The 72,089-nt window shown below is 42.2% G+C and overlaps 1 protein-coding gene across 4 annotated transcripts; it reads right to left on the reverse strand.

Annotated features, from left to right (window-relative positions):
• Positions 1-8,008: 8,008 nt before the first annotated feature.
• kiz (kizuna centrosomal protein) lies at positions 8,009-45,422 on the reverse strand. 4 transcript variants are annotated; one of them, XM_060934305.1, is made up of 13 exons: positions 45,264-45,422; positions 38,451-38,513; positions 33,801-33,963; positions 31,041-31,118; positions 27,383-27,899; positions 26,756-26,957; positions 22,341-22,460; positions 21,741-21,908; positions 20,993-21,143; positions 19,218-19,383; positions 10,621-10,683; positions 8,751-8,858; positions 8,010-8,142 (listed from the first exon to the last, which is right to left on the reverse strand). In XM_060934305.1, exons 1-13 carry the CDS (start codon positions 45,326-45,328, stop codon positions 8,084-8,086), a joined length of 1,923 nt encoding a protein of 640 aa, XP_060790288.1. In that variant the 5' UTR covers positions 45,329-45,422; the 3' UTR covers positions 8,010-8,083. The 4 variants fall into 4 exon arrangements, with proteins under 4 accessions (XP_060790290.1, XP_060790289.1, XP_060790288.1 ...); XM_060934304.1 differs by having other exon boundaries at positions 31,041-31,121; XM_060934307.1 differs by lacking the exon at positions 38,451-38,513 and having other exon boundaries at positions 8,009-8,142; positions 31,041-31,121.
• Between the last annotated feature and the right edge of the window lie 26,667 nt (positions 45,423-72,089).

Consider the following 72,089-nt stretch of genomic DNA (forward strand, 5'->3'; position numbering starts at 1 on the left):
CCTCTCTCCCCCCTCTCTCCCCCCTTCACCCTCTCTCCCCCCTCTCTCCCACCTTCACCCTCTCTCTCCCCCTCTCTTCCCCCTTCACCCTCTCTCTCCCCCCTCACCCTCTCTCTCCCCCTCTCTTCCCCCTTCACCCTCTCTCTCCCCCCCTCTTCCCCCCTTCACCCTCTCTCTCCCCCTCTCTTCCCCCCTCACCCTCTCTCTCCCCCTCTCTTCCCCCCCTTCACCCTCTCTCTCCCCCTCTCTTCCCCCCTTCACCCTCTCTCTCCCCCTCTCTTCCCCTCCTCTTCACCCTCTCTCTCCCCCTCTCCACTCCCACCCTTCTCCCCCCTCACCCATCTCCTTCTCCCTCCCTCTCCCTCCTTCCCTCCTCTCTCTCCCTCCCCATCTCTCTCTTCCCCCTCCTCCCCCCCTTCCTTCTCCCTCTCCACCCACTCTCCCCCTTCTCCCACCTCTCCTCACCCTCTCTCCCCCTCTCTTCCCCCCACACCCTCTCCCCCCCTCACCCACTCTCCCCCCCTCTCTTCCCACCTTCACCCTCTCTCCCCCTCTCTTCCCCCCTTCACCCTCTCTCTCCCCCCCTCTCTCCCCCCTTCACCCTCTCTCTCCCCTCTCTCCCCCTTCACCCTCTCTCCCCCTCTCTTCCCCCCTCACCCTCTCTCTCCCCCTCTCTTCCCCCCCCTTCACCCTCTCTCTCCCCCTCTCTCCCCCTTCACCCTCTCTCCCCCCCCCACACCTCTCTCTCCCCCCTCTCTTCCCCCTTCACCCTCTCTCTCCCCCTCTCTTCCCCCTTCACCCTCTCTCTCCCCCTCTCTTCCCCCTTCACCCTCTCTCTCCCCCTCTCTTCCCCCCTTCACCCTCTCTCTCCCCCTCTCTTCCCCCCTTCACCCTCTCTCTCCCCCTCTCTTCCCCCTTCACCCTCTCTCTCCCCCTCTCTTCCCCCTTCTTCACCCCTCTCACACCCCCTCCTCACCACCCATCTCCCCCTCCCCATCTCCTTCTCCCTCCCTCTCCTCCTTCCTCCTGTCTCTCCCTCCCCATCTCTCTCTTCCCCCACCTCCCCCCCTTCCTTCTCCCTCTCCACCCTCTCTCCCCCTTCTCCCACCACTCCTTCACCCTTCACCCTCTCTCCCCCTCTCTTCCCCCCTTCACCCTCTCTCTCCCCCCTCTCTTCCCCCTTCACCCACTCACTCCCCCCCACACTCCCCCCTCACCCTCACACACCCCCACACTTCCCCCTTCACCCACACTCCCCCACTCAACCCCCCTTCACCCTCACTCTCCCCCCCTCTCTTCCCCCCCTTCACCCCTCTCTCCCCCTCTCTTCCCCCTTCACCCTCTCTCTCCCCCCTTCACCCTCTCTCTCCCCCTCTCTTCCCCCTTCAACCCTCTCCTCTCCCCCCTCTCTTCCCCCTTCAACCCTCTCTCTCCCCCTCTCTTCCCCCTTCACCCACTCACTCCCCCACTCTTCCCCCCTTCACCCTCTCTCTCCCCCTCTCTTCCCCCCCTCTTCACCCTCTCTCCCCCCTTCCTCTCCACCCTTCTCCCCCTCCCCATCTCCTTCTCCCTCCCTCTCCTCCTTCCTCCTGTCTCTCCCTCCCCATCTCTCTCTTCCCCCTCCTCCCCCCCTTCCTTCTCCCTCTCCAACCCTCTCTCCCCCTCTCCCCCTCCCACCTCTCCTTCACCCTCTCTCCTCCCCTCCACCCTTCTCCCTCCCTCTCTCCACCTACTTCCCCTCACTCCCCCCTCCTCCTTCTCCCCGTCTCCTCCTTCTCTCCCTCTCCTCCTTCTCTCCCCTTCACCCTCTCTTCCCCCTCTCCTCCCCTTCATTCTCCCTCTCCCCCTTCCCCCTCTCTCTCCCCCCTTCCCCCTCACTCTCACTCCCACCTCCCTCCCTCTCTACCCCCTCTCCTCCTTCTCCCCCTCTCCTCCTTCTCTCCCCTTCCCCCTCTCTCTCCCCCCCTCCTCCTTCTCTCCTCTTCACCCTCTCTCTTCCCCCTCCTCCTTCCTCTCCCCTTCACCCTCTCTCTTCCCCCTCCCTCTCCACCCTTCTCCCTCCCACCCCTCCTCCATCTCTCTCCCTCTCCACACTTCTCCCTCCCTCTCTCCCCCTCTCCTCCTTCTCTCCCCCTTCCCCCTCTCTCTCCCCCCCTCCTCCTTCTCTCCTCTTCACCCTCTCTCTCCCCCCTCCTCCTTCTCTCCCCTTCACCCTCTCTCTTCCCCCTCCCTCTCCACCCTTCTCCCTCCCACCCCTCCTCCATCTCTCTCCCTCTCCACACTTCTCCCTCCCTCTCTCCCCCTCTCCTCCTTCTCCCTCCCTCTCTCCCCCCTCTCCTCCTTCTCCCCACTTAACCCCTCTCTCTCCCCCCACTTCACCCTCTCTCTCCCCTTCCTCTCTACCCTTCTCCCCCCTCCCCATCTCCTTCTCCCTCTCCTCCTTCCTCCTGTCTCTCCCTCCCCATCTCTCTCTTCCCCCTCTCCTCCCCTTCCTTCTCTCCCCCTCCTCCTCCTCCCCTCTCCTCCTTCTCTCCCCCTTCCATCTCTTTCCCTCTCCACCCTTCTCTATTCCCTCTCTACCCCCTCTCCTCCTTCTCCCCCTCTCCTCCTTCTCTCCCCCTTCCATCTCTTTCCCTCTCCACCCTTCTCCCTCCCTCTCTACCCCCTCCTCCTTCCCCCTCCTCCTTCTCTCCCCCTTCCATCTCTTTCCCTCTCCACCCTTCTCCCTCCCTCTCTACCCCCTCTCCTCCTTCTCCCCCTCTTCCCCTTCACCCTCTGTCTCCCCCCTTCCATCTCTTTCCCTCTCCACCCCTCTACCCCCTCTCCTCCTCTTCCCCTTCACCCTCTGTCTCCCCCCTTCCATCTCTTTCCCTCTCCACCCCTCTACCCCCCTCTCCTCCTCTTCCCCTTCACCCTCTGTCTCCCCCCTTCCATCTCTTTCCCTCTCCACCCCTCTACCCCCTCTCCTCCTTCTCCCCCTCTCTCTTCCCCTTCACCCTCTCTCCCCCTCTCCTCCTTCCCTCCCCTTCACCCTCTCCCCCCCTCTCCTCCCCTTCCTTCTCCCTCCCTCTCCACCCTTCTCCCTCCCTCTGTCCCCCCTCTCCTCCTCCTCCCTCTCTCCCACCCCTCCTCCATCTCCCACTCCCTCTTCCATCTCTCTCCCTCTCCACCCTTCTCCCTCCGTCTCTCCCCCCCTCCCCTCTCTCTTCCACCTTCACCCTCTCTCTCTCCCCCTTCTCTCCCCCTTCTCCCACCTATCCTCCTTCTCTCCCCCTTCACCCCTCTCCCCCTCTCTCTTCCCCCTCTCCCTCCCTCTCCTCCTCCACCTCACCCCACCCCTCCCCATCACCCACTCCCTCTCCATCTCTCCCACACTCCACCCTTCTCCCTCCTCTCTCCCCCCCTCCCCTCTCTCTTCCACCTTCCACCCTCTCTCTCTCCCCCTTCTCTCCCCCTTCTCCCACCTATCCTCCTTCTCTCCCCCTTCACCCCTCTCCCCCTCTCTTCCCCCATCACCCTCCCACTCACCCCCCACTCCTCCTCCTCCCTCACACCCACCCCTCCCCATCCCCACTCCCACTTCATCCTCACCCACTCCACCCTTCTCCCTCCATCTCTCCCCCCCTCCCCTCTCTCTTCCACCTTCACCCTCTCTCTCTCCCCCTTCTCTCCCCCTTCTCCCACCTAACCACCTTCTCTCCCCCTTCACCCTCTCTCCCCCTCTCTCTTTCCCCCTTCTCCCTCCCTCTCTCCCCCCTCTCCCCCTTCCCCCTCACTCTCTCCCCCCCTCCTCCTTCTCCCCCTTCCCCCTCTCTCCCCCTCTCTCTTTCCCCCTTCTCCCTCCCTCTCTCCCCCTCTCCTTCTTCTCCCCCTTCCCCCTCTCTCACTCCCCCTCTCCTTCTTCTCCCCCTTCCCCCCCTCTCTCTCTCCCCCTCTCCTCCTTCTCTCCCCCTTCCTCCTCTCTCCCCCCTCCCACCCCTCCTCATCTCCCCCTCCCCTCCCTCTTCCATCTCTCTCCCTCTCCACCCTTCTCCCTCTGTCTCTCCCCCTCTCTCTTCCACCTTCACCCTCTCTCTCTCCCCCTTCTCCCACCTATCCTCCTTCTCTCCCCCTCTCACCCTTCCCTCTCTCTCCCTCTCCACCCTTCTCCCTCCCTCTCACCCCCTCCCCTCCTCTCTCTCCTTCTTCTCCCCCTTCCCCCTCTCTCTCTCCCCCCTCCTCCTTCTCTCCCCCTTCCTCCTTCTCTCCCCCCTCCCACCCCTCCTCATCTCCCCCTCCCCTCCCTCTTCCATCTCTCCCCTCTCCACCCTTCTCCCTCTGTCTCTCCCCCCTCTCTCTTCCACCTTCACCCTCTCTCTCTCCCACCTATCCTCCTTCTCTCCCCCCTTCACCCTCTCTCTCCCTCTCCACCCTTCTCCCTCCCTCTCTCCCCCCTCCCCTCCTCTCTCCCCCCTCCCCTCTCTCTCCCCCTCTCCTCCTTCTCTCTCCCCCTTCCTCCTTCTCTCCCCATCTCCTCCTTCTCTCTCCCCCTTCCTCCTTCTCTCCCCATCTCCTCCTTCTCTCCCCTTCACCCTCTCTCTTCCCCCCTTCCTTCTCCCTCTCCACCCTTCTCCCTCCCTCTCTCCTCCCCTTCCTTCTCCCTCTCCACCCTTCTCCCTCCCTCTCCCCTTCTCTCCCCCTCCCCCCTCTCCCCCTTCCTCCTTCTCTCCCCATCTCCTCCTTCTCTCCCCTTCACCCTCTCTCTTCCCCCCTTCCTTCTCCCTCCCTCTCTTCCCCCCTTCCTTCTCCCTCTCCACCCTTCTCCCTCCCTCTCTCCTTCTCTCCCCCTCCCCCCTCTCCCCTCCTCCTTCTCTCCCCATCTCCTCCTTCTCTCCCCTTCACCCTCTCTCTTCCCCCCTTCCTTCTCCCTCTCCACCCTTCTCCCTCCCTCTCTCCTCCCCTTCCTTCTCCCTCTCCACCCTTCTCCCTCCCTCTCTCCTCCCCTTCCTTCTCCCTCTCCACCCTTCTCCCTCCCTCTCTCCTTCTCTCCCCCTCCCACCTCTCTCCTTCTCTCCCCCTCTACTCCTCTCCCCCCTCTCCTCCTTCTCTCCCCCTCTCCTCCTTCTCTCCCCCTCTCCTCCTTCTCTCCCCTTCACCCTCTTCCCCCCTCCTCCCCTTCCTTCTCCCTATCCACCCTTATCCCTCCTCCCTTCCTTCTCCCTCTCCACCCTTCTCCCTCCTCCCCTTCCTTCTCCCTCTCCCCCTCTCCTCTTTCTCTCCTCCCCTTCCCTCTCTTCCCCTCTCCTCCTTCTCTCCCCCTTCCCCTCATCCATCTCTCTCCCTCTCCACCCTTCACCCCCTCATCAATGTCTCTCTCCACCCTTCTCCCTCCCTCTCTTCCCCTTCCTCACCTTCCCCTCATCCATCTCTTCCCCCTCTCCCCCTTCACCCTCCCCCTGTCCCATCCCCCCTCCTCCCCCCTTCCCTCCTCCCCCCGTCCATCCCCCTCACTCCTCCCCTTCCCGCCTCCCCATCCCATCCCCCTCACTCCTCCCCCCTGTCCCGTCCCCCTCACCCCTCCTCCCTTTCACCCTCCTCCCTTCCCCCTCACTCCTCCTCCCTTTCACCCTCCTCCCTTCCCCCTCACTCCTCCTCCCTTTCACCCTCCTCCCTTCCCCCTCACTTCTTCCATCTCTCTCCCTCTCCACCCTTCACCCCCTCATCAATGTCTCTCTCCACCCTTCTCCCTCCCTCTCTTCCCCTTCCTCCCCTTCCCCTCATCCATCTCTTCCCCCTCTCCCCCTTCACCCTCCCCCTGTCCCATCCCCCCTCCTCCCCCCTTCCCTCCTCCCCCCGTCCCATCCCCCTCACTCCTCCCCTTCCCGCCTCCCCATCCCATCCCCCTCACTCCTCCCCCTGTCCCGTCCCCCTCACTCCTCCTCCCTTTCACCCTCCTCCCTTCCCCCTCACTCCTCCTCCCTTTCACCCTCCTCCTCCCTTTCACCCTCCTCCCTTCCACCCTCCTCCTCCCTTTCACCCTCCTCCCTTCCCCCTCACTCCTCCTCCCTTTCACCCTCCTCCCTTCCCCCTCACTCCTCCTCCCTTTCACCCTCCTCCCTTCCCCCTCACTTCTTCCCCCACTCCCCCTCACTCCTCCTCTCCTCCCCGTCCCACCCCATCACTCCTCTCCTCCCCCGTCCTGCCCCCTCACTCCTCCTCCCCCTCACTCCCCCTCACTCCTCCCCGTCCCACCCCCTCACTCCTCTCCTCCCCCCGTCCTGCCCCCTCACTCCTCCTCCCCTTTCCCCCTTCCCTCCCTCTCCCCTTCTCTTCCTCTCCCCCCCCAAAGGGCATGCACCCCCCAAACAAAGGGAGAGAACAAGTGGTCTTTACATGGAGTGCAGCTACTTTACTGTCCTGTATCTTTCGTTTCCTCCCTATCAATGCCAGCAAAAGATTTAAGATAGCTCATGTTTAATAAACTGTAGCTGATCTCTTTGCTTTCCATGTCATTAATATTAATGAAACACTGTGCATGTGTATAAAAGTATCTTACAGCAAGTGGAGAGAGTGAGAAAGGGAGAAGGGAAAATAAAGTATCTCTTGCATCTTGTCTGGACTGCATGCATTTAATCTGGAAAGCTTATTAAGGGCGAGTCATTGCTATGCAAAGAAGCGCTTGACGCTTTTCTCCGCTCCTTTCAGCCGAGTGCAATGTTTGGCCAATAGGCCTGGCCCCCCGCCTCCCATTGGGCATTCATAACATGCAACATTTGCACAATGTATCTCTCAAAGGCTACTGAATAGGGGGCCTTAATACTCATGTAAACAACTGCAAACCAATTACTTAATGAATCGGCCCCACACATAATGAGGAGCAGCACAAAGGCCCATAAATGCATTTTTTGCACCAAAGCCCTGCTTTAAACTCCAATCCCTCAGCTGTAGCGTCGGCTTAACTGCCACATTGTAATTATGGCTAAGACAACAGAGAGGCAGGCATAATTTTTTCTTCCAACTTTGGGCACAGCCAGTATGTCTTTTGATGTTGCTCATCATCTCAGTAACAAAATAACAGCAATAAGTGCATGTATGAGTGAGAGAGAGAGAGAGAGAGAGAGAGAGAGAGAGAGAGAGAGAGAGGGGAGCACTGTTTTGTAGTGTTCAAGTGTATGGTACTTGTGGAAGCAATAAGGCGCAAGAAATTGCTATGGTAAGAGGCATTCTTAAACAAAGAAAAAAAAATATGAAAGCGTTCACTGGAAAACGACAACACTGAGAATCTTCTGCCTTTAAAGTGCAACTTCATACTGCATTGATTTACAACCAGACTGAGCAAACAAACACTAACCATCACAGAAATAGCTGTCATGAGGTGTGTCCGTGTGTGTCTTGCCCAGCGGATTCTGAGGTGTGCGCTATAACTTGGAGCTGTAGGGGGCATGTGGGGTGGGGAGGGGGATGGGTTATGATCTGAAAGCATCTCACCCTGGAGATGGCTCATGTTTATTAATGCAGTCATTCATTGGGAAGGCCATGGCATCCATCAGAGAGCTCTGATCGAGTGTGGCCATTATGCCCTTCCCTTGGCTAATAGTGTATGCTAGCCACCAGGGAGAGAGAGAGAGAGAGAGAGAGAGAGAGAGCCCAACCTTAAAAACCCTAAACAAAAAAAAAAAAAAAAAAAGACAGTACAGAGGGAGTCTGGGCCAGCAGACTCCTGGCCCTTGTGTCAGCATGGTGCTCGGTAATCACATGAAATCAAAGACGATTACTCCTCATAATGTTTGCCCACCCATTACCTGCCCTAAAACATCCACAGTGAAGAGGCACATCAGCACGGAGGGCCTGCTCCACTGCATTTCGTAGCTGATTGTACGTAGATTTATTGATGTGCAAGTTAAAATATTCTACACTCAAGCTTTTCTGTGATTTAAAGCTCTGATTTAGAAAGGCAATCAAATATACTACTTGCTGAGTGAGGATGCATGGGATTAAAAAATAAATAAAAAAGTGTTCAGTTTGACTGATGAAAATTCATCACAGCTGCTCTATTTATAAACACATACAATATCATGTAAATTATCATCATCCATAGTTTCTCTTACCGTATGTCTGGAACAAGCCTCTTGCTACTCCTGGTTTTCTCATTCTCTGATAAACCTTAGAATGTAAATGGAAAATCATGTGCATTACAAATAAACTTTTTATATTTCTTAGCATAAAATGTTTGACCTGTTTAGTTAAGGTCTACAGAAATAAATGTATTTAATTTTTTATATTAAAAAAGTAAATAATTTTTACTGAAAAGGAGAAAAATCAAAAAATGTAATTTTACAATTATATAAAATTATTATAATTAAAAAAAAAAAGATTTAACGTCAACTGTTCTCAATCAGTTTGCAATTATTTTAAAAAGCATGACGGTCTAATAAAATAGATCACAATATAATCAGAAAAGCCTGTTGTGATATAATTGATCATGACACCCACATTATCTACATCATATTACCTAGCCCTACTTAATATGCTATTATACATAGAATAAACATTACAAATATTCTTAGCAGTGTTTCCCACAAATCTGAAACATACTTTTAAGGCTGTATGGAGTACCTGGTAGTCTCTTTTTATAGTTTTATAGATTTAAGTGCCATATTGTTTCTTTCAGCACCTGGGGAACCCAAGAATCACCAATGTGTGGAAATCACTGCTTAGGATGGTGTAAATGAGCTCTATGGTCTTCCAAAAGAGCGCTGCTAGATCAGTACCTGATGTCTCCAAGTCAGAACCATCCTCCTCCTCCTCTTCCTCCTGTGCGTTCTTCCACTGGTTCTCTTGTGTGGCTGATTGTTTAAGCAGCTGATATGCTTTTGTCTCTACAAAAAAATAAAAAATAAAAAAAAATACCCACACCACACTAAACAGACTGATCAAATATTTGCCCAAGACCTGGGTTTCCAACTTTGCAGAGGCTCCATGTTTGATGAACCAACAGGAGTCTTTGAGAGCTCTGATGAGCAAAGAGTGAAGGTGGAAGGGTAGAAGATGGACACTAAACTATTGATTTAGCTCAGACACACAGGCTGTCGCTATGCAACAACAAGCGCACAATCCTTTTGTGTTATCACTTATCTGGCAGACCTCAAGTCAGTCAAATTGTGCTTCGGTCTCAATAACCTTTGAATGAAATAATGCTAATGGCAGCATAATTTACCTTGGTATTCTTTTAGTAGAATTTATATTATGGGAATTTTGTAATGCGCCTATTTTTTCCACAGTCACCAATGTTGAGTTAAATTATCTTAAAAGTTCATATTTTACTGTTTCACTTTTTCTTTTCAAGCTTACAAAAAAACCACATCACTTTTAGCCAACTTCAAGTTAGCTCACTGTAACATCCAGATTAGCTGCACTACTTTTTAAATGACCGCAATCAGTCATTTAAAATGTGATCACTTACCAGTGGTACTTAATAATGGAAATTATTTGATGCTTTTGATGACTTACAGAAAGGACAGCACAGGGACACAGCCAGTACCTCACAAAAAGTTAGTTAATTAACACCATATCATGTGAGCCTATGAACCACACTAATGTTGTAACTCCATGGAGGTTTTTTTCCTTCTCGCATTTTTACAACAAAAAAAGGTGATGGGATAATTATGATAAGAATGACTATTACAATAATCTGAATAACCATTAATGAAATGTTATGAGGTCATTATAAGCCAATCACTAATTGTAAACCCCAAAACGATGACCAACTGACTCGCTCTTAAAGTAAAGCAATAACATGCAAAAAGGACAGAATACTCTGCAATGCCTCATTACCTCATTGACATTGCTAGAATTGTTGAAATACAACTGCTAACAGATGACCAGAGCTCCCCCCCCCATTTTAATAAACATGTACTAAATCTAAACATTGCTTTTATGTGAGCTGCAAAGTCTACAAAATCATCACTGTGCACATACAGAAATAAACACACATTTAAAACGATTTATTTAGATGATTTAGGTGTGTTCTGTGATGACTGCAAAAGAAAGACCCCAGTGTCTGCCTGTTAATATCTCCGACATGACCAGGGATAACAGAGGTATTTTTTTTGTACTGCCGTGCCTTTGATTAGTGGCAGTAAGATGCTGGACTTCTTTCTTTAGGGAAGCGAGCAGATGAAAGGCACAGTAAGAAATCAGATAGCCAAGTGCAATAATGGACAGTTTTACATTTCTGAGCCTGGTGCTGGGGGTTTGCTACTCTGAACTCTTAAAGACATGCCTTCACATCCAATCGTTTCAAGTCTGCCTCTAGCTGTAGAAAATAATGAGAACCAATGCCAGATCTTGTATGGCACCCCACCCTACCCCCCACCAGCTAAAGGACAATTAAATGGTTGCATTATGATGCCCAAGAATCTCAGTTTCATGGGTACCAATGACAGAAGAATGGGGAGATGAGCTTGTTTTCTATAGTGATAATTAAACGGCCTGTTCTACTCTTCAGCTGGAACTTTCCCCTCAATCATGTTTCCACAACTGTCTATTTGGGGGGGGAAACAAGGAGGCCCCCCCCCCATAATTCACTTGACCAAAGGAAAGAACTTCCAATTGGGCAGGATTTCTGTACTGACTTTTTACCTCTAATAGGAATACTTTCCACATGGCTTTGGTTGGTACTGTCCTCTTCATCACTTTGCTCTCCTGGAAAAAAAGAAATGAGAGAAAGAAAAGCATGGTGAGAGGGGGAAAGCAGGAAAGAGAGAGGAAGATGGACAGAGAGGCAGTGGGGGGAGGGGGGTGTTGTGCAGTCTTTGTGTATCTGAACAGCAGAACTGATGGGGACAAGAACTGGGATGGGTTTAAATAGGGAACTGAAGGTCCACTAGGCATTATCAGGGTAAAGAAATGGAACTTTGACAGCGTTTTCTCATGAGGACCACAAAGCCCTAGCACCCTGCTCTTATTCCAATCTTCGAGCAAAATGGACTCACTATATTGAGACTTTCCACCATAATGCATTACAAATCAAAACTTATAAGCGTGACCTTATCTGTCTCTGAAATACCTGCAGATTCCCTCTTTCACCTGTGTGGGCATCAAGTGACATAACCAGCTCACTCAATTATGTTAAGCGCGACTTTTAAAAAAAAATAATTTATGTCACTCATACCAGAACAGAGTTGATCACCCATGATAAATATTAATGCCATTCATTAAACTTGTTTGTAAAAGTGTTTCCTATTCTATGCAAAATTAAAGCAGGCTGTGTAAAATTCCACAAGTGTAGATAAAACATAATGCAAGGATTTGAAAATAATTTCAATCTATAGTTCAACTGAATACAATACAAAGACAAGATATTTAATGTTCACTGAAAAAAACAATACCTGAAAACTTTATTGCTTTTTGTAAATATACACCAGTTCTGAATTTGATGCCTGCAACACATTTAAAAATAACCCACAACTCTGTTACAGGGTCGGTCAGACCTTTTCTTCAGGACAACACTCAGTAAACGTTTGAGAACTGAGGACACTAATTCATGAAGTTCCAAAAATGAAATTTTTTCCCCATTCTTGCTTAATATACAACTTCAATTGCTCAATAGTCTGGGGTTGCCATTGTTGTATTTTGTGCTTCACACATTTTCATCCGGAGGCAGGCAGGCCAGTTTAGCACCCGCACTCTTACTACGAATCCGCAATTTGCATTGTCTTGCTGGAATAAGCAAGGACATTTCTGGAAAAAATGTCATCTGGACGGCAGCATATTCTCTCTCTCTCTCTCATTATCTCTAGCCGCTTTTATCCTTCTACAGGGTCGCAGGCAAGCTGGAGCCTATCCCAGCTGACTACGGGCGAAAGGCGGGGTACACCCTGGACAAGTCGCCAGGTCATCACAGGGCTGACAAATAGACACAGACAACCATTCACACTCACATTCACACCTACGGTCAATTTAGAGTCACCAGTTAACCTAACCTGCATGTCTTTGGACTGTGGGGGAAACCGGAGCACCCGGAGGAAACCCACGCGGACACGGGGAGAACATGCAAACTCCACACAGAAAGGCCCTCGCCGGCCCTGGGGCTCGAACCCAGGACCTTCTTGCTGTGAGGCGACAGCGCTAACCACTACACCACCGTGCCGCCCCGACGGCAGCATATGTTACTACAAAATGGTTATGTACCTTTTAATGGTACCTTCACAGATGTGCAAGTTACCCATGCCATGGGCACTAACATACCCAATTATGCTGGTAACACCTGGATGGTCCTGTTCTTTAGCCTGGAAGACACAACACCCATGATTACGTCAAATTATTTGTAATGCAGATTTGTAAGACCACAGCACACTTTTCTACTTTGCGTCAGTCCAGCTCATATGGGCTCCGGCCCAGAGAATTCAGCAGCGTTTCTGAATGTTGTTGATGCATGGCTATGGGCGTTCAATATTGGTTCTCAGGCCTTGCCCCTTATGTGCAGAGATTCCTCTGGGCTCTCTGAATTTGAAGATATTACAGATTGTCGATGATGATGAAATTATTCAATTCCTTGCACTTGTACATTGAGAAAAACACTTATTATACTGTTGGACTATTTGCCTGTGCAGTTGTTCACAAAAGTGGTTAACCTTGCCCCATCCTTGACTGAACTTTCCAATTACCACTTAACCTGTTTACCTGTAGAATATTCCAAACAGGTGTTTTTATGATCATTTCACTACTTTTCCATACTACGTTCCAAAAAAGTTGGAACATGTTGCAGGTATCAAATTCAGAATGAGGATATTTTTACAAAAAAATAAAATAAAGCATCAGTTTGAACCTTAAATATATTGTCTTCGTATTGCTTTCAATTGCATATACTTCAAAAAAGGATTTGCAAATCATTGCATTCTGTTTTGATTTATGTTTTACACAGTGTCCCAGCTTTTTCGGAATCAGGGTTGTACTGTATTTTTACTCATGTTCATCAGTTGATGATGAGCATTCAATTCTGATTTCCCCATCCTTCTGTTTTTGTACTAGCTGATAAAGCTTAGTTGACTTTGTACGATGATGCATGGAATTAACAAAGGAGAATGACATTTTATCAAGAAAGGTCATCCTATTCCAATGCAATTTATTAAAGAAATAATTTGATAGGTCTGATGTACAGACTATATCACAAAATCAACCAATTACTGTATTTTCCAGGCAATAAATCACTCTGGACTATAAGATGCACAACCCCAAAGCTTAACTTCCTTGTTCAATTCATGTAAAATGTACTCAGACTTTTCTTTTTGTATAATGCCTTTAAAACAGCACTTCAGAGCCACCTACTGGTATTGTGTAGCCTGGTTTGTGCCCGTTAGTGATGACTGTTTGCTGAAATGAATTACTGGCTACAGTCCCTTCTTAATCTCTCGGTCTGCCCTGGAAAATAAATGCCTTATCTTTACAAAGACAGCTGTTGTTTAATGCTCAAAAGTTGAAACCATGTCATTTTTGCTTGTTTAAAAACTCCTGTGATGACAAAGCTAATTTCTTCGAAGTGATGACGACAAAAACAGCATCACATACACCGAGTTCATGCATGGCAGCTCGAGCATGAACTGACATCTTTATAACCTGCATCATATCACTTTGTTACAGTTTGCAAATGAAAATTTCCATGAAAAGTCTATATAAAAAGTGCTATGTTTGCTCACTTGTGCTGTTAGCATCTCTCATACTTGTATGCTGCTCTGAGAACAAAAGCTTCAATTTGGCTAAAGTTTTGTGATTCCTGTTCCTCATTCTGATAATTACTGAAGTGCATGAATTTAATGCGTGTGTTTGTAGCAAAATACTTCAAATGCAAGTGTAGCACGATTAGATGATAAACTCTGACAAACTGGAATGGGACAATTATGAAAAAGCACAAAAAAAAATTGTCATACAGTCCCCTCCAAAAGATTTGGAAGTACAAGGTCAATTCTTTTGTTTTTGTTAAAAACTGAAAACACTGGAATTGGGATAAAAACAGATCATATGACAGATCAGAATTTCAGCTTTCATGTCCTGATATTTACATCTAGCTGTGTTAAAAATGGCTTTTTTTTTTCCAAGTGATCCAAAAAAAAAAAAAAAAGGGAATGTGTGACTGACAGGCATTGCTTGTTGCCCGTCAGTCACATATTCCCATATGTGCTCTGTTAGATTGGTTGTTTAAACAATGAATAACTCTGAATATCTAATCTCGGTTTGAGCCCCGAGTTTCACCTATGAAGACTGCATTTGCTGTTAAAAAGGACAAACCAACATGAAGACCAGAGCGCTGTCTATGGGAGAAAAGCAAGCCATTGCACAAGCACTGGCCATAACCAGTACAACAATTTGGAACGTCCTGAAAAAGAAAAACCACAGGCGTACTAACCACCAGATATCAAACAGCCGGCCAAGGAAAAACAACAGCAGTTTATGCCAGAAACTTTGTGAGAGCTGTGAAGAAAAATCCCCCAAAAACAACAAATCACTGGCATCCACAAACTCCACACAGCAGGGGTAAAGGCATCACAATCCACCATTCAAAGAAAACTTCAGGAGCAGAAATACTAATGCATCTCAAAAACAATGAGAATATTGTGAAAAAGTTCAATATTTTCCATCAGTTATTCAAGAAAGTGAAAATTTAATATATTCATTACATGTAAACTAAATGTTTCAAGCATTTTTCTACTTTAATTTTGATAATTATGGCCTACAGCACAAGAAAAAAAAATAAAAAAAACATCTGAAGATAGAGTATTTCGAGTTTGAGTAAAACAGTATAAATACCGTGTATCTCTCAGTCTAGTTCCGCGCACACAATCACAGTCATCTGGAAGACTGTTGACTTGACAGTTGTCCAGAAGACAATCAATCAATGACACCCTCGACAATGAAGGTAAGCCACAGAAGGTCATCGCTGAAAAGGCTGGCTGGAAAAGGTGTACAAGCAACAGGGATGACCGTAACCTTGACAGGATTGTCATGAAAAGTTGATTCAAGAACTTCAGAGCGCTTCACAGGGAGTGGACTGAGGCTGGTGTCAGTGCATCAAGAGCCACCACGCATAGACTACTTCTATCACATCCCTAATATTGAGCCACTCATGAACCAGAAGCATCAGAAGCATCTTACCTGGGCTAAGGAGAGAAAGAACTGGACTGTTGCTCAGTGGTCCAAAGTCCTCTTTTCAGATGAAAGTAAATTTTGCATTTCATTTGGAAATCAAGGTCCTAGAGTCTGGAGGAAGAGTGGAGAGGCCCAGAATCCAAGGTGTTTGAAGTGCAGTATGAAATTTCTGCAGTCTGTGAAGATTTGGGGTGCCATGTCATCTGCTGGTGTTGGTTCGCTGTGCTTTATCAAGTCCAAAGTCACTGCAGCCATCTACCAGGAGATTTTAGAGCACTTCATGCTTCCATCTGCTGACAAGCTTTATGGAGATGGCAATTTCCTTTTCCAGCAGGATTTAGCACCTGCGCACAGTGCCAAAACTACTACCAAATGGTTTGCTGATCATGATATAACCGTGCCTGATTGGTCAGCCAACTTGCCTGACCTGAACCCCATACAGAATCTTAGGGTATTGTCAACAGGAAGATGAGAAACATCCGACCCAAAAATACAGATGAGCTGAAGGCCGCTATCAAAGCAACCTGAGCTTCAATAACACCTCAGCAGTGCCACAGGCTGATCACCTTCATGCCATGCTGCATTGATGCAGTAATTCATGGTAAAGGAGTCCCAACCAAGTACTGGGTGTATAAATGAACAGACTTTTCAAAAGTTGGACGTTTCTGTATTGCAAATCCTTTTTGATTGATCTTAGGAAATATTCTAATCATTTGAGATACTGGATTTCTGATTTTCATGAGCTATAAGCCATAATCATCAAAATTTAAAAAAAAAAAAAAAGGCTTGAAATATTTAGATAATATTGGCTGGCGTTGAGTGGTATATTAGATATATTCCATTCAGCTAGCATGATATTGAACAAGCCAAAGAAGAGTTCAATATCATGCTAGCTGAATGGAATACATCTGATATACCACAAAAAAGCCAGCCAATAGTATTATTATTATTATTATTCATACACAATATCTTCCGTATTTAACGAAGCAAACCTGGTGGCCATGTTTGTTTGCAAATTGTCACAGTCACTCACTAGCACAGATGCCTCATCTCATCATCTCTAGCCACTTTATCCTGTTCTACAGGGTCACAGGCAAGCTGGAGCCTATCCCAGCTGACTATGGGTGAAAGGCGGGGTACACCCTGGACAAGTCGCCAGGTCATCACAGGGCTGACACATAGACACAGACAACCATTCACACTCACATTCACACCTACGGTCAATTTAGAGTCACCAGTTAACCTAACTTGCATGTCTTTGGACTGTGGGGGAAACCGGAGCACCCGGAGGAAACCCACGCGGACACGGGGAGAACATGCAAACTTGGCACAGAAAGGCCCTTGCCGGCCATGGGGCTCGAACCCGGACCTTCTTGCTGTGAGGCGACAGCGCTAACCACTACACCACCGTGCTGCCCAGCACAGATGTTTTACGTGTAATATGTATCTTATGGCATCTTCAATTCACAGTGACAGTTTACTGCAGGAGCCACCGGGGAACAAAGAAATGCTTCTGCACATGCACAACAGAAAAATCTCTCACTGAATATTTCATCACCTCCAACGTGTGACGTCATGTTGTCTTAACAACCATGCAATATCGTAAACCATACTTATTCAACGCTCATTCTCCATTGGGTAGAGTGACATAATACAGGTAGAATATGCTAACAATATTGCATGCTATCAAACCAAATGAATGAAACCCGCTAGAAGGGAATAGAATATATTTTTATTCCATTGAGAAAGTGTCCTGTATGTATAGTAATTCACTTTATTTTTTTCGCGGTCCAAATCCTGCGCTCTGATTGGCTGGCGAGTGGGTCTGTATCCTATGGTACGGACCCCAGTTACGGACCTCTGGCGACTCGCTCGTTCACAACAACAACAAACATAGTAGAATTTTTTTTGTCAACATTTATCTTTTTTTTTTTTTTATAAGATTTATTGCCAAGATTATCAAAAATCTTATACATTTTTGCCAGAATTTCTCAGGAGAATAGCATTAATTTTACAGCATGGATAGTGATAACGACAGTCTTCACAGCGAAAGCAAGTTTTACTACCCTGAAGAAGAAGAAATAAAAAAACATTTCAGGAGAAAGCTAAAACCTGTAATTTGCCAACACCGAGCAAAAACATGGCTGAATCCTGAATGACTCAATTTTGTATAAATAGGGGACTACATAGGCAGCAAAATGCAGTTTTTTTTTTTCCTGCCATGGAAGTGCACTTGTATACCGAGGAGAAAGCAATTTGCATTACAGCCGTGAATGAGGATTCAAAAAATAAATATATTAATTACCAGCTTAAGGTCGGTCCGCATGGTGAAATACCGTGACCTCGGCCTTGAATACTGACCTCAGCCCAGAGGGCCTCGGTCAGTACTTTCAAGACCTTGGTCACGGTATTTCACCATACGGACCTCCCAGCTGGTAAATAACATGCACATGAGTGTTTTACTGGGAAATATGCCACTTGTAATTTTCATACGATCTACATCCAGTGCATCCAGAAATGCATCCCCATCTAATTGGTAGGAACTTCATCATACAGCAAGACAAATGACCCAAAACACAATAACACAAAAAGGACTTCAAAAGGGGGTGGGAGGTAGTGGTGGAAGGTTTTAGACTGTCCAAGTCAATCTCCAGACCTTAACACAATTGCACATGCATTTCACCCTCCCAACCCCCTTATAGTCCAGGAAATTATATATTTCTTTATTCTATCCACATTCACTGGATATGAGCAATCACGCACTCTGATTGGCTACTCTACTACTAGGATATCAGCTCATATACCGTGAGTAGAGGAAAACAAAATGGCAGCGCACATCAAGTCAGATATATCAATCACTTTGTTATCAAGTAGTTAAAAGAAACAGAAATAGCTAAAAGAATATAGTCTCCCCACCCCCTATCTCCTGTTCCACACTCCAGCCCAGTCAGTGGCGGTAATGCACTTTTAATTTGGTTTGCCGAGTGCCAAAAAAAAACCTAAAGAAGAAGAAAATGGTGGACCATGTTACTAAACCAACCAAGGACAAAATAAAAACTCTACTCAAAAACAAAACCCCAAATAATTAAAAAAAAAAAAGCAACAAAATATGGAATGAAAGTATTTCATGGTAAGAACGTCTCTTTTTTTTTTTTTTCAAGAATTATTATTACTATTGCATTTTCACAAATTGCTCCTGTCATTTCGCCAGTTTATTTACATTCCAAGTGGAAATTATTTTGGCTGATGTTTTGTATAAAAGGTTTTATTTATCAAATTTGCAAAAAAATTTAAAAAATGCTCAGTTTCCCAAAATACAGTGAATGTGGATATAATAAAACAGTTATTCTACTCAACCTCGCTGGACATGGCTTATAGCCGACGAGGCGCGCATCAGCTCATGTACGACTCAATTTCATGGAATAACTGTTTTATTTATATATATATATATATATATATATATATATATATATATATATATATATATATATAAAATCACAGCACATACTCTCAGTAACACACACACTTTGCGAAGTATACTCTCTGTGTCTGACATTACCAAGCTTTGTATTTTGTATTGCTTTTCTGGTTTTGATCCTGTTTGTGTTTTTGGACTTTGAGTATTGTATCACCTCTGATATCCTGTCTGTGCTTCACTGGACCACTGCTTGTTATTCAACTCTGCCTTTGTCTACATTTTGAATCTGTTTGCTTGCATGCTTTCAACAAAACTCTTCCTGGACTTAAACCCGTCTACCGCCCTTACATGACAAACTGTCAATTGTCCAACAAGCTAGTGAGAATGATTCTAACGCAAGTGGTTCAGAATCACTAGAAAAAGTGACATTATATTCTATCAATATGTCAATTTGCCATATAATTCAATCTGTTTTTAAATACTGATTGCTTATTAAGTGGAACACTTCACTTTGATCACAACTGTTCTAATTCCAATGCATTTGCAACAGAACTGTTTAAGAAATCAAAATTCAACAGTGCTTTGAGCAAAGCTACATGTTCTGTATAACCTTCTGAAGGAGAAAAAGGCAGTGTCTGGCTAGAGAAAGTGTGAGTAGCTGTGGGCGGGCACTGACCGCGTGTACCAGTGGAGCTGAATGATTTCTTGGAGGGTCTGGCCAGTTTGATCTCCGTGCTGTCATTTAAAAGCGAGGGTAAACTGCAGGATGAGGAGTCCTCACTCTCCACTGAGTGAGGAGTCTCAGCCACATGGGTCAAAAGCCTCTTCAGCAGCACTTCGGCCTGTATCCCAACCACACACACACACACACACACACACACACACACACACACACACACACACCCTGTAACCCAACAGCACTGAATGTACTCCTCTATTCCATTCAGCATTCCTTACAGACAGAGACATCTACAGACATCTAGAGTGGCATAAATTATACAGAATTTGCAATTGTCTCCAACTGTGTAACTGATAACAGATTCAAATAATTGGGATGCTATCTGCTGAGGATATCCCGCCTGCCTCATCTCACTATGATATCTTTTCACAGGAAATGCAGTGAACAAGTGACAAGAAAGCACCAGCACGACAGTTGATGGTGACTTTGAATATATCTCAAACGAAATCACTCTTATCTAATAAAGAGGTCTCCCTCTTTGTTCTTCAAATCCCAACTCTCAAATCAAGTGTGCTGTTCCTTACATTTAATGAGTATTAATCTGAAAACTCAAGCACTTCAAATATTTTATGTAATTCTAGCATTTTAGCTCCCATCTGTAGATCAGTAACCCAGATTACCAGAACACATTCAGGCACACACACATCTAGGTTTTTTATTATAGTCCTGAAGCTTATTAACAGAAAGCTGTATATTCGTTCATTTCAGCATGCCGGAAAAATAAATAAATAAATATCAGTGAACTGGGACATTTCAAAATTGGAATATTTAGTCTTGCAACCTGACATGCATGCAAAACATTTTCTGTTCTCTCAAAGCAAACAAGGCAGAGAGAGGGAAAAGCACTTATCTGCCTGCTACTCTTGGCCATGAGGGTGGGAGAGCTGTTGGATCATACTCCTGAGTGCTCTAGACTTTCTCTTTTTTTATGTTCGCACATTCTCTTCACATTCACAACAGCTAGTACACTAATAATTTTCGTCAACAGACTAATGTAAAAATATCATCCGAAACAATTCCTACATATGAAACAATGAGAAGGTAAAAATATTGTAAGCTAAAGGTGCATGTTTCCGAGGTTTAATTTTTGCACTTGCGGTAATTACTAAAATTATGGACTAAACTAATAACACTAAAGCCACATTATGGTATTTATGGCAAAATCTAGAGAGATATTCGACAAAATATTTCACATGTAGCCTAGACTTGTGTGACAAAGATTTTTCCTTGCTTGTGATTTACCATTTTCATGCATTGTGAGAACAATTTAATTGCCCAGAAGACAAGCATTTCTACCATTTCAGTTTAAATATAACGGGGAGAACATAAAAGATCAGTGGTTAGGAACTAATAATAAATCACCAGTTGATTTTAACAAAGCGGAACATGCATTAGATTGTATTTCATATTAATGAACTCAAAACATTCTCCATTGATCTTTGCAGAGGCAGATTATATTGCACAGGCCTAGTATAGACTCAGATTACGATTGTTAATTCCTACTGTAAATTATACCAGGCTATATAATAATAAAAAAATTATTATTATTATTATTATACTTGGAGTCTTAGGAGATGCAGGGCAAAACTCCATCTGCACTTGTGGTATTTTAGTGCAACACTGGTACAGAGCTTTATTGTCAATAACAAAAAGACACAGCACCATTCAAAAAGAACACAAGTCTATTAAGGTTGAGTGGATAGAAGCGCTACCTTGTCTGTGTAGGAGGCACTGTAGTGCACTAGCAGCGGAGTGAAGAGCTGCACAATGCTGTTGAGGGAAAGAACCTCCTCCTGCAGTAGCTGAAGGGCGTGTGTGAACCAGCGATCCCACAGAGCAACACTATCACCAGACAAACATGACCTGAACGCACATACACACAATAACACACATGATAATAGCACAACCCACACCATTATCATATGTATAACCGGTCAGCATTTGACATCAAACCATTGTTATAAAATTACAGATAATTACAAGATAATTTATTACACAATAGACGGTAATGATTTATCCCCCCATAAAATTGCATCCAACACATTTATTCCACAAAATAAATTCGAAAAGGACATAAGTAAAACAACAATAAGGGAGAATACTACTCCATACAATATGTACAAATGTTTGTTACATTCCTTTTCATGTTGCTATTTAATGGACCATATAAGTGAAATGATTGCTCATTCCATGGCTTAATCTGCACATTAATATGCAGAGCATACTTTTTTTTTTATACATCTTTCTGCTCAGTAGGGGCTTAGTCTTTCTGATGAACAACACTGGTCTGCTACAAACACAAACAAAGATATTTATTTAAACAGTCAAGTTACCGCAGATGTGTGATGTGTGTGTGGGGGTTTTTTTTAAACTTTCCAAAGCTCAGAAAAAAGTAAACCCAAAAAGCAGACACTACACACACATCCATGCTACAGCAGCCTGCTGCAGGGAGGAAACTACCTGATGTGTGTTGGATCTAATGCAGTAGACCAGTGCATGTTGACCAGGTTGCTATGTAGCAGGCAGCCATGAGGTGTGTTCCATAACAACCAGGGCAGCTGCTGCAGAACCACAGCTCCGCACACACGCAGCTCCTCACCTCTCAACTCTCCGTGCTGTCTACACAGGCTATGGAATACAAAAACAGTTATAATGAGCACACACACACCCCTCTGTGTATTGATTCTTTTTTTGTACACACATATATGAAACTGCAATCTATTTATAATTAATTATTCTCAACTTAACAAATCTATCAAATTTGCAAGCAAAGTAGGAAAATAGATCATTTTAAGATAGCGTGCACATTTTTTTTTCGCTGACACACATCTTAATTATTAGTACCTGAAGCAACAGCTAGAAGGAGTTACTATGACAATTCACTGTGATCTGAAACCCTTAAGAAGCCAGAATTTATTGATAGAATGTTGCTGGTGCCGAGTAATGGCACTTAATTTAAAGTGAGGGCTCTTAAAGACAGGATAATGCAATTTCCACTGGAGATATAAACACTACACAGCAATGAAGAGAAGACTCCTCGAGCAAAGCAGCGAATCATACCTAATAATCTCTCTCAGCTTCTGTTCACTGATTGCAGAGCTACTGTACAGCTCGGTGTGTCGAGCAGGGAGTCGCTCCTCAATGTTGTCCAGCAGATAAAAGAATTCCTCCATTGACAGTCTGAAAGTAAAAACAAAATGCCAGATGAGATAAAAATATATAAAATCACACCACATTTTAAGTATTGAGATTTATGTAAATAAATACTATATAAACATCCCACACACCTTCACAACTAAAACAGAAGGAAAAAAAAAAAAAAAAAACATTGAAAAGAACATTTTTGGGAAATAATTTCACAATTAATAAGTAATTCGGACAGACAGTTATTGTGAAACAAACAAACAAACCAAAACAGTCTTAAAGAATATACAGGTCATACATCATAAAGTTGAGACTTTCGTACGCTGAAATGTGAAAATGCATTTTCCATGCAATCTCATGAACAAAAGTGCTCTGAGAGCACAATATTCCCCACTGGCAACTATGCCATGACTCTGGTAAAATGCGACTGAACTGAATGAAATTGCAAGATGCATACTACCGACACACAGTATAACAAAAAAAAAGAATCCTGTCAAGTTTTGTGAAATTCCTCCAAAAATTGAGAGAGGAGTTGATTTCAGAAGGTGAGTCCCATTCCTGGGACGGACAGGTGGACGGACGGATGGACATCGCCACGACATAACCCCCCTTCGGGCCTTTCGGCCAGTGGGGGATAATAAAAATTGTGAGGGAAGTTGATTTCAGAAAGCAAGCACACCTTGATGAAATTGCCAAAGTACAAGGTTGTTAATAATCAAGGGCATAACGCTGGTAAAATTCGCCCAAATTAAAAGAAATTTCAATATGCATATAATGGTCATATAACAAAGCCTTCTGCCAAGTTTGGTGAAATTCCTCCACAAATTGTGAGAGGAGTTGATTTCAGAAGGAAACCACACACTCATGAAATTGTCAAAGTATAATTTTGTTAATCAAGGGCTGTAACTCTGGTAAAATGTGACCGAATTTAACACAATTATAATATGCATAGTGCCAACATATAACAAAGAATCCTGCCAAGTCTCATGAAATTCCAACAAAAATTGTGAGAGGAGTTGATTTCAGAAGGTGAGCACCCTTCCCGGGACGGACAGCTGGACAGACGGAAATCGTCACGACATAATCCCCCTACAGGCCTTTTGGCCAGCAGGGGATAAAAATTACATGCTAAGCAAATTCAAAACCCAGCACTTGCTGTTTTTTTTTTTTTTTTAAATAATCAGCAAATCTTTATGGTATTAATCACAGTTGGTGGTGGCTAAAACTATTACTTATATCTTTTTTTGTGGATCATTAGCCAGGTCCAAATCCTGAGTCCATCCCACATGAAAGGCCCAAAAATAATTTCTGACAGTTTATAACTGGTTGAGAGGTCAGAGGCCACGAAACAATCCACTGTCTCTCTTTGACACTTGTTTCCTGGTAACATCTCGAGGAAGCCATCTATGTGAGTTATATCCATGACACCATGTAGAACACAAGCCATCTGGCCAAACCCACTTCAGAAAGACTGCTGCAGTATGGGAGGAAAATCTGTTTTGACTAATGCTCCATCTCCTTCAGCAATGTACAGAGCATCCACGTTTCTGTTTTATTTAGCAGAACCATTCAAACATGACCCTTCCTAACAAAACTGCTCTGAACATTTGATTATGAACAAGCTAAGCCTTTAGGGTTTTTTGTGCTGCAGTCTGTACTTATTTTAGATATCTTTCTTTTTTATCGGTCATGAAGGTGCATCTATTTGTTACTGAATACATTTGTATAACCTCACTGTATGATTTAAAAAGTAACTAGCACAAAAAGAAGAAGAAGAGAACATTGTGTAAAGTGCTGTATACACAGCACAGTGCTGTAAAGGCCAGGATATGCTCAGATTCACATTTATGGCTTGCATTCACCAAGCTAGGAAAAGAAAACCGGTATAGAAAAGAATATAATACTCTCTTCACAAGGCCACATTCATATTTACATATTATTAGTAAAATCTGAAGATGTTGCTTGGTCAGAACTAAGTTATGTGGTGAAACACAGTGCATACAGATAAAACAATCTGAAACTGAGGGGGGGACTTCTGATAAAGAAATGGTACTCAGAAATAAGAGGCAATATTCATGTGCAAACTGTAGTAGTTTGTAAAAGATGGCAGTATAACAATTTGATTTAGCTAAATGCATCAAAACATGGGCTAGTCAGTAAGGGTGCAATGATGTACAAAATGATACGATATGATGGTGCCTCGATACGATACATTTTCAATACAAAAATAAGCATGGATGATTTGTCAGTCCTGCATTCTCCATGACCAAATATGAACTTCCCTAGAGCCACGTGTGTGTATATATTTATTTCATACACACACACACACACTATATAAAAATCTTGGTGACATATCACAAATATACTAAGCAATCCAACAGCAGATATCCTATACACCGCTTGTTTTTAATAAATTTTTATTATTATTAGACACATCAACCTTAAAAAGTTTACCACACGTTACAGATACTGTACACACAGCAATGGAAAAAATTAACAGAGTCCACTATTAATACTGTAGGTGTCGTCCCCCCTCCAATATCTGTACAGTTTATCGTTGATTCCCCCCCCCCTCCATTGGCCACCCTCTATCCTTCGTCAGGTCAAGTTTCTGATCACAGCTACATTATATATTTTGGTGAAGTTTTGGTGTGTTGCATTATACTCAATCCATTAGTGATAAGCAGGCGTTTAAAAAAAAAAAAAGCCAGCAACTCCACTGTATCAGACACTGGCTTTGTGCTGTGTGTGGTGCTGGCAGGAGTGTGCTACTGCTGTGCTCAGAAATATTACCACCCAAATAACATCTGGTCAGCAGCGGTCCATTTCCATTAATGGATGTGGTAGGACAAGTGGCCAAATTATGCATAGCAACAGATGGGCTACAGTGACTTAGAAACTAAGTGAATGTCTTTTTAAGTATTCCAGAACGGTTACTATCCAGTTATTTTTTTCCACAGAAAATGCCTTGTAGATTCATTTATGATTAAAAAATGATTCATCTATCAAATACAATATTTCCTAATAAATTCCATGGTCAATAAAGGATGTCCATAGTGAACATAAAGCAGCTCAGCTGGTAGTACACATATAAAACAAAAGTATCAATCTGGAATCAAATACACTGCCAAGCACTTCTCTACAATCATATTATTTAAACTGGTGGACATCATCTCATGGGCTCTCTTCCTAAAGTGCTACCCACACTTCCATTCCTCTGAACACTCGGAGAGTGTCAAGAAATTGTCGAGTCTGCTGCAAGCAACTCTCCCAAGCAGAAAATTGCTCTGTTATAGCATTATCAGGGATTAGGGCAATAATGTTGGATTCAGGGTCTAAGCCTTCCCTACATGATGTCCTGAAGCTGCCACTGAGCTGCAATGAGTGAAACCCTATGAAGCATGACCCTAGTTCATCAAATTCCCACGAACAGACATACAGAGGAGTGAGCATGCACGTGCGCGCGCACACACACACACACACACCTGAATTCACGCATACAGAGACTCGCAGGATTGAAACTAGAAAACGTGCTGGCAATTGTTATGCTTTGCCTGGTTCTTCAAAGAACTCTCTTGTGGACTTCTCAGTCACTCATAATAAACATGCTCCTTCAGGTGCTGCTCTGTTCTACTGCAGTGCAAACTTATAATTTAAGGCTCGAAGACCTTTCCCAGAAACTGATAACTGGTTAAAGGTGAGAAAATGAGTATGCTGCATAGGAGCCATGTTGTACAAAGTACAAGGTGTTTCAAAAAATTTTGATATAATTTCACAATCTAATAACTTTGCCAATTCTCACTCAATTGACCAACAGCATGTGTGGAAACGGGTCAAAATTTTACATTTAATGTTTTTTGTTTTTATCTTTTTAGGTATATAAATGCCATTCACTGGAAAAGAAAAGGCATTTTGTGTATTAGAGTACACTCAAACAAGACTGTGCAGTGTGCATTTATAAGAGAATTCTCTAAAAATGCACCAACCGCAAAGCAGATTTGGACACGGCACAAAACGTTCAAAGAGGAAGGCTGTCTGCGCAGGGCAAAACGATCTGGACGACCACCAGCATCAGAAGAGACGGTCGAGCAGGTTCGCGGATACTGAAAATTTGTGAAATCGTTCATGGAATCCATATACCTTTGAATTTCTCATTCAAAATTTGAGGAATAAATCTTAAGTTGCTCAACATTAAGCCTGTTTAGTTTCATTTGCCTAGACTGTAGTTTCTGGGATATTTACATCTCAAATAATATCAAAAAAAATTTTAAACGCCCTGTATTATAAACAATTGCACAGCAAATTTTTGAGAAATTTCATAAAAGTACTACCTATGTTCCGGCTTTGGGAAAAGATGTTCTTCAGTCTCCAGACCAATTTTTGACTTTTCTCTCTCGTGAACGGGTGTGACACTCTTGATGGGTTTATGCTCACTAAGTGAAACTGAAACATCTCTGCTTGAGTTAAGTGAAAGTTCAGGTGTGATTTCTGCATCAGACACACCAATACTGGAACTTTTGCTTTTACTCTGATCTGAAAGCACACAAACACATTCAACATTTAAACTCTCAAACAACAACTGGTTAAAAACAGAGTTGCTCAACCTCCCAAAATTAATCACCTCCAATTCCTTTATACTGTCTGCATGTACCTCATCGTACAGCACATACCAATCAGAGAAAGCAAAAACACTTCGAGACCAACCTTTTTGATTTTTTGAGCACTATGAGGTAAATAAATGTGCTTGAATTTGAGCAATGATCGCCTCAGTCTCGATATGTGAATTAGGAGACCCGATGGACTGCTGTACTATTACTGCCTTTCTTAAACCCTAAGCGTGTGATGTATACGATTGGCCTAAACTTGTGTTTATTCTGTTTGTGACATCATGGTTTGCAAATAACAGAACATTGCCCTCCTAAAACCAGCATAGCATAAAACAAGTCAAAATGTCTAACCTGGAATGGGCGTATGATGTACTGACTCTGGTTCTTCCTGCTCTCTAGATTCCCCGCACACAGAGGAGCCGGTCATGTCTGGGGAAGCGCTCTGGCTGGGATGGTGCTGCAGTGACGCACTGCTCTCTGGCCTGCTCGCACTTCCGTGATGAGAGCACACTCCAGATGCCTTCAAGGTCACATGAGTAGAAGCCAGCTCTTCTGACCCACACACCTCTACTTCTCTCACAAATGAATCACAATCAAATACTGGCTGCCTTTCAGGGAAATCATTGGAGTTTAGAATGTCATCAGATAAAGATTTGTTGCCGCTAGCTTTTGAAACTGGGGCATCCATCAAAGGGCTGCTTTGTAGCAAGGAAGATGAAGGGTGATTAGGTTTTGGCTCTATCTGTGAATGTGCGCTCATGATGCCATCCTCCACCAAAGTGTCTTTGAGGGGCTGCCAACCCATTAAGCTGATAGCAGGTTGTGACGATGTTCGCCCGATGCGAAGAAGAGACCTGCTTTTTTCCAGCTAATTATTTGGAAAGAGAGAAAAAAAAATTAATGACTCAAATGACATTTATGAACTCTGGAAGAACTTCTCAGAAATGTGCGGAAAGAATCACGAAATAATATTTACATCACTTTCAGACCCATGCATGTGTAATAATTTTGAAAACAGTATTTTACATAAATTTTTGCACATTACAAAAACCTCCATTCTTGAAACAGCAGTGTGTTAAAATAAATCTATATTTTATACCCATATTTTTTAAGATATCACTTCTTGCATGTGCTATTCATCCTTTTCATAGGATCCTCCAATGATTCTGGCATTGTCTGTAGGTCATGAACAGAAACGTACATGAACACTACCTACTGTAGTATACTGTCAGATATCAGGCATGCTCTGAATATACTCTATGATTTTAACATTGATAGACTCCTCAACCTCGTCAACAGGGTGCGATTCAGGACAAACTGAACAGGATGCGAGTGGACCCCTGCCTGGTCACCTGGATCTCCAGCTACCTCACAGACAGGCCGCAGTATGTCAGGCTGAAGGACATCATGTCTGACACTGTGATTAGCAGCACCGGAGCACCCCAGGGCACGGTGCTGGCCCCTCTTCTCTTCACCCTGTACACCGCGGACTTCTCCTACAACTCGGAGCTGTGTCACATTCAGAAGTTTGCTGATGACACAGCCATCGTTGGGTGTATCAGTGACGACAGAGAGGAGGAGTATAGGAGCCTGGTGAGGGACTTTGCTGTGTGGTGCAACAGGAACCATCTGCAGCTCAACACCTTGAAGACCAAGGAGCTGGTCATTGACTTTGGGAGGTCCAGACCAAGGTCACGACCAGTTCTGATCGAAGGAGTCGAGGTGGAGGCTGTGGATTCCTACAAGTACCTCGGGCTGTGGCTGGACAGCAAACTGGTCTGGACTTGCAACACCAATCACTTATACAGGAAGGGACAGAGCAGGCTATATATATCCTTAGGAGGCTGCGGTCCTTTAACATCTGCAGGAAACTCCTGTGGATGTTCTATCAGTCTGTGGTCGCCAGTGTCCTGTTTTACACCAAAGTGTGCTGGGGGGGCAGCACATCCAAGGACGACACATCCAGGCTGGACAAACTGATCAGGTGGGCCGCCTCTGTGGTCGGCATGAAGCTGGACACTCTGGTGACGGTGGCAGAGAAGAGGTCTATGGACAAACTGTTGAACATCATGGACGATGCCAGTCACCCTCTGCACACCGTCATCAGCAACCAGAGGAGCCTGTTCAGTGACAGAATGCTCCTTCCCAAGTGCAGGACGAACAGACTCAAAAACTCCTTTGTCCCTCACGCCTCATGCTTTATTATTGCAATATAAAGTGCAATATCTCTCCTGCCGCCACCCCCCTTTCTCCCCCCTCTTTTTTTTCTTTCCCTCCTTCCCCATATCTTATTCTTTTTATATTTGTATATGTAAATAATTTATTTTAAATTTATCTAGAAGTTTTCCTCTATTTCTCTTCTGTTTATCTGTAATGATGCTGCTGGAATCTTAATTTCCCTGAGGGAACCCTCCCAAAGGGATCAATAAAGTTTTATCTAATCTAATCTAATTCCAGATAAAGATTTTGTCCCCCCCCCCCCTTCTTTCTTAATATTTACTAACCCAAATCTAATAGCTTTGCTTCCTTAACAAAAAGGATTCAGGTTATGCTGGCTCCTTTCCCAATAAACTCAAAACCAAAGTGTTTCAAAAGGCCATGTTTTTAAGCCATTCAATTTGGGTAAAGGTTAGATTTCTTCTCCAATCATATTTTCAGCTGAGTGTAGTGAGATCTCTGTCTTAACTTTTAATCTTCAGAAATGTTTTACTCCCACGCTCTGATTCATGCCTGCAGTGTTACTATGGCATGATGGAGAAAAATCTGCCACACAAAATAACAAAACGCATTGCTTCTGTGTCTTTTCCGATAAGGGTCTTAAATACCAAACAGTTAGCTGCTTAATAACATCCACTATAAACCGCAAGGCCTGCCTGGCAGATCCAGTGGTATAAAAAAAAAAAAAAGGGAGAGTGAGAGAGGAAAAGTTAATTTCTTGGCTGAGTGATTTCATCGCTAGCTGCAGGGCAAAGTAGAAAGTGTTTTGCTAAAGTAGCAATTGATTCTTCTATCAATCTGTGGCACGCGCCTGCTCTTCCAAGGAAAGTATTAAATATGAAAATCATATCCCGTTATCATGGCTTCCCAGCTTTCAGGCTGGTAAGCTCCCCTAATGAATACTGCTGCCTCGGGGACATGCGCGCAGCCAGCAGTGGCGTGTATGCATAATGGAGTGATTCCTCCCATCTCTTCTCATTGTAATATTGCCAGGCTTGAGGGGGGGAGGGAGGACACACTGTCACAAGTGACTGCTTGAGACAACATGCTCCAAGTCATTATGAGCCGTCTTCCACATTTCATCTGAAAGCGCTCAAATCGCTTGAAGTGACGGAAAGAAGCAGGATTCAGCTACATTTGTGGCCCAAGCACAGCATGCTGGATTAGACACCTGTGCCACCACAGATATGGTGACAAAACCATAGCATCTACATAACAGCGATTTTTGTTTTGCAGGACTATAGACCGAAATGTAGTTTAATTGGTCGTAATCACAGATGGCTAATAACTGTTTACTGCTATCAATAAGCAGCAAAACACTGAGGGTTTAAAAAGGGAAAAAAAAAACAAAAAACAGCAGACAGTCAATACTCGTAGCATAAAAAAGGTAGTTACTACACATTTCCCCCCCCCAAGAGCTTCATAAAAAGGCGTACCATTTTAGTTTAAAGCCTTCAATACTGCTTTATAAAATGAGAAAAAGAATCATTTAGGCTCCAAGAACATCACAGTAATTACCTCAAGCACTTCCCAAATACTTTTTGATAGGAGCGTAATTGCAGCCTTTGAACAGCGGTATGCCAAATAAAATGTAATAATAAAAGTGTCTGCTGAAGAAGAACTGCAGAGTAATGGATATTGCTAGCTTATATTATTTTTCCTCTCCCACTCTCTTTTCTTTTCACTGAAAAAAAGTGAAATGGTGATATCTTTCAGGAAAATCGAGAGATAGCTTTGTAAACCTCAACCAACTTCAAATGCCAAAAAAAAAGGGGGTTAGGAAAGCTCTTACCTTTTGTGTTTCAAGTCCTCCTTCACTTTCCCTCTTCTTCCCCTCCTCTGGAAGCCTCGTCATGCGATTTTTACATTCCTGCTGTATTAAAATTTCATCTGTTTAGCAATTAACCAAGACACTCTAGTTCATCCGAGTCAATAATAATAACTTTCTAAAAATTACCTACAATATACACAAGATTTAACACTGGAATATGTATCGATGCATCTGCAACCTTTAACACGTATATACCCTACTGTAAACAGGTCTTGTATAACTCATACGTTATAAACGAGTATAGCTCAACTACAGTAGAGCACATGCTTACTCATCACTTCAACACCTAATTAAAGCCTTACAGCGTAAACTTGAAAAAAAAAAAAACGAGGGGAAAGAGGAGAATTAGGTTTATCTCTGAAAGTGTAGTCACTTGGTGTGGATATTCCCTTCTGAGTGCCCTTAACACTGCCTGCCAGGGCCCTTCATCAATCCTGTGGTTAGTCAGAATGCCTGTCTTAATCCAAATTTCAATTAAAAAGCCTAATGGCAGCAGTGAGGACACTGGGATTACCTCCAGCCTGCCACTTCATTTGCCTAAGACAATAGCAGCGGCACAAAAAGAAACCAAGCGCAATTCATTACATTTTTGCAATAACTTCCTAAATATTAATCTCACACACACACACAAATAACAGCAATATAGACCTAGGAGTGTGAAAGCGAGTGAATAAAACAGAGACAGGAGGAGGAAGACAGGACAGATTTGTATACAGCAATGAGGTACAACTGTGGCATCATTGGAACAAAGAATCTGAGCAATTCAACTATTTATTTCAATTTAGCAAATAATCCAAGCTACATTTAACCAGGTATCTGTAGCTATTTGTTATTTTAACCATCATATCAATAAAAGTTAAAAAAAAACCTTCAGAATTCCAACGGTCTCCTTAATTAAAAATCCACAAACATTGAAACAAAGACTTTTTTTTTTTTGAGAAGGGGATTTCCAGAGGTACTTTAGCATCTAAATAATGGGCAATTAATTTGGGGTGGTGTAATTAAACAAATTGGCAAATTTGCTATGAAGCTGTTGAGCACTGTTCAGTTTAAAAGTGATAATCGACCACAGCTAGGTTTTCTTCCCCCCCCTCCTCATTTTCCTTGACATGATAAATGGTAGTGTTGGAGTGTTTACAATTCTTAAAGTGCTAGAGTTTATGGATTAGATAAATGCAAACGAGAATCAGACAGTGATGCTGCATTATAGGCTGCAGGTTAATTGAAGCTGAGAAATATTATTGTAATATGCTATAAATACTGTTTGCATGTAGGGTTGTATTACACAGTATGATCAGACTGTGTAAAATGGCATTTCCATGTCATTGGCTCAGCACACCTCTTTGGCTATGAGGAAATCTCTATTCTTTTGTATTTTATAATTACAAAGTCAAAATTCTGACAATGTAAGAGATATTACGAAAATGTAATTCTCATTTAATGAAAAGATTTTGTTGAATACTGTGTGTGTGTGTGTGTGTGAGTGAGAGAGAGAGAGAGAGAGAGAGAGCGCGAGAGCGCACGCGGGGGGGGAGGGGGGTGTTTATTGAGTAAAAAAAAAAACAAAAAAACAGGCATCTCCCACCAAAACCATAACAAAACTAAGTTTTACAAAAACAACACAAAACAGAATTTAAAATGAACAATGACATACAGACAACATATTAAAAAAAATAATAATTAAAAAAAAATAAAAAACTCAGATAAGCAACAATTCCATGTGTTCTCTGGTAAGTAACTGAGTTCCTGTATTAGCACAGGCATATCCTACATACACTCCATGATCACGTGACCTATTAATGATCAACTGCAACTTGTTTTCAACAAAGAGATTATAATAAAGGTCAAACATTATATAAAAATGAGGTGCATGTAGAACGCATGGTATTTTTTGTGAGATAACCATTTGTACATAATGAAGACACGCCCATCTATACCATGCAAATTTAATCACAGACGTCTTCCTGAAACATGACGTAATAGACTGAGAATTTTATCCAACAGAAAGATTTTTGGTATTTGTTATACACCCACATTAGTGATTAGCGTGTCTGCCTCTTGACTGGGGACTCGTGAGTTCTACTTGCAGTTGGGTCATACCAAAGACCGTTATAAAAACGGTACCCGCTGCCATCTGGCGAGGCACGCAGCAATACAGACATGAGTAGGGAGTCAAACTCTCACGGTTAGCAGAGGACTAGCCCCCAACCAGCTATGTAATAGGCAAGAGGCTGACGGCTACAGAAATAGAGATCAGCACTGTCCAGTGTGCTTTGTAGCATGGGAAGGACTTTCTTTGATACCCACAATCAAGTACAAAGAGACTTTCGTACAAAAATTTCATAAAATATTTCCTTTATTTTTCGCTTCCGGTTTGGTTTTAATAGACCACTTAAACACATGATATTTTATACTAGGTTTATATGTTAAAACTGTAATATGTTACATCATCTGAGAACATTAACAGGATCACAGAATATATATCAGACATGCACTACATCTGCATTTGGACAACCAGGGGGGAAAATAATGCCATTTTTTGAAAGACAGACTATTAGAAAATCCTTGGGTCACACAATGACCCTCTGGTTTGCAGATGTTGTCTGATCTTAATCAAATGAAAAATTCAAAACACACAACAGTGAATAAGATATAGAAACAGCACCTCTTATAATTGAATTAATAATAGGCATTCTGTAGAACATTTGCCAATAAAAATACCTTCAAGTGATGTAGTACAGTGTAGTCTACAGAGAATTCCTTTGCTTTTAAAACCAGGCTCTCAGCACTTCTCAGAAGCTCAAGGTTACGAGTCTTTGCTTGCTGCTCTCTCTTACACAGCTCCTTATGATAGTGCCGCATCCTGATGTATTTTAGCCTGGCCCTGAGAGGGGGAAGGGGAAAAAAAAAAAAAACAAAGATTTACTTTTTCCTGCCCATCTTTAACAAAGGTGCCAATAATTTTGGAGCCGATTTTATAGAAATCCTGTTTTATACACACGTTTGCATTTGTTGCCAACCTGTATCAGATAGCCAGGATATATACCTGATCGGAAACTATCAGCTTCTGCCAATCATTGCACGAGTGATACTAAACTAAAATGGTGCTCAAATTAATTGAAGACTAACTACAAATTCCTGCTAATGGCTTTGGACATTTAATTGCTACTCAATGACAAAAAAAAAAGCTTTTTGCTTAAAAATAAAAAGGTCAAAAAGGGAGAATTATGGAACAAGTCCGTATTTAGATCATGAAGGCTGATTCACTAACCTCTTTCATATTTCCTGCCCAAACACCTTTGCAAAGCGTTTGTTTGTGTCCATGAATTTAGTGGAGACAAACAAAAACAAATAGGTCTCCAGCACTTGTGTTAAGAGCCATCATCAGATCATACACGAGTGAGAAGAGGTTAGTTATCTAATTGTCCTAAAACAAAAGTTTGTGTGAAGTCCAATTCATACAGCATACGGGTCAGCAAAAAAGAGAAACATTGGGTTTGAGCGTTATAAAGTGCACCAACAATTGTAAACCACATCCAAAAAAATAATCAGCATTACCAGACACTGATCTTGACTCATTCACTTACTCACGATTTAGCTTTCTTCATGACGTTTTAACTAAATGAAACCATTTTGTTTCAGTTGTATAATAAAAAGAGGATGGTTTAAAAATAGATCACAAACATGTTTATTTGATTAGCTTTCTGAGAACTTTCCATTAACAATTACTAAAGCTAGGGCAGCAATGTTGAGAAACCAGCAGGAGTATGCTAGAGTTAGGAAATATCCAAATGAAAAACCCCACCCTTTCCCTTCAGCCCTCCCTCTGAAGCCACGCCTCCAAAACACATGAATGCACACTGCCTGAATACTGCTGGAGGACGAGTTCATGAGAGATAGCATCGTGTATCACGTCATTGTCATACCCAACTACCTCACGTCTCATTCATACAGTGGTGCTTGAAAGTTTGTGAACCCTTTAGAATTTTCTATATTTCTGCATAAATATGACCTAAAACAACATCAGATTTTCACACAAGTCCTAAAAGTAGATAAAGAGAACCCAGTTAAACAAATGAGACAAAAATATTATATTTGGTCATTTATTTATTGAGGAAAATTATTCAGTATTACATATCTGTGAGAGGCAAAAGTTTGTGAACCTCTAGCCTGGCTAACGCGACTTCAAAGCTCTACGAGCTATTGGTCTGGCCAAGATATTAAGCCCAACCGTTTCCCAGAGCCCGTGGTTGACCCGCCTCCCTGAAATGCCTCAGTTTGCTACTGGTCGAAGCCAGAAAAGGCTGTGACGAAGCTTAAACCAATCACATCACTCTTTCCTCTGACGTATGCGACGCGACGGGGCTAACTGGTAGATTAAACTCTTACCGAAGCCGGTCGGGAGCAAGGCGAAAACGTCCTTCCTTTCAATAAATACCTCCAAGGCTGCTCTTTGCTCCGTTTTCAATGAGAACTTCCCGTTGAATGCTTTCAATACAGCATCTATGCGTAATAGATGCGGAAGCGTGAATGAAGCGCTTCCGGCATAGATTCTGTAAACAATCTATGGCTTCCGGTCGCAGTTCTACTACGTCACTGCCTTGAACACGCCTCTACCCAGGGCCGTTGGAGATGCTCACAGTTGATTGGTTCCCGATTTTTCGGGAGCTTGGAAGAGCTGTAGATAGCTTGCCTGGCCAGACTAAGCTCGCAACAGGCCCTCGTGTTGCGTCATGCTTAGGATGGGCGGGCCCAGGCTAGTGAACCTCTAGGATTAGCAATTAATTTGAAGGTGAAATTAGAGTCAGGTGTTTTCAATCAATGGGATGATAATCAGGTGTGAGTGGGCACCCTGTTTTATTTAAAGAACAGGGATCTATCAAAGTCTGATCTTCACAAGACATTTGTGGAAGTGCATCATGGCACGAACAAAGGAGATTTCCGAGGATCTCAGAAAAAGCGTTGGTGATGCTCATCAGGTTGGAAAAGGTGACAAAACCATCTCTAAAGAGTTTGGACTCCGCCAATCCACAGTCAGACAGATTGTGTATAAATGGAGGAAATTCAAGACCATTGTTACCCTCCCCAGGAGTGGTCCACCAACCAAGATCACTCCAAGAGCAAGGCGTGTAATAGTTGGCGAGGTCAAAAAGGACCCCAGGGTAACTTCTAAGCAACTGAAGTCCTCGCTCACACTGGCTAATGTTCATGAGTCCACCATCAGGAGAACACTGAACAATGGTGTGCATGGCAGGGTTGCAAGGAGAAAACCACTGCTCTCCAAAAAGAACATTGCTGCTCGTCTGCAGTTTGCTAAAGATCATGTGGACAAGCCAGAAGGCTATTGGAAAAATGTTTTGTGGACGGATGAGACCAAAATAGAACTTTTTGGTTTAAATGAGAAGCGTTGTGTTTGGAGAAAGGAAAACACTGCATTCCAGCATAAGAACCTTATCCCATCTGTGAAACATGGTGGTGGTAGTATCATGGTTTGGGCCTGTTTTGCTGCATCTGGGCCAGGACGGCTTGCCATCATGGCTTGCCATCATTGATGGAACAATGAATTCTGAATTACACCAGTGAATTCTAAAGGAAAATGTCAGGACATCTGTCCATGAACTGAATCTCAAGAGAAGGTGGGTCATGCAGCAAGACACACAAGTCGTTCTCCCAAAGAATGGTTAAAGAAGAATAAAAGTTGATGTTTTGGAATGGCCAAGTCAAAGTCCTGACCTTAATCCAATCGAAATGTTGTGGAAGGACCTGAAGCGAGCAGTTCATGTGAGGAAACCCACCAACATCCCAGAGTTGAAGCTGTTCTGTACGGAGGAATGGGCTAAAATTCCTCCAAGCCGGTGTGCAGGACTGATCAACAGTTACCGGAAACATTTAGTTGCAGTTATTGCTGCACAAGGGGGTCACACCAGATACTGAAAGCAAAGGTTCACACACTTTTGCCACTCACAGATATGTAATATTGGATAATTTTCCTCAATAAATAAATGACCAAGTATAATATTTTTATCTCATTTGTTTAACTGGGTTCTCTTGATCTACTTTTAGGACTTGTGTGAAAATCTGATGATGTTTTAGGTCATATTTATGCAGAAAATTCTAAAGGGTTCACAAACTTTCAAGCACCACTGTATGTCAGAAAACATGTAACATTATCATAGTAAATCCAAATAATGAACATGGCTATTGTTAGTACTTACAGCTTTCCACGAGCTCGCTAGCTTTGGCAATATGTTCGCCTAGCCTTATGGAAGGCTCCAGTCGCATGTGATGACCGGCAGAATGCGCACAGTTAGACAGGTAGGTAGGCCATTCAATCATTAATCATTACAGTCAAACCTTGGGTCACGAACGTCCCTATTCACGAACAAATCGGGCTACGAACACCATTTCCGAACAAATTTTGCTTCGATTCACGAACAATGCTTCGATGCACAAATGAACAAACTGGCGGGCTTCTGCACCACGTGAGGCAGCATCAGTTGTACTCAAGGTGATGCGCTGTGAACATTGTTCGTCATTGCGTTGTATTGATATGATTTTTGCTTTTTGCATTAAATTAACCCTCATTATGGCTCCCAAGAAAGTGAAAAGTGTTAGTGATAGTGCTGTTAAGAAGCCTAAACGTATCGCTGTTGAAACAAAGAAGGAAATAATAGTTAAACATGAACATGGTGTTCGTGTTTCTGATCTCGCCAAGCAACTATCAACCACAAAGGTAAAGTGTACTGTACAATTATGTTTTATTTTAGTATTACTGTATTTTTCTATAATTAAGTTTCTCTTTAATTCCTTTCTGTATTTTTTCCATACATAAACCCATAAAAAGTTACAAAAAAAAAACAACTGTTTCTGGGGCCAGTGAACGGATTAATTGGATTTACATTCATTTCAATGGGAAAAATTAATTTGGTTTGCAAACGGAGTCAAAGAACGAATTAAGTTCGTAACCCGAGGTACCACTGTATTTCAGACCGAATTAAATGATTGAACAGGCTTCTTACAGCCCTGTGACTGCCGCAGATGCCAGATTATTTATTTTTATTGTCAGAGCATTTGATTTATTCACTGCATTCAGGATGTAAAGAGAAATATAAATATATAAAAATCAAGAAATATAACAAAAACTGCTTCCACAATAAATTGTCTACCCGAGTTTAACGAAGCTAATTATTGTTTTGCCTGCACCTAAACCTTCAGTTTTCTTTTGATTACTGAAGGTTTTATTTAAAACAAACAACCAAGTCCCCAGAAGGTCAAAACTGTCTGATCTTTCTATCCATACTGGGGCATTTGGTCTTCATCAGAATATAAACCATGTCCACACACAAACACAGGTTAAATCAAGTCACTCACAATCTTTCATCTGATCTTGAGCAGGTGAACAATTCTTCCTCCAACTCATGCCTTCTTTTTTCCCTACAAAAAAAAAAAAATCATGCTGTTCATTTTTTTTTTAAAGCTTTTGGAGTCATTTCTCTGCTCAGTCTCTTCAGAGATATTGTAAAACAATAATAATAAACTAGCTAGTCCAGTACCTGACCAAAAACACTCGTGATATTCAGCTGTCTGGAACTGATCATATACAGCTGCAATCAGAAATATTCAACCCCCTCACCTCAAAAGACATTATAGTGATGTGGATGAAAGATAATGACAATAAGTGACAAAAAACCTCATTAAACAACAAAAAATATTTACTGATACATATTTGAGTTATTTCGACAACAGAAGTTGACTTAACTTTGAAGTTCAAATGAAAATGTAAATCTTTTAAAACAGGGGTCACCAAACTTTTTTCTCTGGGGGCCACACTGTCGTTCCTGACTGTGATGGGGGGCCGGGGTCGGGTCAGCTATACAACATAGAATTGTATGACCCAGACAAATATGACCACCAGAAGGCCTCATTGTGTAGTAGAGATTACTTAGCCTGGCTAAAGATTACTAGCCTGGCACAGCCATCCCCACTACTATATCCACACTACTATATCAACACTTGATTCCTGGCACATATTTGTTTATCTTTACTAGTGGTTTGCAAAAGTAGTAATCGAGTCTTCACACTTTGTTTTAATTTGAAATACCACAGATATTCCATTTATTTATTTTCTAATAAAAATAACATCAAATCTGTCAAGGTAAGAAACATCTGCCTAGTTGAGGTGATTGACACTGGCAAAGGTGAGTGGAAAATTATAAATTGTAGGTAGGCCTTTTGATATTATTAATAATATTAATAATAATTGCGCGCAGCACTTAATAAAGGTCAAATAAATAGGCCTATAAAATACATTTTAAAAAACAGTGAAATTATAATAATATGAGCAATAGATCAATAGATCACAGCAGTTGTACTGTGTCCTGCACGTCATTGCTCTCATCCATGGCCAAAGCAAAAAAACTCGAATTCTGACGCTTTCTCATTCAGCCTGGTCATAGTAGGTGCGGAGAGACTCACCGCGTTGAGCGCATCCTTCTTGTCGGGACACACCTCCTCGGCCACAGCAAGCATGCATACTTTAAAAGAGTCCCCATCAGTAAACGGCTTTCCATGGGTAGTTAGTAGGTGAGCTACCTTATAGCTAGCTCAGACAGCAGCCTGGTTGATCTGGGTTTGGCGAAGGAATACATTCTGTTGTGCAGCCAGTCCACATTTCATCCTCTGAATCCTGTCTTCTCTTGTTTGCCCTCGCAAACTAGCATACTCTTTGTGGCGGGTTTCGTAGTGACGACGCAGATTATATTCTTTGAAAACGGACACACTTTCTTTACATACAAGACAAACTGCACGGTCCTTACACTGAACGAAAAAATAATCGGTGGTCCACTGTTCTTTAAAAACTCCGCACTCTCTGTCAACTTTTCGCTTACCGCTAGCCATTTTGCGGTCCTGAACACTGACAGTTCACTGCGCGTGCGCTGCCTGTCACTGCTTGATCACAAGCATATGACGAAAATTCGGAAAACATGAATAGTTCATTTTATAACTAAATATCAATTTTAATTGATAAAATCAACAAAATACAAGATGCAGACATGTTATTATTTGCCAAAGAGCAATTTAAAAAAAAATAGGCCATGACCACTTTTGGGGATTGCCTCATAGAGCCGGTTCAAGTGGTGGGGGGCAGAGGGGCTGGGGGGCCGGTCAAAGGGGGGTGGCGGGCCACAGCCGGCCCGCGGGCCGCAGTTTGATGACCCCTGTTTTAAAGCCTAGGTCACAACCGGACGTACGATTTTTTGGCCATGCAATTTTTGGCGTTTCCCAAATCGCTGCGTTTTTTTTTGTTCGTGGAGAAAGACGCACGTTGGCCGTAATTTTGTCTTGCAACCTGAAAAAACCATAAGCGCCCGTAGAGTTTGTTTGACATGACAAAAGAACCTCTGCGGCCGGTCTGCGGTCAGTCTACGGCTTGAAAATCAGCACGTCACACGCACGCCCTCCGTGCGTTTCACGCGCACCCTCCGTGCATTTCTTGCACGTAGACCGGCCGTAGGAGCATGTACGGCCGGTTGTGACCGAGGCATAACACATGCACTATTATTCAACCCCCAGCTTGAGTACTTTGTGGAGCATCCTTTAGCTTTTATAACTTCTAACAAACGTTTTCGGTAAGTGCTGACAACCTTCTTACACAGGGCTCCAGACTAACTTTTTGACCTAGGAGCACTGTGCTCCCAACCCCTAAAAATTGGGCGCACCAGCAAAAATCTAGGCGCACCACTATAAAAGGTTGGGAGCACAAGCAAACGTCTTTGCCATACCAAGTATTACTCCTATTAATCAATGTTAACATCCTTCCATTAAGTATTTGTATAGATTATAAAAGAAAAAGCCCACATTGATAGGTGCAAAAGAATTGGCAATGTGTGGTATTTTAGGTGGTTCTTGGGGAAGAAGGACAAATCACACCATTTGTTACAACCAACTGCTTTATTCCAGACTTGAACCTGCAGTCATTTCCAGGCATAACACTGATGATGTCAAGTCAAATATACAGCCAGGCATACTGACCTGACAGAATATCCTATAGAGTGGTACACCAGCATACTGACCTGACAGAACATCCTACAGAACACAGGCATACTGACCTGACAGAATATCCTATAGAGTGGTACACCAGCATACTGACCTGACAGAACATCCTACAGAACACAGGCAAACTGACCTGACAGAACATCCTATAGAACACAAGTCAACTGTTGAAAAAAATAGATAAACAAAAAATGATAATAGCAGGCAGAGTCATGTGGAACTCTGCAATGGAGCGCTTCATCTTGTCTGAACAGAGACCACAGGGCCGCAGAAACTTCTGACCAATCATACACACGCTTACTAACCGTGTTTGTTGTTTATCCTTATCAATCTGCTCCTTGATTTGCTGATTACGGTCAGCTGATCGTTTAGCAAGTTGATTCGCCAATCATGATCAGCTGACTCGCAGGATGCATTACATCATGGAAAATTTCTTAGAACGGCCGGCGCAGCACTAGTGCTACTTCCGGGTTTCGCGTAGCAGGCGAATGGCATGTGTCAGCCGGCTGGGGAGTTATAAAAATTAATCTGATCGTGTGTTTCTGCCGGAGATGGGCGGGGACTTGGTTTTCACACTTCAGTCAGCCAGCGGGGCGTGCTTCAGTCAGCCAGCCGGCATGAAGCTTGTTTTTTTTCAGACGGCGGCTTTGTTCTGCAGCCATTATCTAGGCGCAGGCCTTAATTTTTGCTCATTTTTTTTTATTGGCGCACCGTGCGACCGTGATTTCAAATATAGTCGCACACTCAATTCTAGTCGCACTCACGAGCCCTGTTACACCTCTCGATTAGAATCTTTACCCATTCTTCATGTGCAAACGCCTCTAGCTCAGTGATGTTTGATGGCTTCCGTGCTGCAACTGCCTTCTTTAAATCCCACCAAAGATATTCAATCGGATTTAAATCTGGTGACTGAGAAGGCCACTCCAGGATCTTTTTCTCAAGTCAACCAAAGCTTGGCTGGAGGTGTGCTTGGGCTCATGGTCTTGTTGGAAAGTCCATTGATCACCAAGGTTTAATTTGTCAACGGAAGGCATCACGTTCCTCTTTAAAATGGCCTGGTATTTCTGGGAATCCATGACGCCAAGTACACGATCAAGATTGCCAGTTCCTGCCGCAGAAAAACAGCCCCACATCATCAATGACCCACCTCCATACTTGACTGTGGGGATGGTATTCTTCTGGTCATAAGCCTGGTCTTTCGCACACCAGACATACCGCTGGTCCATATGTCCAAACAGTTCCAGTTTGATTTCATCAGTCCATAGAACTGTCTCCCAAAACTCTGTAGTCTTATCCAAACTCCTCCTGGCATATTCTAGTCAACTTTTGATGACCCTTGTGGTCAAGAGTGGAGTGCGTCTTGGAGTCCGGCCATGAAATCCTTGTTTATTCAGTGCACGTCTTATGGTTGCCACTGAAGCACTTGTACCAGCCTTCACCATGTCATCCTGTACGTGTCTTGCATTCACATGGGGTTTTTCTTAGTTGTCCTGACTAAATGGCTAAGGGCCCTTGATGAAATTTTAGGCTTTCTTCCACGGCCAGGCAGGTTTGCAGTAGTTCCATAAGTTTTAAACTTCCTTATAATGCTCCCAATGGTGTCTCTTGGAATGTTACATTTTTTGGAAATCTTATACCCAAGGCCCTTTAGGTGTGATGAAATAATCTCCTCTCTCAGCTTTTGTGGAAGCTCCTTTGTCTTTCCCATGATTGCAACTGACCTTGAATACTTTCATGGGTGGGGTTTATATATGCATCATAGCTGAAGCAAATGTAGGATCATTATAGAGTTCCCAAAGGCTTAATTATATTTCAACTCCACTTTAGGCCATAAAAACTGCCAGAAAGCTTTAAAAACAACAATATTATATAGGGGTTGAATAATTGTGACATGGTTATCTTAACAAAATATACTGTTACACACAAATACTACATCATGCATTTTCTGTGTTGATTTTATGTACAGTGGTGCTTGAAAGTTTGTGAACCCTCTAGAATTTTCTATATTTCTGCATAAATATTACCTAAAACCATCAGATTTTCACACAAGTCCTAACAGTAGATAAAGAGAACCCAGTTAAACAAATGAGACAAAAATATTATACTTGGTCATTTATTTTTGAGGAAAATTATCCAATATTGCATATCTGTGAGTGGCAAAAGTATGTGAACCTCTAGGATTAGCAGTTAATTTGAAGGTGAAATTAGAGTCAGGTGTTTTCAATCAATGGGATGACAATCAGGTGTGAGTGGGCACCCCGTTTTATTTAAAGAACAGGGATCTATCAAAGTCTGATCTTCACAACACGTTTGTGGAAGTGTATCATGACACGAACAAAGGAGATTTCTGAGGACCTCAGGAAAAGCTTTGTTGATGCTCATCAGGATGGAAAAGGTTACAAAACCATCTCTAAAGAGTTGAGACTCCACCAATCCACAGTCAGACAGATTGTGTACAAATGGAGGAAATCCAAGACCACTGTTACCCTCCCCAGGAGTGGTCAACCAACCAAGATCACTCCAAGAGCAAGGCGTGTAATAGTCAGCGAGGTCAAAAAGGGCCCCAGGATAACTTCTAAGCAACTGACGGCCTCGCTCGCATTGGCTAATGTTAATGTTCATGAGTCCACCATCAGGAGAACACTGAATAATGGTGTGCATGGCAGGGTTGCAAGGAGAAAGCCACTGCTCTCCAAAAAGAACATTGCTGCTCATCTGCAGTTTGCTAAAGATCACGTGGACAAGCCAGAAGGATATTGGAAAAATGTTTTGTGGATGGATGAGACCAAAATAGAACTTTTTGGTTTAAATGAGAAGCGTTATGTTTGGAGAAAGGAAAACACTGCATTCCAGCATAAGAACCTTATCCCATCTGTGACACATGGTGGTGGTAGTATCATGGTTTGGGCCTGTTTTGCTGCATCTGGGCCAGGACGGCTTGCCATCATTGATGGAACAATGAATTCTGAATTATACCAGCGAATTCTAAAGGAAAATGTCAGGACATCTGTCCATGAACTGAATCTCAAGAGAAGGTGGGTCATGCAGCAAGACAACGAGCCTAAGCACACAAGTCGTTCTACCAAAGAATGGTTAAAGAAGAATAAAGTTAATGTTTTGGAATGGCCAAGTCAAAGTCCTGACCTTAATCCAATTGAAATGTTGTGGAAGGACCTGAAGCGAGCAGTTCATGTGAGGAAACCCACCAACATCCCAGAGCTGAAGCTGTTCTGTATGGAGGAATGGGCTAAAATTCCTCCAAGCCGGTGTGCAGGACTGATCAACAGTTACCGCAAACGTTTAGTTGCAGTTATTGCTGCACAAGGGGGTCACACCAGATACTGAAAGCAAAGGGTCACATACTTTTGCCACTCACAGATATGTAATATTGGATCATTTTCCTCAATAAATAAGTGACCAAGTATAATAACTGGGTTCTCTTTATCTACTTTTAGGACTTGTGTGAAAAATTTTTAGGTCATATTTATACAGAAATAAAGGAAATTCTAAATGGTTCACAAACTTTCAAGCACCACTGTATCACTCAACTCATATAGAGGTTATCCAAAGCAGAATCTTGCTCTTTGGGGGAAGAAAAAAAAACTAATTGATAAATCGTTAAACTCTTTGGAGGGGATGAATGAATATTTCTGATTGCAACTGATATAGTCAGTGAGCTGCAACACCAAACATGCTGATAAAGAGAGACTCTAAACAATAACAACAATCATCTTTAATAGGCGCTGTATAATGTGCGCCTGTGAAGAAAGAAAAAAAAAACTAGCTAGCGTTTAGTGTTTTCTCCTCTCTCAAATTTAAACACTTGTTTATGGTTCTGCCACGTTAAGTAAGTCAGCAAACTATCCACTTCAAATGTGAACTGTATCTATACATTCTCTGGGAAGCTAGTTAGCTAAGAGCCTAGCAGAGTCAGTTTCCCAAACTAACGCCAGCCAGCTAGCTAACAGTACAGCCGCACATTGCTAAGCAACAGCAATAAAGAGCATTGCGTGAACCGCTCAGTTAGCACTAGTTTCCTTCACTGACTTCTCAGGCAGGGCTCGACTCTGCACTGCTTGCGTCTTCTGAAACAGCTGTTTGCCATCTGAAATGATTTATGAACCTTCTTACCTTTCGTTTATACTCTTCTGAATTGATCCAATCGTTTCGAAGTATTCAGAAGTGCAAAAAGCCATTACAGGTTAGCTGAAAGCTCCGCTAGCGTTAGCTCTGCCCCAAACCGCAGCTAAACAGTTTCTGCTAACAGCAGCCGTTGCCACACAGACAGAGAGAGTCCTGTCCCGTAAAACCTAATGTGCGATCATAGACGGGGCTTTACGGTAACCACCAGTCACTTGGGGGAAAATAAAACGCATCTCTCTTGTTTGCGTTCATATTTCTTACTAAAACGCACAATGAACCAGAGCATTTTTTAACATAGTTACTGGTAGACCAAATGGTCTCCCAGTGGCCAGATTTGCACTACGTTCAGACTGCAACCTGAAACGACCCATATCCGATTTGTTGTGAAATCCAATTTTTTTGTTAGGCCGTTCACATTACCAATTATATGAGATTTGCGACCCATATCCGATTTGTTGTGAAATCCGATTTTTTTGTTAGGCCGTTCACATTACCAATTATATGAGATTTGCGACCCATATCGGATTTGTTGTGAAATCCGATTTTTTTGTTAGGCCGTTCACATTACCAATTATATGAGACTTGTATGCGATCTCCAATATGAACGGAAAACGACCCAAAAGTGTCCCGCATGCGCAAATTGACATGTAATAAGCACATCTACGTAATACGTAAACAAAAAAAAGTGCACTCTTTAAGTTTAATGATTTCTTTTTTGTTTGTTTGTTTGTTTGTTTAATTATCTGGTTAGCGTTAAAGTGTGAGGTCTCGTGTGTGTTTTTGTTTCTGAACTGAAATGAAACCTGGTAACGAGGGTTGACTCCTACACTACGTTCACACTGCAAGGCTTAATGCTCAATTCCGATTTTTTTGTGAAATCCGATTTTTTTGTGAGGTCGTTCACATTAACAAATATATGCGACTTGTATGTGATCCTCAGTATGAACGAAAAGCGACCTAAAAGTGTTCCGCATGCGCATTGCAGGATACGACGACGTCACACGCAGTGAGCATGGCCAGTGTTTACGGAAGTAACCTAAAGTTTCCTGTGTATGACAGTAGCCAGCGTGGAGTACCTGGCAATGATGCAGTTGTTGTTGCGACGGAGCCAGAACATGCACAATAGCCTGATGTTAAGGAGGAGGTTGAGAAGGAAGAGGGCAAGGGTTTTGGCTCAGGCGTTCTGCGGGGTAGTGACTGCAACCTCCATTCAAAGGAACATCAAAGCCATGTTGTTGTAACTTTTTTTGAGAGACCCGCCGCCTACTTCAGCGCAGAATAGTGACGTTTGTGGCTTGCTGATGACGTGTAAGTCGGATGAATGCGACCTGGCAGTTCAGACTGAAGTCGCATATGAAAAGATCGGATAGGAATCGGAATTAGGACCACATATCCAAACGGCCTGGGTCGGATTTGAAAAAATCGGATCTGTGTCGTTCATATTGTCAATAAAAGATCGGATACAGGTCACATATGGGCGAAAAAATCGGATTTGAGTCACTTCAGCCTGCAGTGTGAACGTAGTGCTAAATGTCTCTCTAATTTCTATATAAGTGCACTACATGTTACTAGGAAGTAATGGATTTTTAAACTCTATATAGTGCACTCGAGCTTCAGTAGGCAGTCATTTGGGATACGGCCGCTGTATTACCAAACTCTTAATTCAGGCTTAATAATTTGCACATATTTATTTCGTCATATTAATAAACTTTTTCTACATTTTTATAAATATTTATTTAGATTGTTTATAGCCAGCTGAATTCTGCAGCTTCTCTCAGTGCTGGCTCAAGGTGCATAAACACCAGTGCAGTTTGCTATGGAGATGAGGCGAGACCTGGCGATGTGGTTTTTGTAGCGGTGGCGGAACTCACACAATAATCTGATTAATGTGGGCAGCAGACTAATGAGACCGAAGGTGTCAAATTACTGGAAATTTCCAGAACAATCTTATAATCTTGTAATACAGGATGGTTTAAGTTATAAATCAGTTATAGAAACTGTTTTATTTAATCAGGCTAACAGATCAACATCCAGGTCCCTACCAAATCCACCATTAGCTTGATCAATTCTATAAAAGTCTATTTAAATTCTGAAAACTGTACAAATGTTGTTGTTTTCCACCAAAGAGGCGGGATTAGCCAACGCAGAATAGTGACGTTTGTCTCTTGTTGATGACGTGCAGGTCGCATGTGAAAATAACGGATATGCATCAGATTTAGGACCACATATCCAAGCGGCCTGGGTCGCATGTGAAAAAATCGGATCTGTGTCGTTCAGATTGTCAATAACAAATCGGATACAGGTCGCATATGGGCAAAAAAATCGGATATGGGTCGTTTCAGGGTGCAGTCTGAATGTAGTCTTGGTCTCCTAGTCAATGCCAAACCAGCTTCACTCGGAGACCAAATTTTAAACCAAGTTGTAGCAGCCAAAGTAGAATGCATATAGATGTGAATTACAATTTATGTTAAAAAGTATAAATAATTTCATTTGAATTTGTAATTTCATATAAGTAGTTTATTTCATGATTAAAATGATGAATAATATGTGGCAAGGTTAGAATTAGAATTAGAAGAATTAGAATTAGAATTCATATGCATGCGAAGAATTAGAATTCCATAGGAACAGTCTCGCGCTTCTCATTGTAGATCTTGAGGAGCCGTGGAAGCAAACAGTTTTTCTTACCTGGCTCTCTGCATCTTAGAACCTTTGTAACTGTTAAAACAAGGATTAAAGTTCAACTTTCAAGACGTTTCAAGTGGATTTATTACAAGGCACATGGACATTGAGAGTAGAAACAGCTACTTTGGGTCAGAGACTTCGTCAGTGTAAGCAATAGCACTTTTCTCAAGGTCTCACTAAGAACAAGCCTCTACACAAGTTATGTCTTATCATTGGTTCAATCAGTTGCAATTAATTAACCAAGTACCATGTAATATACATTTAACAAGGAAAACGAAGATCTATGTTATAAGATATACACACAAGATCATGTTGGTTAAGAAAAACAAAACTAAAATTTGGTTACTGAGATGGCTGATGTCAGAATCTGATGTCATTACTGTGTAACTTTGAGTGTCTTTGACATAACATTCCGCACTACCTCAACTTAACAGCTGCTAGTTTGTTTATACTGCTTGTTTCATGTTTCATGTTTACCTGCTATACCTCAAGTGCCCTTAACTGTTTGGTTATTTGAACCAATTTGTGTGTGTGTGTGTGTGTGTGTGTGTGTGTGTGTGTGTGTGTGTGTGTGTGTTTAGTTCATATCTAGAGTGTTTATACTGTTTATATTGTCTGTTTGAGTGTTTAGTCTGTGTGTAGTTCTTATCTAGTGTTTACACTGTTTATATTGTCTGAGTGTTTAGTCTGTCTTGTTTTATCTAGTGTTTATACTGTTTATTTATACTGTTTATATTGTTTGTCTGAGTGTTTAGTCTATGTCTAGTTCCTATCTAGAGTGTTTATACTGTTTATATTGTTGTTTGGTTTTTTCAATTATTCTATTTTTATTTATTGCATTGCCTGTTTGCACCGTGGGTCAGAAAGGACTGAAATTTCATCTGTGCTGTATGTCGAGCATGTATAGCATATTTGACAATAAAGTTGACTTGACTTGACTTGACTTTGAGGCTACATCCACACGACAACGGCAACGAGATGTTATTTAAAAATATATCGTGTCCAAATGGGCAACAATCAGTAAAATATCAGGTCCATATGGCAACGCAACGTTTGCTGAAAACGATGCAATACACATGCCACACCTCTAGGGGCGCTGTAAGACGCCCTTCGGAGACACCAGAACAACAGAAGAAGTAAGGACGCATGCGCATAAACTATTATGCGCGAGACTTCATATTAGCCACAAAGTCAGGAAAATCTGTTCGTAAAATTACATTATAATGACCAAATACAATGAAAAGTATTTTTCCAGTCTCACCTGTGAAAGGTAATCCCATGTGATCTCGTTTGGACAGAAAACTTGTTGGTACAGTTAAACGCAGCTAATCTTTATTCTCCACTTTGACCTATCCAAAATGGCGGCGAGGATGACGTATGATTCTACGCGGAAGGCGGCGTCTTCAATGGTCCGGAATAAAGTGAATGATACACATTGATGGAATTAATTTGTTGTTTCTCACCTGTGAAAGGTAATCCCATATGATCTCGTTTGGACGGTAAACCTGTTGGTACAGTTAAACGCAGCTAATCTTTATTCTCCGCTTTGACCTCTCCAATATGGCGGCGAGGATGACGTATGATTCTACACAGAAGGCGACGTCTTTAATGGTCCGGAATAAATTGGATTAATTTGCTCCTTTACGCCCTTTTTAAGGAATGTATTGTCGGACTTAAATCAACATCTGAAGAGGTGAGATCGCTCCTTTTTTCCCCTATTTTTGCTGGCGGGATTGCACCATTACACAATAAATATTCACAGTGAAAATATTTTGTAAGCGCATTTCATGAACCAAGTTATAGGATTTGTTGACAACTCACATCGCAATGAGAAAATCATTGGCACTACTGGTGTTAAGAATCAGACCATTTCATAAATGAATATTTTGCTGTAGAGCTGCAGTGTTTGTACAATTGCATGTTTTTGCTTCACTATTACTGTCACTATTCTGCTTCTTGCATTACTACTGTGAACTAACACTGAACATAATAATAATAATAATAATAATAATAATAATAATATCCAAGCTCGTGTTTCACTCTCACTAGTGCTCTGTAAGGCTTTTTCCTGGTGATATTCGTTACACTTCTACCCGGCGTGAAGCACTCACAGTCATGTGGTTGTGACGTCATCGTAAACAAATCCGTTCTACTCATCCAGACGACTTCACAACGGCAACGTTGCCAGATCTTTCCACTCTGGAACCCGTTCTCAAAAAGATTGCGTTTTGGGCACCCAAAAACGCCGGTGCCGTGTGGACGCCAGGCCTAAACGATAAGCAATTGTATCGGAGTCACCTGAATCCGTTGCCGTGTGGACAGGGCCTTGATTTGTGCTTGGTAATTGCTCTTGATAGCTGTGTAGTCACTGTCATGTGTTTGTCTGTATGGTGATTGGTGAACCATTTTGCATCACAGAATATGCCGCAGCGGTGCAGCCGCATGGACTCTGGGGCCTGCGATTGTATTGCCCAGACCAGTTGGTCTCCTAGTGGAAAATCCTTAAAAAATGCTCTGCAATGAACTGAATTTGTATTAAAGGACTTTTCACGAATACACCATTTATCATTCAGATGAGCTGTGTGTGTGCACGCGCCGCTCACTTGAACACGATTTTTAAAATATTTTAAGCATTATGTATTTCCAAATATTAAAATAAAAATAGTTTATAGAAGATTTCCACATTTGCAAAAACAAACTGGGAAATGGGAAGTTATATTTTGAGATGGTTTTATTTATTTCTAAACCCCTGAAGCAAGTTCCAGTAGGAACACAAATAATGTACTCTGAATGCAAGCACTAGGCACTTCACAGCAAGAAGGTTCTGGGTTCGAGCCCAGCGTCCAACAAGGGCCTTTCTGTGTGGAGTTTGCATGTTCTCCCCGTGTCTGCGTGGGTTTCCTCCGGGTGCTCCGGTTTCCCCCACAATCCAAAGACATGCAGTTAGGTTGATGTGGGGCAGCCTTGAGCTGAGGTGCCCTTGAGCAAGGTACCTGACCCCTGACTGCTCCCCGGGCGCTCTGGTGTGGCTGCCCACTGCTCTGAGTGTGTGTGCGTGTGTTCACTGGTTCAGATGGGTTAAATGCAGAGGATGAATTTCACTGTGCTTGACGTGTGCATGTGACAAATAAAGGTTTCTTCATCTTTCTGTGTGGAGTTTGCATGTTCTCCCCGTGGGTTTCCTCTGGGTGCTCCGGTTTCCCCACAGTCCAAAGACGTGGAGGTTAGGCTAATTGGTGGCTCTAAAATGGTTGTTTGTGTCTCTATGTGTGTGTCAGCCCTGCAATGACCTGGTGACTTGTCCAGGGTCAGCTGGGATAGGCTCCAGCTTGCCCCCCCCGTGAGTGACCCCGCACGGGATAAGCAGTCACAGATAAAACAAACAATAATGTATTCTGAATGCTCCTTGGGGGCAGCACGGTGGTGTAGTGGTTAGCACTGTCGCCTTACAGCGGCCAACGATTGCCTTTCTGTGTGGAGTTTGCATGTTCTCCCCGTGTCTGCGTGGGTTTCCTCCGGGTGCTCCGGTTTCCCCCACAGTCCAAAGGCATGCAGGTTAGGTTAATCGGTGGCTCTAAATTGACCGTGAGTGTGAATGATTGTTTGTGTGTCTATGTGTCAGCCCTGCTAGCTCTCATTTATTCACCCTGGCGACTTGTCCAGGGTGTAACCCGCCTCTCGCACATGGTCAGCTGGGATAGGCTCCAGCTTGCCACCCGTGAGTGACCCTGCACGGGATAAGTGGTTACAGATAAAAAAAAAACAATAATGTACTCTGAATGCTCCTTGAGGGCGGCACGGTGGTGTAGTGGTTAGCACTGTCACCTCACAGCAAGAAGGTTCTGGGTTCGAGCCCAGCGGCCAACGAGGGCCTTTCTGTATGGAGTTTGCATGCTCTCCCTGTGTCTGTGTGGGTTTCCTCCGGGTGCTCCAGTTTCCCCCACAGTCCAAAGACATGCAGGTTAGGCGAATTGGTGACTCTAAATTGACCGTAGGTGTAAATGGTTGTTTGTGTGTCTATGTGTCAGCTCTGTGAGCCCTCATTTATTCACCCTGGCGACGTGTCCAGGGTGTACCCTGCCTCTCACCCATAGTCAGTTGGGATAGGCTCCAGCGACCCTGCACAGGATAAGTGGCTACAGATGATGGATGGATGGATGGATGGATGGATGGATGGATGGATGGATGGATGAATGCTCCTTGGTTGTAATTAACTGTTAATTAACAATTATTCACTGAAGGAGAGATGACTATCAGTGAATATTTCATCAGTGAATATTCACCAATATTCACTGAGCCTGAGGCGGATAATTGTTTTAGTATAAATACAAATGCGATTATTTAAAAAAATATTAAATAAAATAATTTATTTCAAACTTCATGTTTGGGGTGGCACGGTGGTGTAGTGGTTAGCGCTGTTGCCTCACAGCAAGAAGGTCCGGGTTCGAGCCCCGTGGCCGGAGAGGGCCTTTCTGTGTGGCGTTTGCATGTTCTCCCCGTGTCCGCGTGGGTTTCCTCCGGGTGCTCCGGTTTCCCCCACAGTCCAAAGACATGCAGGTTAGGTTAACTGGTGACTCTAAATTGACCGTAGGTGTGAATGTGAGTGTGAATGGTTGTCTGTGTCTATGTGTCAGCCCTGTGATGACCTGGCGACTTGTCCAGGGTGTACCCCGCCTTTCGCCCGTAGTCAGCTGGGATAGGCTCTAGCTTGCCTGCGACCCTGTAGAACAGGATAAAGTGGCTAGAGATAATGAGATGAGATGAGATGAGACTTCATGTTTGACGACATGCAACTGTAATAAAGGTGTGGCACAGACTTGTGTCGCTTATCTATGCTGAGTCACATAAAATACTTTGTTTTGAAATCGATAAAATAAACCATAATTCCACCTTACCTTTGAATAGTTTTAGACCAAACTTTGTTGCATCTTTAGTGCTTTTAGGAACAGCATTTTCTTTCATCATTTCTAATTCTTCCTCATTTACGGTGACAAAGCGATTGGCTGCCATTTTGCTGAGCCACTCAAGGTAATTATTGATAAATAGTCTGAATTTCTCGACCAATCAGCGTGCATGATTTTCTATGATCACCTGCGTATTTATACTAATAACTGTTAATATCCAATTACACTTTGGTTTCAAAATTTGCATTTAAGATGAAACGACTGTTTTAATGTAATTAAAAAAACAGTTTTACTGTAAATGCTCAAAAGTGAATTATCATAGCATTGCAAATATGCTCTACCAACTGCCTTTGATTTATGAGGCACACCATATGGTTTTACTTCTTAGTTTAATGTAAAACAAGCAAACAAACAGCCAACCAGAAAGCTCAAACTTGCAGATGGATGGAGTTCTATGTGTGTTTTCCACCTGGTCAAAAATCCACTTGGTAAATGTCTCAGGAATGTCACAGCACAGAAGTCAGTTATTCTATTGACACTGTCCTTGAACCAGACAGTGTAATACCAAAGTATTTATATTCTATCATAGCTTAAAAACTCTTACATTCAAGTTTATGGTTTCCAAAGAGAAAAAAAATCAATCAAAATGATAACATTACTTGCTAAATTAGCAGTTAGGTTAATCACTTTCTCTAAAGATACTCTCCTTTAACATTTTAAATTAAAATTATGCAGGAGTGTTTTTTTTTTTTTTTAATGTAAAGGTTCCACCAGCAGCCTCATTGCGTGATTATCCATAAATGCCAAAATAAACTACTTGCGTACTGATGATTACAAAACATTTTCTATGGTAGAATGACACTTTGAATTATAACAACTATGTTACTGTTGTTATTCTTCTTTTTCTACCCATTATTATTATTATTATTATTATAAGCTTTTATTTGTCACATATACATTACAGTACAGTGAAATTCATTTCTTCACATATCCCTGCTTGTTAGGAAGTTGCGGCTAGAGTGCAGGGTCGGCCATAATATGACACCCCTGGAGCAAACAGGGTTAAGGGCCTTACTCACGGGCCCGACTGTGTCATCTTGGCAGTGCCGGAGCTTAAGCCCCCAAGTATTAGTAGAGTATTAGTACAGTAGGCGTGTTGCCTATGGTGTCAGCAGTGGCTTGCCCTGGTAGACCATTAGGCTTTTCTTCCTTGTTCTACACTGGAGCTATACAGAAAGAGATAAGGTGCATCAGCTACTGATATATAAAGCTCTACTTCATGAGTTCCATTTCACCATACTTTTCAATCCTTTGTCCTATAAACCAGCATTTCTCAACCTTTTTTCAGTCACGGCACCCTTCAGAAGTATGCAAATTCTCAAGGCTCCCCCATATAAAATATACGCAGTCACACTGACCATATGCTGACCCCGGCAGTGACGTTGTGACATGGGAAAGGGGGCTGTGAGACAAATTTTGATGATGCATGAGGCGGCGATGATCTGCATTAGTGTAGCTATCGTTTTTTGGAATTTTAATTCATTTTATTTATTTCAATGTTAGAATATATAATTTTTTGACGGCACCCTTAACAAAGCCAGACGGCACCCCAGGGTGCCACGGCACCCCAGTTGAGAAAGGCTGCTATAAACCACTCTAAGAGCCCATCCACACTTGCATGTTCATGGCCCTGTGTCCAGGCAGAAAGCAAACAGCCCGATTTCCTTAAAGCCATAGCACAGAGAAATAACTTACTGAAGTGTCTACTGACCATTATTAATAAACACCACTGTTTTTCTCTCACATGTTTACAGTGTGGAGGAAAAAGGGGCTCAAGCCTATCAGAACAGAGTCAAGCAACTGCGTGTTATGAAAGTAAGTGTCTCTCAAGTAAATAGAAGGGATTGAGGAGTGCGGATAGGAAGGTGGCTCTATGGACTCCCTGTCATGATTCAGTTTAGTTAGTAATCTTCTGGACTTTTCAGTTTCACTGAGATGAGATGGAGAGATTTGAACCCACTTTCTGTAAATTGCTCTGCTATTCTGGCATCGAATAATATATGGCTGTGACTTTTTCCATTTCTCAGCTGAGATGTGTTACTATAATAGATTTCTCATCACAAAGGCTACTCTGAAATCACCTGGGTTACTGCTGCATGTTACTTGAGGTTAGTAGTAATGGTGATAGAATTGTAAGAGAAGTGTTGGATGAACGTGCTGAAGCATATTGTTCTTCTGTTTAAAGAGGTACTGCGCACTTCAATGTGTTTTTTGAACTGTAAAGTAAATGATAAGACTGTACTGTGATGAAACACATCAATGCTGGTGTTAAAAGGACCGGCTCATCCTTCCCAGAAGCCTCTGCACCAAGTAGCGAATCCCTGTTTTAGCATCCATTGATATTCCACTGTTTGAAAAACAATCCACAATAATACAGCAACATCCTAAAGATATATCATAAACTGTCATATGAAATTGAAAATATTTTGTCAAAGGAGCTATATTTTAAATTCTTTCGACTGATACATTGTTTTCATATAGTTTTTCCATTGTACCGGACCAGAACCGGCCTCGTCCATCTCGTGGGAGACCACAAAGGCAAGAAAAATATCAGGCATGTTCTATTCAAAAATTCCATGTATGACACACAGATGAAGAAAAAGTCTGAGAGGGATTTCAAAGGGATCACTAATAGTGAATTTTGCAGAGGCTGCACATAAAATGAGAAGAATAGCAGTCACATGATTTCAAAACAAAAATAAATAACTGGATTCTGGGAAGGGTGAGTTGTCCTCTGTAATATTGACAAAATTATCATTTTTATAAAAATCAGCATGTTATGGGGTGAAAATGGCTCAAACCGCCATCTACTGGTTTAAATAATCTTGAACCTTGCAAGGCCAATGCTGCAATCATAGAGTCAACCATTTGGTACTATGTCATGAAATTTTTAATAATTAAAAAAAGAATAATAAATAAATAAATAAATGAATCCCTCTAATCAGTGGTGGGCATCCCATCTCCCACCTCCCTCAGCCCCTGCCCTCACCCTTGAGTAGGAGTCTGTGAAAGCACTCTCATTTTCAAATATATGCTGATTGAGACTCACTGAGCAACTTTTGCCTTACACATCCATGCCCCCTCTCAGCCCCTTGTCCACTTTTTAGCATTTTTGAAAATTATGCAGTGGATGGAGTTAGACTCAGAGCTGGAGGTGAAATTACACTTTAAAAGAACTTGACAGTTTGGTGCTCATAAGAGTTTAATGCTGATTGTTGTTGCAGAGCCAGTTATGTATAATATCATTTTGAAAACAGACAACAGTCAGAGTAGTGTTAACAATTCTGAATAGCTACATTTCACATTGAATTATCTTGTATTGTGTGAGATGAAAGTTTGCAGATAAAATGATGATATCAGTTAGGGCATCGTTTATCCATACTTCACACTTTCTAAATTAAAGTGCATATCCTGGACCAATTTTATATATATATATATATATATATATATATATATATATATATATATATATATATATATATATATATATATATATATATATATATATATATAGGGCGGCACGGTGGTGTAGTGGTTAGCGCTGTCGCCTCACAGCAAGAAGGTCCGGGTTCGAGCCCCGTGGCCGGCGAGGGCCTTTCTGTGCGGAGTTTGCATGTTCTCCCCGTGTCCGCGTGGGTTTCCTCCGGGTGCTCCGGTTTCCCCCACAGTCCAAAGACATGCAGGTTAGGTTAACTGGTGACTCTAAATTGACCATAGGTGTGAATGTGAGTGTGAATGGTTGTCTGTGTCTATGTGTCAGCCCTGTGATGACCTGGCGACTTGTCCAGGGTGTACCCCGCCTTTCGCCCGTAGTCAGCTGGGATAGGCTCCAGCTTGCCTGCGACCCTGCAGAAGGATAAAGCGGCTAGAGATAATGAGATGAGATGAGATATATATATATATATATATATATATATGAAAGTATGTCCCTTTACACACTCATCCAGAAGGGTAACTTTGCACAAGGCCATCTGTCTACAGCAGAAAAAAATAAAATAACAAAACACGTCTGGAAAAATCCCAAGGGAGTCTGGAGCCAGATTCGTGACGTCACCTGCGGAAGCACCAGCAGGCTGCGAGAGCTTGCACGCTTTCAGTGCACAGCCTGTGTAGACCAAGTTTAGCAGCTAGCGATTTTGCATTGAAATATGGAATTGTCACCTGAGCGCAATGTGGGAAACGATGAGTACTAATCCCATTAAGATTGGTGTTGCTACACCAATACATCTGTTAACCATTTTAATAATTACGTGATAATGTTGAAGAAATTTGCAGAAAACCACCAGGTCGTTTTCTCATAAACAAACCAGCGCTGACGTAGGATTCGGAAGGAGGCGTCCCGCACGTGACGTCACGAAAATCAATGTTTGCCGAGAAATCCAAATGCCAAGTTTTTTCAGAGGCGGACCGATTCGCCTCAAATGGCTTGATTTCAACTGAATTTTTCTGGTATTCCGCAAGGTAAAAAAATTGCACAAAATGCAAAATGTGACAGCTATTTGACCAAAGTTTAATATAAAATAGGAGAATTACATTGATCTTGCTCCTGAATTTACCCGTGATATGCACTTTAAGGGTCACATTTCTGACCAGTGTCTACAGAATGTGCTCTAAAATATGCACAAAAAGGACTCAAGAACTCACAAAGATGATTGACTACAATAGTTATTATAGTTTTGATGCCTGTGTGATTTATATTTCTCAAACAGCGGAGATGATCTGTTCTTGTCTGCTTCCAATGTAGGCTCCACCCAAGCAGTTTCTATAATTCCTGTCCCATCTAATTGCTCTTTAGAGGTTTATTGTGCTTTTTACATGCTAATCTGTCCTATTCATGGTCACTCTGAGCATAATAAATCCTCTTGTTTACTTCCTGCATGTATAATTGATATCGTTGCATAGCTTTTTGTTTGTGCAAGGAAAGGCTGAAAGGCATTATTTTGGAGATGACAACCATGAGATTTGAGAGCTGCTCTTTTTCTGAGAGCAAGCACAGCTTCAAGTGTGTATCACTCACTAAGCAAGCACTCATGACCGATACAGATTTATTTATTACTTACAAGGATGAGGCATTAGAATGAGCAGAGCTGAAAAATATAACTGGATAAGGTAAGTTAAAAAAGTTAAAATACTGACAATACTGAAAAATAAAAAGTAGAAATTATGTTTTTCCTCCCTCAGTTGTAAGCTAACTGTACTCCCTATATTTAAGTTGGACCAAAGATAATGGTATTACGAAAAAAAAAAATGCTTTTTTTAAATTGTGAAGTTATTAAAACTCTGAATCTTGCCTATATTCAATATAAATTTAGGGAATTAGAAGACATCTCAGTACGTAAAGGGCAAGATTGGAAACCACTGTTGAATGTGTGTGACCTTTAAGCCCTCAGGTGACACTGCCTGAGAAACTGTCATGCAAATGTGACAAATATAGCCACATGGGCTTGGGAGTACTTTGGTACTTAACACAGTCCACCACTGCATCCAGAAATGCAACCTGAAATGGTATTACACAAGGAGGAAGCCATTCATCAATTCTATGCCGAAACGTCGCCGATTTCTCTGGGCCCAAACTCATCTCAGATGGGTACAAAGTTAAAGGTACAAAAAAGTAACAGCTGGAGGAACAAATTGCAACTCATTAGGTCAATTGGCAATAGGTCATTAACATGACTGGGTATAAAAAGAGCATCTTGGAGTGGAAGTGGCTCTCAGAAGTAAAGATGGGAAGAGGATCACCAATCCCCCTAATTCTGTGCTGACAAATAGTGGAGCAATATCAGAAAGGAGTTAGACAGTGTAAAATTGCAAAGAGTTTGAACATATCATCATCTACTGTGCATAATATAATCAAAAGATTCAGAGAATCTGGAAGAATCTCTGTGCGTAAGGGTCAAGGCCGGAAAACCAGACTGGGTGCCCGTGATCTTCAGGCCCTTAGACGGCACTGTATCACATACAGGCATGCTTCTGTATTGGAAATCACAAAATGGGCTCAGGAATATTTCCAGAGAACATTATCTGTGAACACAATTCACCGTGCCATCCGCCGTTGCCAGCTAAAACTCTATAGTTCAAAGAAGAAGCCATATCTAAATATGATCCAGAAGCGCAGACGTCTTCTCTGGGCCAAGGCTCATTTAAAATGGACTGTGGCAAAGTGGAAAACTGTTCTGTGGTCAGACGAATCAAAATTTGAAGTTCTTTATGGAAATCAGGGATGCCATGTCATTCGGACTAAAGAGGAGAAGGACGACCCAAGTTGTTATCGGCACTCAGTTCAGAAGCCTGCATCTCTGATGGTATGGGGTTGCACTAGTGTGTGTGGCATGGGCAGCTTACACATCTGGAAAGACAACGTCAATGCTGAAAGGTATATCCAGGTTCTAGAGCAACATATGCTTCCATCCAGATGACGTCTCTTTCAGGGAAGACCTTGCATTTTCCAACATGACAATGCCAAACCACATACTGCATCAATTACAGCATCATGGCTGCGTAGAAGAAGGGTTCGGGTACTGAACTGGCCAGCCTGCAGTCCAGATCTTTCACCCATAGAAAACATTTGGCGGATCATAAAACGGAAGATACGACAAAAAAGACCTAAGACAGTTGAGCAACTAGAATCCTACATTAGACACGAATGGGTTAACATTCCTATCCCTAAACTTGAGCAACTTGTCTCCTCAGTCCCCAGATGTTTACAGACTGTTGTAAAGAGAAAAGGGGATGTCTCACAGTGGTAAACATGGCCTTGTCCCAACTTTTTTGAGATGTGTTGTTGTCATGAAATTTAAAATCACCGAATTTTTCTCTTTAAATGATACATTTTCTCAGTTTAAACATTTGATATGTCATCTATGTTCTATTCTGAATAAAATATGGAATTTTGAAACTTCCACATCATTGCATTCCGTTTTTATTTACAATTTGTACTTTGTCCCAACTTTTTTGGAATCGGGGTTGTAGTCTTGCATACTGTTCTATGTTGCACCATTATCCTGGAGAAATTACATTTTGTTTCAATGCATATGAGGGTAAGTCAAAAAGTTCTAAGACAGATGTTATAATTTCAAAAGGAATTCAAAAGAATTCAAGAAAGGAATACAAAGAAGAAATTCTCCGATGGAAACATTGCTTGCAGAAGTGCTTAGACTTAAATGGAGGATATGTAGAGAAATAGCTTTGTTATTTTCATAAATAAAGTTTTTTTCATTTGTCTTAGAACTTTTTGACTTACCCTCGTACAAGCCCACATGACTTGACAAATTTTTTATGCATATATCAATAGTACCTTCACATTTACATTTGTTTGGGGACCTTGGATGCTCTGCATTTCATCCAGATATTGTCATTTTTAAAAGCCTTTCATTTTTTACACTTTATATTTTAATAGTATTCTTTCTGTCTGATACAAATAAATTAATTGAAGAATGAACATTTTCCCCTGTGTTTCATTGCAGTTTGCCTATTCGTAGTATTCCTTATCTATCCATTTGTTTCCAGACACTGTACGTATATAACAGGAACTGAATTTATGTTCCAGTCACATAACAAATGATTCCTTGACACATTTATTTCTCTGTCTAGGAGGTACAGGGTGCAGGAATGAAGGAGTCAGAAACGTCTGGCTGTTGATGTGCAACCAAGATGTGCAAATGGGCTTTAATTTATCTTTCAGTCTCCAGTGAAAAATCTGAAGATTAGTTGAATGCCTTAGGTCTATCTGTATACCCAGCTGATTTTTCAGTATTGATGCTCAGGACTGTCACTCTTGGTCACTTTTCACACAATTGGGACTGAGCCTAAAGAGGTCCATGCCTGAATGTAAACAAGATTTCATTGAAAATCCTGTATATAAAGAAAAATTCAAACATGTTTTTTTGTTAAATAATACAAAATGGGTTGCATTATACAATTTATCATCATTGGTCACTTAAATGAAAAGTTCTTTGTAGCAGGAATATTTCTTCAGTGACACAACCCCGATTCCAAAAAAGTTGGGACAAAGTACAAATTGTAAATAAAAACGGAATGCAATAATTTACAAATCTCAAAAACTGATATTGTATTCACAATAGAACATAGACAACATATCAAATGTCGAAAGTGAGACATTTTGAAATTTCCTGCCAAATATTGGCTCATTTGAAATTTCATGACAGCAACACATCTCAAAAAAGTTGGGACAGGGGCAATAAGAGGCAGCTGACTACGGGCGAAAGGCGGGGTACACCCTGGACAAGTCGCCAGGTCATCACAGGGCTGACACATAGACACAGACAACCATTCACACTCACATTCACACCTACGGTCAATTTAGAGTCACCAGTTAACCTAACCTGCATGTCTTTGGACTGTGGGGGAAACCGGAGCACCCAGAGGAAACCCACGTGGACACGGGGAGAACATGCAAACTCCACACAGAAAGGCCCTCGCCGGCCACGGGGCTCGAACCCGGACCTTCTTGCTGTGAGGCGACAGCGCTAACCACTACACCACCGTGCTGCCCCAAATTGCAACTCATTAGGTCAATTGGCAATAGGTCATTAACATGACTGGGTATAAAAATAGCTTCTTGGAGTGGCAGTGGCTCTCAGAAGTAAAGATGTGAAGAGGATCACCAGTCCCCCTAATTCTGCGCTGACAAATAGTGGAGCAATATCAGAAAGGAGTTCGACAGTGTAAAATTGCAAAGAGTTTGAACATATCATCATCTACAGTGCATAATATCATCAAAAGATTCAGAGAATCTGGAAGAATCTCTGTGCGTAAGGGTCAAGGCCAGAAAACCAGACTGGGTGCCCGTGATCTTCGGGCCCTTAGACGGCACTGCATCACATACAGGCATGCTTCTGTATTGGAAATCACAAAATGGGCTCAGGAATATTTCCAGAGAACATTATCTGTGAACACAATTCACCGTGCCATCCGCCGTTGCCAGCTAAAACTCTATAGTTCAAAGAAGAAGCCGTATCTAAATATGATCCAGAAGCGCAGATGTCTTCTCTGGGCCAAGGCTCATTTAAAATGGACTGTGGCAAAGTGGAAAACTGTTCTGTGGTCAGACGAATCAAAATTTGAAGTTCTTTGTGGAAATCAGGGACGCTGTGTCATTCGGACTAAAGAGGAGAAGGATGACCCAAGTTGTTATCGGTGCTCAGTTCAGAAGCCTGCATCTCTGATGGTATGGGGTTGCATTAGTGCATGTGGCATGGGCAACTTACACATCTGGAAAGACACCATCAATGCTGAAAGGTATATCTGGGTTCTAGAGCAACATATGCTCCCATCCAGACAACATCTCTTTCAGGGAAGACCTTGCATTTTCCAACATGACAATGCCAAACCACATACTGCATCAATTACAGCATCATGGCTGTGTAGAAGAAGGGTCCGGGTACTGAACTGGCCAGCCTGCAGTCCAGATCTTTCACCCATAGAAAACATTTGGCGCATCATAAAACGGAAGATACGACAAAAAAGACCTAAGACAGTTGAGCAACTAGAATCCTACATTAGACAAGAATGGGTTAACATTCCTATCCCTAAACTTGAGCAACTTGTCTCCTCAGTCCCCAGACGTTTACAGACTGTTGTAAAGAGAAAAGGGGATGTCTCACAGTGGTAAACATGGCCTTGTCCCAACTTTTTTGAGATGTGTTGTTGTCATGAAATTTAAAATCACCTAATTTTTCTTTTTAAATGATACATTTTCTCATTTTAAACATTTGATATGTCATCTATGTTCTATTCTGAATAAAATATGGAATTTTGAAACTTCCACATCATTGCATTCCGTTTTTATTTACAATTTGTACTTTGTCCCAACTTTTTTGGAATCGGGGTTGTAAATACTGTATATAAATGCACATACTTCCATGTGTGCTACAAGACAAAATCTTTTTTTTTTGTAAACACACAGTGAAGATTTTTCTTTTATTATTCTGTATCTGAGTAAATTGTCTCCATGAGGCTCAAGAGAGTCCCAAAGCAATTGCAAATAAGGTGAATTAATTTTTGCTCTGAATGTATTCTACATCTGAGTATAAAAGCTTTCAAGTTCTCTGTGTTAATTCAATGGTCACTTGTTTCATAATAGGTTTACGCCATCAGGAAAGTGAATTTGACCAGGCTTTTATCATTGTTCCAGTAAATGGACACTTGTGGTTAGCATCATTGAGGTATCATTTTGACACAGCTATATCAAAAAGGTTGAATATGTAATTATCAAGTAATGGTTTGAGTTCCTAGTATAAAACATACAATTCCAATATATTCATTCATTCATTCATTCATTCATTCATCTGTAGGGCCACATTTTCCTTTTTAAGTACACTGTCAGAAATAGGGGTACAGTAGGAGTCCATTTCTGTCCCCCAAGGTACAATCTACACTAATGTACCCTCTAGAGCTCATTATTGGACCTCAAGGTAACTATGTGTACCTTTTTAGGTCCAAAACGGTACATATATGTTCCCAAACAGTATATAAAGGGTACTGGCTCAGTGACAAGCCATTGTACCACTAAAGGTACAGTAATATACTTTATTTTCTGAGAGTGGATGTTCATTATCTAAACATAGCATCAATTGTTAACTTGCCTTTTTTTGCCATATAATATGATATGATGTAATCAGGTCCACACCTACAATAATAAACATCCTCTAAAATCCCTAGGTAAATATCTTGTACTTTTATGGCTAAAGCTAAAGTATGATGTAGTTTTACCTCATTTGTGGAACACTTAAAAACAATTTTGTACATATAATTTTTTACATAATACAGCTTTTAATATGCATGCACAAATGTGTGCAAATGTAAGTCCTATATACTCATGTAACAATTTCGGTCTGTGTGTTTGCAACAGAGAGGAAAAGAGGTGTAGAAGCAATTAATGAGGTACTGTCAAGTGGATAAAAAGGTGCAAAAGCCTTCTTTTTTAAATTAATGGTTGAAACATCAATAAAGTAAAATGGATTTGTGCCTTATGAGAAGACGCTTGATTCTCTGAAAGCTTTTCTTCAAAATCCAAGATTAAGAAGGAATTGGTCACAGCCTGTCTCCTGAACAAATGTCAAGACATTATGACACTCATGCCAGTGACAGTAATTGTCCCTGGACAATTGGCAGTAGAAGAATTCGTTGACTTGTAGAATAGACTTGTAAAATAGAAGCTCTCTCATTTTGAATTGCTGTGGTATGAAGCGAAACAAAGCCTCATGTAGATTGGAAAAGTCGTTGTGTCTAATTACGAGAGATAATTTGAAATGCTGCTGAAAAACATGCGCTTGTGAATGTAAAGCATTTTAATTGGGCCAAACTGATTAGATTGGAGAGGACTCTGCTAAAAGCAGGCGATGTCACAATAAGGTAACATAGACTCTGCCGAATAACACCGAGGTGTGAAAGCTGTCCATTACTGGAGAAATGTGAAAATAAATAAATAAATAAATAAATCACTGACTAACGTGTCGACAAATGTCATTTATTCGAAGCAAATAATCTATATCTGTCAATTACATCTGATTCATTTCGGATACATTTCACAAAAGGGCATGCTGCTAATATTGCTCTTATTCAGTAATTTTTCCCTTTGAGTATAGAACAATAATAATAAATCAAAACAAAAATGCTCACATGGTTTAGTGCTCTTCAGCTTAAAAGGAATTGAAATTGTGTGATGAAACAAGCATGGCAAGACTTCGTTCCAGGATATTCTACCCCTTATTCTGGAATCACAATGCAAACGAGAAGATGATATGCACATTGCTAAGCTAGCATTACAATCACATGAGTATTCCTGTTGTGTTCACCATATTTATACTATTTTGCTTGACTGCATTATGAGAACATACTAGAGGCGAAATAAATATGGCAACAAAAAAAAATTGTTCACCTTATTTAAGACAGAATAAACAGTACAAATAAGAAAACGAATGATAAAATACATTTTGATCCTTATGTACTTTCCCCAGAACTGATGATTTCACTTAAACTGATTGAAAACATACCAAATTTGTGTTTTTCTGATATATATTTCTCATACACAACCTCTATCCCTATTATGGAGCATGCCTCAAAACCTACTGATGTTTGATCAGGAAGAGAGAAGAAAACTAATTGTAGGGATACTGGCTAACTAACTTTTGTTAATGTTAGCGATACTTACTCCCAAGAAAACGTCAGCGATATCCCATAACATAGCTAGCTACAGAAGGTTGCAATGAAATTTCGTTCGGTGTACACTTGTTGCATACTGAATGACAATAAAGGTTGTCTAAGTCTATGAGGCTGGGAGGATCTGCTGCAGTGCTGTTTGTTGAAGATGTGTTGTATGTAGTCAAGCGTGTTCAGGCAGTCAGTAATCATCAGTACAAATGAAAATTGATCTTCTTAATAAAGCAGCAACACAATAACATTGACACAGTCAGTCCACCATTCAATCCTCAAAACGGCAGTGATTATACCGTATGGTGTGATATCACATGGAACACAAGGCCAGGGTGATTCTCAAACTTCTAGACCTTATTGAGCTTCCAAAGGTGATTGTCGAATGTAATCAGTACAGTGACTACGGGGCTGAATCAGTTAGCAGTCGGTAGCCAGCGTGTCCATTACATGTGTAGCAGTTAACCTGTTTAAACTAATTCAACTAGGCTTCTGCATCCATCTACTGTAAGATAGTGAGGAGAGAACACACCATTTTGCAAGCATCTTGATGGTAGACGGTCAGTTATGAGGGCTGAATTCTAGGTAATTCTGTAGTGACATTGTAACTACATGATGGTGTCAAGCAGGTGTTGAAAAACTGGATCAATGTAGTCTCACTGTTTGGAAACAAAAAGTGGGTCAGTAATTTTATGGGCTCCATAGTCACAGTTCACTTGCTCTGTATTTACGCCTGCGTTTTTCACCAAGACAACAGGATATCACAGCAGGCCTGGCGCCAGGAACTGTTTACTAAGGGGGCAATTAGAAATCGCAAGGGGGCAAATATTTTTCATATAGTGTGTAGTAGTGATGGCTGTCTGACAACGTGTTTCAAACAATTAACTGCGCCAACCACAAAACCACGGCCCCGAAGGTTGCTTTAGTCCGGGAAAATCATGTGACATATTACCAGGGCAGTTGCGCTTTATCAGCAGCCGTGCCCACCTGTTAACCCTCCCCTCCGATTTTCTCACAGACACGCGTTACAACCGGAAAGATGCCAAACATAAAACACACACACAAACCTACAGGCAAGTCCTTTACATTTAAAATACATACAAATAGCTCCGCGGCATGAAAACAAAACGTCAATGCAAGTCTAAGGTACTTGGCTCGGCGGCCAAAATCATAATTTAAAAAAATCAACAGACCCCGCGGCTGCACCAGTAATAGCCTTCCTGACTCGCACCGAGTCAACGCGAACCACTTAATCCGCGATCCCAGTTTAGGCGTGTAGGGGACAAAACACTCTGAAGTGATGAATTTTCACCCACGCTGCATGGGGGGTGACGTCAACGACACATATTCTTACGCTATTTGCACACAAAGTGGACCATATATGAACAACATAAACGGAGATAAACTTAGCCTACAAAGAAAGAAAATGGATTCACAATATTGTGATTGAATTCGTTTAATTCGGAGGGGGAAAGACTACTCCCGTAAACTGACTGCATATTGCAGAGACAGTGCACTTGTAAGTGTACATGTAAAACCCCCGCCCGCACGACCCCTCCCCTTGTCCTTATCACAGGTCTGTGTGTGCGCGGCTGTGTCAGCATTTCACACATACACCCACAATAACAATTAAGAAAACAATTAAGTGATCTGAGTCTCCGTTGAGGGGGCGGGGCTGTAGCCACGAGGGGGCGACGCCCCCTTTCGCCCCCCCATGGCGCCGGGCCTGTATCACAGCGTCCACAGTGCATGAATGCAATACTCAAAGACAACAGACAGGTTTAAATCGTGAAAGTGGGCTTCGGTTACACTCTATATGAAGTGCAGTGATCACTTGGGAGTTCTGCCACTGCCTAGTCCCAAACAAGCTGACTCAGTTTGATGTAGCTGGAACTGAAATGGACAGTCTGCAAGGAGCCACCCAGTGTGTTTTTGTTCTGTTTCCTGTTGGTCTCTTTCCACTTGGCCCATGTCAAATGCTGGATCATGGATGATTTTCTAAAAGTTGCTCTTCTTGGTCCTGAAATGACATGTCAATTTCTTACCCAACATGTACAGGACAGGAATCGGGGCAGAATGATGGTAAAGCAAGTAGTGTTGAGACCTCACGTCTCCAGGTCCAGTCCTGAGCTTGGGGTTACTGTCTGTGTGGAGTTTCTGAGCATGTTCTCCTTGTATCCTTGTGAGTTTCCACCAGGTTTTCCGGTTTCCTCCCAGCTCTCAAAAACATGCCAGTAGGTGGATTGGCTAAAACAAAATTACCCCTAGGTGAGAGTGAGTATTAGTGCATCTCAAACAATTAGAATATTGTGAAAAAGTTCAATATTTTTCCATGACTTATTTAAGAAAGTGAAAATTGAATATATTCTCAACTCATTACACATAAACTAAAAGGTTTCAAGCATTTTTCTACTTTAATTTTGATAATTATGGCCTATAGTGCAATAAATTAAATAAATTAAAAATATTAGAATATTTCATTTTGAGTTTGAATAAAACAGTATAAATACTGTGTATCTCTCAGTCTAGTTCAGTACATGCAGCCACAAGCATGGGGAAGACTGCCGACTTGACAGTTGTCCGGAAGACAATCATCAACACCCTCCACAAGGAGGGTAAGCCACAGAAGGTCATTGCTGAAAAGGCTGGCAGGAAAAGGTGCACAAGCAACAGGGATGACCACAGCCTTGACAGGATCATCAAGAAAAGTTTATTTAAGAACATGGGAGAGCTTCAAAAGGAATGGACTGAGGCTGGTGTCAGTGCATCAAGAGCCACCACACACAGACGTCTTCAGGAAAGGGGCTACAACTGTCGCATTCCTAATATTAAGCCACTCCTGAACCAGAGACAATGTTAGAGGCAGCTTACCTGGGCTAAGGAGAGAAAGAACTGGACTGTTGCTCAGTGATCCAAAGTCCTCTTTTCAGATGAAAGTGAATTTTGCATTTCATTTGGAAATCAATGCCCTAGAGTCTGGAGGAAGAGTGGAGAGGCACAGTGTTTGAAGTCCAGTGTGACATTTCCGCAGTCTGTGATGATTTGGGGTGCCGTGTCATCTGCTGGTGTTGGTTCACCGTGCTTTATCAAGTCCAAAATCAATGCAGCAATCTACAAGGAGATTTTAGAGCACTTCATGCTTCCAACTGCTGACAAGCTTTATGGAGATGCCAATTTCCTTTTCCAGCAGAACTTAGCACTTGCCCACAGTGCCAAAACTACTACCAAATGGTTTGCTGATCATGATATTACCATGCCTGATTGGCCAGCCAACTCACCTGACCCATACTCCATAGAGAATCTATGATATATTGTCAAGAGGAAGATGAGAAACACCCGACCCAAAAATACAGATGAGCTGAAGGCCGCTATCAAAGCAACCTGGGCTTCAATAACACCTCAGCAGTACCACAGGCTGATCGCCTCCATGCCACACTGCATTGATGCAGTAATTCATGGTAAAGGAGCCCCAACGAAGTACTGAGTGTTAGTAATGATTAGTGTTAGTCAAAACCCTAACCGAGCTACAAACATGGCTTCCCAAGGATACAATGCCCAAAGTTCACAGCACCCCCTGTCTCCTTCCTATTAAGTTCACCTGACAGTCGTTAACTGTTTATCAGTAATGTTACTTCAGCCTCTCTCTCACACACCTTCAGTGTGAAGTATCATTCTGTGTTTACCCAGTCATACCGAGCCTTTCTTTTCTGCCTGCCTCTAGTTTCTTGGACCTTTGCTAAGTTTACCTGTTTCACTCTCTAGTCTGCTTTCTACTATTCTGTTTGCCGATTGACCGACCCCTGCCTGCTTTCTGACTTTGAGTTTGCTTTCTGATTTGGCTACACTTCCTGTTTGCATCTCCGCTCTCCCCTGCACATACATCCGCGAGTGCCTGCAGTCTGACATAGAGTGTATAAATAAACGTACTTTTCAGAACTTGGACATTTCTGTATTGTAAATCCTTTTTTGATTGATCTTAGGAAATATTCTAATCATTTGAGATACTGGATTTCTGAGTGGCAGCATGGTGGTGTAGTGGTTAGCACTGTCACCTCCCAGCAAGAAGGTCCTGGGTTCGAACCCAGTGGCTGATGAGGGCCTTTCTGTGTGGAGTTTGCATATTCTCCCCGTGTCTGCATGGGTTTGCTCCGGTTTCCCCCAAAGATATGCAGGTTAGGTTAATTGGCGGCTCTAAATTTACGGTAGGCGTGAGTGTGAATGGTTGTTTGTCTCTATGTGTCAGCCCTGTGATGATCTGATGACTCATCCAGGGTGTACCCTGCCTCTCGCCCATAGTCAGCTGGGATAGGCTCCAGCTTGCTCGCGACCCTGCACTGGATAAGCAGTTACAGATAATGGATGGATTTCTGATTTTCATGAGCTATAAGCCATAAACATCAAAATTAAAACAAAAAAAGGCTTGAAATATTTCACTTTACATGTAATGAATATAGAATATATGAAAGTTTACCTTTTTGAATTAAATTAGGGGAAAAAAAGAATTTTTTCATGATATTCTAATTTTTTGAGATGCATTTTGTGTGTGTGTGTGTGTGTGTGTGTGTGTGTGTACAACCCCAATTCCAAAAAAGTTGGGACAAAGTACAAATTGTAAATAAAAACGGAATGCAATAATTTAAAAATCTCAAAAACTGATATCGTATTCAGAAGAGAACATAGACAACATATAAAATGTCGAAAGTGAGACATTTTGAAATTTCATGCCAAATATTGGCTCATTTGAAATTTCATGAGAGCAACACATCTCAAAAAAGTTGGGACAGGGGCAATAAGAGGCTGGAAAAGTTAAAGGTACAAAAAAGGAACAGCTGGAGGAGCAAATTGCAACTCATTAGGTCAATTGGCAATAGGTCATTAACATGACTGGGTATAAAAAGAGCATCTTGGAGTGGCAGCGGCTCTCAGAAGTAAAGATGGGAAGAGGATCACCAATCCCCCTAAAGGCCTCTGCATGCTCTTGCGACAAGGCTTTCGCAGATAGCTTTTCGCAGACAGTTGTAATTTATCGTTGAGCGGGGAGTAATAGGCGTGCCACAATGCAAGGGGGCGCGAAGTCGCGAAATCGCTAGGAGTAGTTGGTGGGTGTGGTTAGTGGAGTGTTTATCCTCCGGTTACTTATAATGACTAGAACTGGAGTCGTATAGATGTACGTACTTCCTCACTTCCTCGATCAACCGCTCTTCGTGCTGCTCCATCTTCACTCGTGTTTTTAAAAATGGCGGTAGTGAAAACAAACCAAACCGGGAAAGTAGGGAAGCGGAAGTGAGTGTACAGCGGATGTAGAGGGGACCAATCAGAGCCCTCTTGTCTGCGACGCTGTCTGCGAGGCTTCTGCGGTGGTCACAATTTTTGGGATGTGCGCGCAGAGCGTCTGCGAAGGGGGGGCTACGCAGACGCCATCTGCGAAGCCATCTGCGAGGACTGCATTGTCAGCATAAATTAGCCTTAATTCTGCGCCGACAAATAGTGGAGCAATATCAGAAAGGAGTTCGACAGTGTAAAATTGCAAAGAGTTTGAACATATCATCATCTACAGTACAAATATATTAAAAATATAAAAATATATTCAAAGCCTCTTTTCAAAGTAAACAGTCCTCACTTGGTGATTTTACATCCTTTGAACACTTATGTGCACTTGTTACATGCTCTCCTAACATATTGTTATTAACTATTTACAGGCCTCCAAGACATTCAGCCAAAGTTTTTCTGGAAGAGTTTGGTGAAGTTGTCAGTCATTTGCTTAGAGTTTGACTGTCTTATTATATCTGGGGATTTTAACTTGCATGTAGATAATCCTGAAAACATTTATGCCAGAGAACTACTTGCACTTATTGACAACTTCAACCTAGTACAACATGTACAGGGGCCGACCCACTCTCGTGGTCATACCCTTGACCTCGTTATCGCAAAGGGTCTTACTGTTTCTACTACTGTTGTTGACCTGGCCTTATCTGATCATTTCTGTGTTTTCTCTGATGTTTCTATGTCCCCTCACATTCAGAACAGCTCAACGACTATGGGTAGGAGAGTCATAAACGACAACACGTGTTCTCTTTGAGCAAGCTCTCTCACGGATCTCAACTAAAATGTCAGACTCTGTAGACGACTTAATGGAAATTTTTAATTTAAATATGACCCAAATTATGGATGATATTGCTCCATTCAAAATCAAAAGAGTCAATGACAAGCAGAAAGCACCATGGAAGCATTACCCGGCTGTTAAACTGTTAAAGAGAGAATGTACGAAGACTGAAAGAAAATGGCACAAATCTAAACTTCACATCCATTATCAAATCCATAAAGAGATGCTTTGTAAATATAATTATGAAATTGGTAAGGCAAGACAGTCTTTCTTCTCCAACATCATCAACAGGAATATGAACAATGCCCGTGTGCTATTTTCAACAGTAGAGACGCTAACTAATCCCCCACCACAATTAGCACCTGAACTTCTCTCAGTTAATAAATGCAATGAGTTTGCATCCTTCTTCAAAGGTAAAATTGATAAAATACGGCAGAATATTGCTCATAATATATCTCAGTTGCAAATAACTGAAAAGCTGCAATCACCAGTGACACAGACAGACAATTTTAACCAGGGCTTTGAACCAGAATTTTTTTCCTATTAGTTCGTTCTGAACAGAAATGGAATTTTAACGTTTCCGGTTTTGGGTTCCACCATTAAATAGACGTTCCCGAACCGGTTAGAACAAAAAAATTTCGTTCCCGGAACGGTTAATTACGTTCCCTGTCAACTGTTTAACAAATGGCTATAAAATTATGTCTCTGTCTCATCCAGCTTAAGCCAAATGTAGGCTAATTCTATTACAACCTTCATTAAATAAGACAAGAAATAATTCAAAACAATTATTGTTTCAAATGTTGGCGATTTGGATTCTCAGTATGTCTTCCCATCTACACAAACAGAAAAAGTGCCAAAAATGAAAGATAATTCGTTTAGTGTGTTACCAAAGGC

The sequence above is a fragment of the Neoarius graeffei genome, chromosome 11 (assembly GCF_027579695.1).
Source record: "Neoarius graeffei isolate fNeoGra1 chromosome 11, fNeoGra1.pri, whole genome shotgun sequence".
Taxonomy (NCBI): domain Eukaryota; kingdom Metazoa; phylum Chordata; class Actinopteri; order Siluriformes; family Ariidae; genus Neoarius; species Neoarius graeffei.

Coding starts and splice junctions, on each gene's coding strand:
- kiz (XM_060934304.1), bottom strand. CDS start 45,328: ATGGCTTTTTGCACTTCTGAATACTTCGAAACGATTGGATCAATTCAG. Junction 33,964..38,450: donor TCAAGATCAGATGAAAGATT/GTGAGTGACTTG, acceptor TCCCCCTCTCAG/GGCCAGGCTAAAATACATCA. Junction 31,122..33,800: donor CTGTACTACATCACTTGAAG/GTATTTTTATTG, acceptor ATTTTAATACAG/CAGGAATGTAAAAATCGCAT.